General features: G+C 42.6%; 4 protein-coding genes across 7 annotated transcripts in view; all 4 read right to left on the bottom strand.

The window, feature by feature from the left end:
* Positions 1–429, bottom strand: part of LOC130387085 (solute carrier family 22 member 13-like) — an 11,972-nt gene extending 11,543 nt beyond the window's left edge. Inside the window, exon 1 of the mRNA XM_056596042.1 lies at positions 1–429. This exon is cut by the window's left edge and continues 548 nt beyond it. The gene's annotated coding sequence lies outside the window, so the exon portion shown is untranslated.
* An 18,438-nt stretch (positions 430–18,867) lies between these two features.
* On the bottom strand, positions 18,868–34,042 carry LOC130387084 (solute carrier family 22 member 13-like). 4 transcript variants are annotated; one of them, XM_056596040.1, is made up of 11 exons: positions 33,699–34,042; positions 33,151–33,412; positions 32,972–33,075; positions 32,489–32,643; positions 31,784–31,952; positions 30,938–31,058; positions 29,125–29,219; positions 28,547–28,761; positions 28,172–28,280; positions 27,742–27,948; positions 24,948–27,293 (listed from the first exon to the last, which is right to left on the bottom strand). In XM_056596040.1, exons 2-11 carry the CDS (start codon positions 33,271–33,273, stop codon positions 27,215–27,217), a joined length of 1,377 nt encoding a protein of 458 aa, XP_056452015.1. In that variant the 5' UTR covers positions 33,274–33,412; positions 33,699–34,042; the 3' UTR covers positions 24,948–27,214. The 4 variants fall into 4 exon arrangements, with proteins under 4 accessions (XP_056452014.1, XP_056452015.1, XP_056452016.1 ...); XM_056596041.1 differs by lacking the exon at positions 33,699–34,042 and adding an exon at positions 33,567–33,692; XM_056596039.1 differs by lacking the exons at positions 24,948–27,293; positions 33,699–34,042 and adding an exon at positions 18,868–24,941 and having other exon boundaries at positions 33,151–33,692.
* Positions 34,043–42,173: 8,131 nt separating this feature from the next.
* LOC130387086 (solute carrier family 22 member 13-like) lies at positions 42,174–54,165 on the bottom strand. The gene is made up of 10 exons (XM_056596043.1): positions 53,791–54,165; positions 53,612–53,715; positions 52,978–53,132; positions 52,281–52,449; positions 49,080–49,200; positions 47,906–48,000; positions 47,293–47,507; positions 46,933–47,041; positions 46,455–46,661; positions 42,174–45,344 (listed from the first exon to the last, which is right to left on the bottom strand). Exons 1-10 carry the CDS (start codon positions 54,163–54,165, stop codon positions 45,266–45,268), a joined length of 1,629 nt encoding a protein of 542 aa, XP_056452018.1. The 3' UTR covers positions 42,174–45,265.
* Positions 54,166–66,954: 12,789 nt separating this feature from the next.
* The window catches only part of LOC130387500 (solute carrier family 22 member 13-like), a 7,126-nt gene continuing 1,991 nt past the window's right edge, over positions 66,955–72,089 (bottom strand). Inside the window, exons 5-10 of the mRNA XM_056596614.1 lie at positions 71,613–71,733; positions 71,137–71,231; positions 70,187–70,401; positions 69,841–69,949; positions 69,371–69,577; positions 66,955–67,596 (exon numbers count right to left, since the gene is read on the bottom strand). Coding sequence (XP_056452589.1) covers positions 67,521–67,596; positions 69,371–69,577; positions 69,841–69,949; positions 70,187–70,401; positions 71,137–71,231; positions 71,613–71,733 — 823 coding nt within the window. The 3' untranslated portion in view covers positions 66,955–67,520. The remainder of the gene's footprint in view (positions 67,597–69,370; positions 69,578–69,840; positions 69,950–70,186; positions 70,402–71,136; positions 71,232–71,612; positions 71,734–72,089) is intronic.

Raw genomic sequence — 72,089 nt, forward strand, 5'->3', positions numbered from 1 at the left:
GCCTATAAATAACAGTATCACGGTTCACAAGTATCAAAAGTATCAAAACCCACTGGCAGTGAGATTTTATTTGCTACATCTAACCCTATATCCGCACAACAATTATGCTGTTATGACCTAACCTATTGAGAATTAAAGTGAACATCTAAAAGGTATTCCTGTTAATAGATGAGTCAGTATCTAGCGATGAATAAGGTTACACAATGGTCATTGAGCCTTTGTCCCACTGATAAAAGCCCTTGCATTTGCAGGATAATGAATGTAATAAAACTATGTGTTCAAATCTACGTCTACGTGTTCAAATCGGCCTCTTCTGACATCACAAGTGGCCGTGTCCACCTAGATGTGTGCTGGATAGATCAGTCGACCTGCCTACCCAGTGAACTGCAGCAAACGTTGCTCATCTACCCATCATGCATCTAGGGGGACAGGCCCACTTGTGATGTCAGAAGGGGAAGATTATCAAAATGGCTTGTAACCGCTACAAGTCTTTCACTGCCTTTCACAAGCACACCTGGTGGTGCAATGGAAATGTTTGAAAAATTGACTTTTATAATCAGATTTATACATGGGGGCCGGTGTTTCCTGTGCCTAGAAAGGCCCTTGACTATGCATAACGATATGGCTTGATATCTGAAAAGGAAAATAAGGGACATCAGCGTCCTACAAAACAAAGCAAAACAATCTTAATAAGGCAGTACGGGTTAGGCCCATAGGATCACCACCTCTTGGGTTGTCCCCAAAGCCGCCTTAATGCACGGGCACCATTTTTTACAGGCTCATGATGTCATGGTTTCCTTGTCTTGTTTTGGTGTGTTTCCTGTTTTACTTTGTTATCTCTGTCTTGTTTCTCCCCATGTCCGGTCAAGTTTCCCTCCTGTTTGATTACTGCTCCCTCCCCTGATGTGTTTCAGCTGTTACTCGTTGCGTGCCCTGTGTGTTTGGTATTTAAGCCCTTGTCTTTCCTTTGTTCCTTGTCGGATCATTGTACTTCGTGGTGAGTTGTGTCCTGTGTGTTACCTGTGTTCCCGGTTTTCGCTGTGTTACCCGCGTCAGCTGTGTTCTCGGTGTTCCTTGCCTTTTGCGTTAATAAATGATCCTTTACCCGAACTGTCTGCTATTGGGTCCTACCTGCTTGCCTGCCACCCGCTAACCGTGACAGAATGATCCGACCATTATTGGACCCAGCGGACGCTCTTTTTGTTGGAGGCTGTGTTGGGGCGTACGTGCAGCGCTGTCGCTTCAAGGCCCGGGTTGGACGGTGCCTTACGGACTATCAGAGTGAGGGTGGTGAGTTTGGAGTGCCATCCGGTTCCACATCTCTCGAGCCCCTGAGCTGACTCCGGTCCCCGAGCCCTGTCCGGTTCCTGAACCCTACTCATTACCGAGGGTGCCCCTCTTCCAGATCTTCCAGACCTTCCAGAAGGGGCCCGCCCTCTACCTTGCCTTCCAGAGGGGTCCCGCATTCTAAACCTTCCAGAAGGGGCCCGCCCTCTACCTTCCCCTCCAGAGGGGTCCCGCCTTCTAAACCTTCCAGAAGGGGTCCGCCCTCTACCTTGCCTTCCAGAGGGGTCCCGCCTTTCTAGGACTCTAACCCAAACAGAACTTGGTTCTCAAACCCTTATCCTTTCTCTCTGGTATCAGATCATGTATCTTTCTGGTAAAAAAAGGGAAAGTGTGTAGCAAGTGTAGTGTAGTAAGGAGATGGCCTTTTTAAAAAGTACATTAGAATCTTCATTGATATACCGTTTGACATTATTTGATTTTGTCTGTATGTTGCGAATAAAAGATATATTAAAGAAAACACAAAAGTGGTCAGACAAGGAAGGACCAGTCACAGAGAGATCAGATCTCTTGGTGATAACCAGGTCTAGAGTGTGCCCCTACAATGAGTAGCCTCTTTCATACGTTTTTTTGCACACTTCACGCCATTCAAATCATCAGAATGAAAATTCACCAGTTATATCTTCTAGACAGTTAAAATTATTGCAAGACAATAATTCTGTGAAGTCATCGAAAAAAATGGCAGAGTATGTTGTTGGCCTGTATATAATTAATAGGAGAACTCTGGGGGAGCATTTCAATACAGCACAAAGGTATTCAAATGATGGAAAATCACCAAATAACATGTTTCCTCTGAAATACATTTTTAATTATAGCAGCAACCCCTCCACCTCTTTTTCCAGATCTACATGCATCAAAAAAGTTATATTTGGGAGGAGCTGTCATTAGAACGGTTGCACTGTTATTTGGTTCCAGCCATGTTTCAGTTAAAAACATAAAATCCAGTTTAGAAGTGGTAATAAAATCATTAACTAAAATGATTTGTTATTAAGAGACCTGACATTAAGTAGACCCATCCTGATGTTGTTGTTGACAGGCTTTAAGGTTGTTTTTGGTTTGGAGGCAATATGTATGAGATTTGTGAGGTTAGCAGTGTGTCTAAATTTCCCTTTGTTTACTCTCTTAGTGGTTACAGCAGGAATGCAAAAGTTGCCATGTTTTGACGCAGGCAACCTTGCGTTCAGCAGATTATGTGAAACTTCCTTTATACAGTGTCTACGGCTGAACCCTTTTTTTTCTCAGTATTACTCAGGATGTAGAGGAATGTTTATGTTTTGGCCTTCCAGCAAAATGTCTGAAAAGAAAATTTTGGAGAACCTGTCCACCACAGTGAGAACGGTGGTGTTGCCTTGAGAAGCCGGGAGACCCGTGACGAAGTCGAGTGCGATGTTGGACCACGGTCTGGAGGGGATGGGAAGTGGTTGTAAGAGCCCCATGCGGGCCCCGGAAGAAGTCTTGTTTCTGGCGCAGACCGCACATGCATCTATGTACTCCCTGACCCCCACCTCCATGGATGGCCACCAGAACCGCCGGGAGATGACGAACACCGTTCTCTTGACTCCCGGGTGACATGAAAGCCGTGAGGTGTGAGCCCAGTGGATCACCTGTGGGCGCAGCTCGACGGGGACAAACAGACGTTAGCGGGGCACCCACTAGGTGCCGGAGCACCACCATTCGCTCGCTTAACCTCAGTCTCTATGGGCCAAGTAACCGCTCCAACCACACGGGTCAGTGGGAGGATGGTTTCTGGTTCCTTGGCCTCAGGCTCGGGGTCAAATAGTCGAGACAAGGCATCCGGTTTGACGTTCCGGGACCCCGGCCTGTACGAAAGGGAAAAGGAAAAGCGGTTAGAAAACAGCGCCCACCTGGCCTGACGAGAGTTGAGGCGCTTAGCCTTTCTAATATACTCAAGATTCCTGTGTTCTGTCCAGACAATGAACGGAAGGTCGGCCCCCTCTAGCCAGTGCCTCCATTCCTCCAGGGCGAGTTTAACAGCCAGCAATTCCCGGTTGCCGTCATCGTAGTTGCGCTCTGCTTTGGACAGCCGCCTCGACAGGAAGGCGCAGGGGTGCACCTTACCATCCTGGTCGGAGCGTTGTGACAGCACGGCCCCGATGCCCTCATTGGATGCATCCACCTCCACCACGAACTGGCGCTTGGGATCTGGCAAGGTGAGGATGGGGGCGGAGGTGAACCGACGCTTGAGTGTACTGAACGCCTTCTCGGCTTCGGGGCACCACCGGAACTGCCCCTGTGGAGACGTGAGAGCATGGAGAGGAGCTTCTATCGCGCTGAAGCCTCTGACAAACCACCTGTAAAAGTTTGCAAACCCGAGGAACTGCTGAACCTTCTTGCGGCTGTCGGGGGTGGACCACTCGGACACAGCGCTAACTTTAGCCGGGTCCATCTGTACACTTCCGGGGGCTACGATGAAGTCCAGGAAAGAGACAGTGTCGGCATGGAACAAACTCTTTTCTGCTTTGACATACAAGTGATTAGCCAGCAGTCTTTCGAAAACCTGGTTGACATGGTTACGGTGGGTGTCGAGGTCAGGAGAGTAAATAAGAATATCAATGTAAACATAGACAAAGCGATCAAAGAAATCTCGGAGAACATCACTAATCATGGCCTGAAAAACTGCGGGGGCATTAGTGAGTCCGAAAGGCATAACCCGATATTCGTAGTGGCCACTGGGGATGTTGAACGCCGTTTTCCAATCGTCCCCCTCCCTGATGCGGACCAGATGGTAGGCGTTTCGAAGGTCTAGTTTCGTGAAAATCTTGGCCTGTTGGAGCTGATCGAAGAAAGAGGACATGAGAGGGAGGGGGTACCTGTTTTTTATGGTAATGTTATTGAGTGGGCTGTAGTCGATGCAGGGTCTTAGTGAGTCGTCTTTCTTTCCGACGAAGAAAAAACCAGCGCCAGCAGGGGACGAAGAAGGACGAATCAGACCTGCTTTTAGAGAAGCTGAAATGTACTCCCTCATCGCCTCCTTCTCAGGGCCGGAAACAGAGTATAGGCGGCCCTTGGGGATGGTGGAGCCGGGGATCAGGTCTATGGCGCAGTCGGATGGACGATGAGGAGGAAGAGACAGAGCCTTGGTCTTGCTGAAGACTTGACCGAGATGATGATAACAGGGAGGTACCGTGTTAAGGTCCGGGAACTCGGCCTCTAAGGTCGGGTTGGTAGAGAACAAATTAACTTCTGTGACAAGCTCATCTTGAGAGAGGGGAACAAGGCATGTCTGCGTACAACTGTCCCCCCATCCTCTGATCTCTCCCGTTCTCCAGTCGATGTGGGGATTGTGATTCAGCAGCAATGACTGCCCCAGCACCAGAGAATGGGAGGAGGATCTGAACAGGTAAAAACGTAACAGTTCCTTATGGTCATTGACGTGCAGGTGTACTGGCTCACTGATGTGTGTGATTAGGAAAAGATCCATCCCATTAAGGGAGCTGGCCCTAACGGGCCGTTCCAGGAGTTCAATTTTAAGCCCCAATTTTCTGGCTAGTCCCCAGTTCATCAGACCCTCATCTGCCCCAGAGTCTATGAGGGCTTCAAGTTCAGTGTCGGTGTGATGCTTTACCTGGACCTTGGTGAGAGTGCGAGCTGTGGGGCTCGATTCTGTGACGTGGCTCACTGCTAGGGATTTCTTGGTCGGACAGGAGGCGACGAGATGACCGGTCTCTCCACAATAAAAGCACTGCCCTCCAGTTGACGTCTTCTCCTCTCCTCCGGAGATAGTCGAGCCCTCCCCAGCTGCATGGGTCCCTCCTCTCCTGCGACAGCCGACGGATGAAGCTGGTCCTGCGGTGAAGACTGAAGAGCTGCTCCAGGGGAAGGTTGAGGGCGAAGCTGACTCCCTGTGTTCGTAGATCTCCCCTCCCGTTGCCGCTGGAGCTGGGTGCGTCTGTTGTCCGTCCGGATCACGAGGGCGAAGAGTTCATCCACGTCGGTGGGTAAATCCAAGGGAACGAGGAGGTCCTGGATACTGGGGCTAAGTCCTTTAAAAAAAATATCATAGAGGGCAACCGCGTTCCACCCGCTATCTCCCGCCAGCGTGCGGAAGCGAATGGCATAGTCACACACAGAGCCGCTGCCTTGCTTAAGGCTACTTAGTTCTTGTGCCTTCTCACGGCTCATGGTTACCGGATCAAAAGTTCTGGTAAGTGCTGCTTGAAAGTCTGCGAGGGAAAGGCAAACGGGCGAGCCCCTCCCCATTCAGCAGCAGCCCAAGTCTTAGCTCTACCGGTCAGGTGAGAAATCATAAACGCTACTTTGGACCGGTCTGTGGGAAACGCACAAGGATTAAATTCAAAATGATTAGAACAGTCAATAAAAAATATCCTGCTTTGCTCCGGCTCTCCGGCGTATCGCGCTGGGGGAGCCAACTTACTGCCCGCTCCGATAAGCGGCATGGGGAAAGTTGGAGTTACTTCCGGGATCGGATGCGGGGCCGGAGCGGTCTGGCGAGTGAGCTGGCCAATAGGGGATTATCACGCTTCCGGGTTCCGGTGGCGGGATTTGTCTTCGTTGTGCATGAACACTTCCGGCGCACTTCAACAATGGCTGAAACAAAGGCTAGATGTCACTGCTCTGTTCCACTTTGTACATCTAACAAACATCACCAACCCTACTTAAATTTTCATGGATTCCCGACTGAATTTAGTCGAAGGAAGAAGTGGATTCAAGCGCTTCGCCGGGATGAAGGGCCAAACTTTAAAATAAAACAAGGTAGCACGTTTGTTTGTAGCCGGCACTTTAGTGAATCAGACTACAAACGCTACAGCTAGCAACCAACCGGGGTCACACCAAGCAACTGAAAATCGGGTCTGTACCCTCCCGTTTCCAGTGGAACAACTGGGGACTGCCAAGAAGGGGGTCTGTTTATAAAAGAGCATCAACTCGCTTAGGCCATGACGTTCACCCAGCCCTTCCTCTGGAGCAACCGCTGCCCTGTGAATAAGAGCCGATGGAGGAGATCGCAGCTTCGGTGGGGATGACGGAACATGATTTCGGTTCTGCTCCTAAACCAGGTTTGTCAGTGTTAGTGTTCTGAAATATTGGCCTACTATTACCCCATACTGTTCTTAAACCACCTACCTGACAGGATGTGCTACCTATGGTTTAATCACAGAATGGGCTCTTAGTAGGTTATACCGAGTAGGTAGGTCAACTTTTCAGAACTCGGGCACAAAATGTTTAGTCTTATTGATGTCCCAGCATTTGACCAAACCACAATGTGAAAAGCTTCATCACAAGTACAAATGTTGCATTTTATATCTTACTTAATTAATTGTAAAGGTGAATATTGAGCTATAAAAAGCAAAATTTAAAAGCAATATTGAGCTACAAAAAGCAATTTCTTTAGAGGTCCAAACTGCTTCCAATATGCAAGTCACAGCCAAAATCTGGGTTAGATGTTTTAATTTTTTTTCCTCATCTCATACAGGTGCACTGGATGCTGCTGCTGTACACATACAGCAATTGGAAGAAACAGTCAAGGAGCTTATGAGAGCTGTCACAGCTGAAAGTGGTTCAAGTGCCTTTTCACAGATTTTGTGTCTCAGACAAGGACATCCTTTTTTACACCAGATTCACGTCAAGAGATGTTTTTTGTGACTTCTGGGAGGTTATTCAACCATCTGCCTCCATGTTGGTTTATTGGTCGAAAGCTCAGAAAAATAAACAAACATTTGAACCCATTTCTCCCAGTCCAACGTGTAGACTGAGTTTTTTCTCTTCTGCTGCCGGGTTGCTGCAGACCTGCAAGAGAAGGTGCTGGCTGACATGTTTCAGGACAGTGTGTCCACTGTCTCCCATGTTGTTATACCGTGGGCCAACTACCGTTACCTGCTCCTTGGCTCCCTCCCCATCTGGATGAGTAAACAGCAAGTCAAGAACACCATGCCAAGCAAATTTGTACAGTACAGTCCAGATGTTCGGGTAATCATCGACTGCGTTGAGTTGCTATCATTTAGCAACGCAGCAACGCGCTGGATCTAGTCAATGAACAGCAGTGCATACAATAACAACACTTTTATTTATTTGTACTCAGTGAATAGCACCGGATGAAAGTCAACGTTTTCTTTATATCTAGTGACAGCGATTATGTCGTTCAGATAAGTACAGGTAAACTTAGTCTAAAGATCTAGAAATAGAAGGCATAATGCTAGCTATGGGCTAACTTGCCAGTCCCACCTGTGAAATCCCACCTGTGAAATCCCCCCCAGATATCCCTAATTAAATCTTTCCCCCCGACGTTGTAAACAGATTTCCGATTATCCACGTTTTGATGGTAGCCTATTAGCTCCAGTAACAACATCTTTGCCTATCGTTTATTTCTAAGCTTTATTTTACCCAGTGTGCGAAATACCCGTCAATATTCACTGCGGTCAAGCCAGCCGTCACATCGAGAACGGCAGTCAAGCCAGCCGACCCAGTTTTTTGCTGTAGCCTACCTGTTTTACTATCCATTACGGTAATAGCGTCTCAGAACTAGTTTCAAATTAAAAGCATTCATCGGGTACATACCAAAAGACAGTCAATAAAAGCAAATAGCCTACTATCAAAGGAAATGTACGGACGTTGTGATATATACTTACTAACTCAAAATAAAAGCCCAACAAATTGACAAATGTAAGCTTATGCCAATAGTTTTTTATCGGAGATTTGGTTTCAATTTAAAAGGTAACGCCCTGTTATCACAGACTCATTAAACTTCAGGGTCATAGGTGACGACCCCATAGGGTCACCCAAGAAGTTGCAGGACATTCTGATGTGTTGTTTCATTAAAAGCCCACTAGAATTAAATTATAAGCCCACTAGAAATTGAAATATTACATATGATTTTGATAGATTTAGAAAGATCATGCAGCGTCATTCTTTAGATATAACCAAAAACCTGAAGCTATTCAAAAATCTGAAGTGGACACCTATTTGGATGCCCCAACCACAGATGGGTTTGATGAATACATGCAGTTTTCAAAGCTCAGAAGGCTGTTCATAAAACACAACACTGCTCTGCCCTCAAGCGCTCCAGTAGAAAGGCTCTTCAGCATCGGTGGTCTAGTATTCAGGTAAGAATAAACGGATTATATTACATAATTATTATCCTTTGGTAATAAGTACAGTAAATACCCAGCCTCCAATTATAATTCTGCCGTGGTGATGTTTAATTCTAATTAAACATCACCACGGCAGGTGTGCTCTCCCTCTCACTCTCGCACCAGTGGCGGCGCCAGGGGGGGGCTAGGGGGCGCTAGAGCACCCCCTAGATTGGACATAGCACCCCCATAGCACCCCCAAGAAAATAATGGTTTATTTATTATTGTTATTTAATTTCATTCTGAGTTCTTAATAAAGTGTATTGTGTGATAATAATATTTTAATCACAAAAGAAAATAACAGATTGAAATAAACAGATTGTTCACGTAGCACGACACAGACACGTTGCGTGCGTGAACGTGATTGTTCAATGAGTAGTAGGCTAAGTAACAGTAATCCTGGCGATCGGTCAATTTTAAATCAAGCGTTCACAAAATCATATACACTTTTTGATCTCTTATTATTGTGGTTTTGAGTGCCTACTGTTTGGTTTCATTCATGTTTTGATTGTGACCTAAAATAATATACTCTTTTTGAAAGCATTTCTGACTCTTTGCCTGTTTAAGTTAATTCTGTCTCACATTCTAATCTGCCGTCTTTAGTTAGAAGTGTATTGAACTTGGTATGTTTAGTTTAATTTGTCGCTCATGGTAGTGGTGACCTGGTAGTCATCTGGCGCAAACTTTAATCCACACACTGAAGTAAGTGAAGTATTTGGGATTACGTTATCTATAACATCTCCATTTTAACCGTCGGAGATGAACGCGGCTTTGTGCGCGTCCGTCAGAAGTAGCCTAATGACAATAATAATACGATCGATTTGAATGGCGCTTTTTTTGTACCCCAAAGACCCGTTAGAGAGCAAACGTGTAAACATATGTGACGATATGGTGGGGAGGTGTTGTAGTAGAGAAAAATGAGACTCATATGCTATCACCCTAATTTCATAGCACCCTCAGTAAAACGCCGAGCACCCCCATAGCACCACCAGAAAAAAATCTCTGGCGCCGCCACTGTCTCGCACGTACACAATCACTCCAATTTATCCAACTCCAATGCTAGGCTGCTTCCCTTAGACCACAACTAACCAAAAGGCCTTCATAACCATGCAGTATGCCAAGCCGGAAAGGACACACGCACAGTCGCACACACTCATCTTATAGAAAACAATCAGTTTTATCATCAGCATTCAGTCACTGCAAAGATTAAAAGAATAGCCTCTTACCATAATTTAGAATGGACCCAAAGTGTGTGAGTGATACACTGTTGTTTAGCATTCGCTTGCTATCCGTTTTTTGTATGACTTCACAACATTACGTCTTTCTTCTGTTTGGCGCACATGCCTAATTTGCATACTTGCCTGACTGGCTTGTTCCGCAAGGCAAATAAGTAGGCTAAGAGATAATCACCGAGAGGCTGGGCAATAAACATTTTGATATGCCCGGCTCGTGGAAGGCTTTCGTCTCGGACGGGGTATCAAAATAAAATAATCCTCAATTTTGTTCCTTAATTTCGTTCCTACCGCCGCCTGGATTTTGAGCACAATGTCCATGCGATGCAACAGATGTCCGATGAGAGATTATGGCATCCAGGAACAGCGATGATGGTGAAAGCAGTTGAATCAGTCCAGTTGGAACAGTCGTCCCACAAAAAAAACAGCCAGGATAATCCGTCTATTAACTCGGAAAGCACCTGTCCAGAGCTCTCCCCAGAAGACTTCTCCCGATCCACTAGTAGTTTTCTCTCTCTAACAAGTGTCTTTAATAAATACAGTTTATTTTATTAGGTATCTTATTTTTATCATTAAGGTATCTATATCATTTCCTTCATCAATAAACTACTATCGCAGTTGCATGTGTGTCCCGTAACTTTCTCTGTGCTGCCGTGTCATCGGCTGTCTGCCGTCATGCGCCCGCGATGCGTTTTGGAAGCATCGTAAACTAGGCCTCCAGTACTTAAGAGACTACAGAATAACCTGGGTTACACTAACAAAATTAAATACCATGGACATGTCAATTTAATTGATTGTAGTACTTGTTATTTTTGTTTTATTTTTGTTCAAAATCAAGTCAACATGAACATGCCTGGGTACCGATCATGGATTAGCCTACTGTTCTTTGGTTAGGGATGGGAAACACACCCCTGTCATCATGAATTCAGCAGAGGTTTACCCGGGAAGGTTGTTCAGCATGATTTTACTGTGTTACTAATGTCTTTATGCATTTGGGCATGGGCGATGTGAGATGTGACACTAACATCCTAGAGAGTGTGTGTGTGTGTGTGTGTGTGTGTGTGTGTGTGTGTGTGTGTGTGTGTGTGTGTGTGTGTGTGTGTGTGTGTGTGTGTGTGTGTGTGTGTGTGTGTGTGTGTGTGTGTGTGTGTGTGTGTGTGTTGTGGCATTCCCCCGGTGCCACGCCCCCTGTTCGGGAGAGTCGAGGCCAGGATATACCGCCGGTGGCCAACAGCCGGCGACAAACCCCGACCTCCCGAGAGCCGCAATCGGGGAAACGAGGAACACCTGGGCGGGAGACACCCAGGTGTTAAAAGGAGGCCACCGGCCGACAGAACGGGGAGAGTCGAGTGGAAGAGAGGACGACGCAGAGGATCGAGACACCGTATAGTGAGCCGCACGGCGGACACGTGGACCACGACTCGAGCAACCCCCCCCCCCGTCTTTGATGTGCAGCGTGCGCTTGTGTGACTATTGGAAACGAGTGTAATAAACCGCCGTTTGAGGCTTTGGACCCTCACACCCTGCCTGGTCCTTACTTTGAGCCCCTCTACCGAACCGAGTTGCCACTGTGTGTGTGTGTGTGTGTGTGTGTGTGTGTGTGTGTGTGTGTGTGTGTGTGTGTGTGTGTGTGTGTGTGAGAGAAGGTGTCAATGAAAGATTGAACGAGTGAGCACGTGCACAAGATGCCAGTCAGCAAGTGGGTGGGTGGATATAAAAATGTGAGTCAGAGAAACATTGACAGTGACATATAGCAAAGACATGTATGTCTAACAGGTGCAACAATGCAAAGGGTGGTCCACATGCAGATTACAGATTGCAAACCAAGACTTTGTCATCAAGGACACGACTGCACTCTTTCTGGCTGCTGCAATGGAGCACCTTGGGTTGCAGGATGCAACAGGTAATTTTGGGACTTCGACAAACACAAATATAACTAATAATAAGGTTGAAGAAGGATAGAGTGGCTATATGACTAGACTATAGATCATATGACAGTTGTAATACAAATGAAGGCAATAAGTAATTGCATGGGAAATGGTGCTTGTCTCATCATGAGGCTGAGCAGTCTCACAGAACTAAAAGTCTCCAAATACCTCAATCATTATCCTCAGAATGTCTTGCCCGTGTTGTTTTTGAATACAGGGAGATTCTGCATGATGTAATTAAGATCAAATATTGTACTACTATGTTCAACAACCGAATCAATAAGCTCAGTGCTAAATTCTGTGCCAGCTGTGGCAATAGTGTACCAATGTTTGTTTTCTCTGAACAGACTTTCCCTGTATTTCTGTAAAAGATCTCTAATTCGCTCTGGGTCCTCTGAGGTAACTTTTCTATATTGATCTGGGAAAGAAATCTCTTGAAATACTTCATAGTTGGGTACTGACATTGCACAACCTGTAGAGGTACACTTACCAACAGAGTGACAGTATGAACAACAATAATGTCCACGTTCTACATTTTTTGTGTCATCTTCAAAGTGGGAGCAGAGGGCATGTCGAAAGCAGCCATTTTAACTTTTGTCAATGACCTACAGTACGGCCTCTTCAATTTCTGGGGGCTGTCTGGTGGCATAGACAACAGCATGTGCCTCTGTTCCATCTCTGCCAGCCCTGCCAACCTTCTGGAGCATGGCCTCCACATCGTCAGGTACCCCATAAATGACAACATTTGATGCTTTAGGAAAGTTCACACCCAATCCAATCCACTGCCCTCTCCCGAGAAGAACGACAGCACTCTGCTTTTGTTCACAGGGAGTGTATTGCTGTGAAACATACGTGTTATTAGATTTTCTCCAGCTACCCAGGCATCATCTCCAAGTTCGGCCTTGAGATGGCAAAACACTCGCCCAACTACTTTCAGCGACCGGCAATATATGATATGCGGCGACATGTCCAGGCCCTTCTCCTTGACTTCCCTAACTATCCAGTCCAGACAGTCCAGGGAATCAGTGGGGACTTGTCTCAGTCCAAGCCTGATGTTGGTCCGGTTGGGGATCACAGTGATGATAGTCGCAGATTCCAGATGCATCTGTCTCTTCACCATGGCTCTTGACTGTAAATCAGCCGATGCAGGGTGCCCCGCGGGGGTGGTGCCCCGCGGCGGTGGTGCCCCGCGGGGGTGGTGCCCCGCGGTGGTGGTGCCCGTGGCGGCAGTAGTGGTTCCTGGCCGAGCCCACCAGGGAGGCAAACAAGAACGTTCATGAAATAACGTGCATGTTATTTCTAAAGCGTAGGCATACACAAATTAAAAAAAAAAACATACTCGCGTGACACGTCGTGTTAATAATAACTAAAACAACTAGACACTTAACAGTGTGTCAGAAGAGTGCAATGCTTCTAAACTTTTAATCAAACGTGCAGACAAAATTCAACTTCATAAAGTAAAGTTCATTCATGGTGCGTGCTGCTTAAATGTAATGCATGACAGCGTGCAGGGTCAAGAAAATGTATCTTCCAATCATATAAATATAAGTTTCGTGAGCCACCTGCTTTTGTGGTCTGGATCATGTTCAGTTTCGGTGTTGGTCTTCCATTCTCTTTTATCTTCAGCTGATGTTCAAACTGTGTCCTCGGATATTTGTGTTCTCGTAGATATTGAATTATATTCTCCATGTTGATATCGTTAGTAGTCAAGTGCTTTATTAGCCGCGCAAGGCGGCAACTGACTCGAAGGCTTATTTGCGTAGAGCGTTAATAAAAAATAAATGCTGATTTGTGATTGGTTGCAAGTAGGGGTGTGACGATATTTCGTGCCACGAAATATTGCGATATTAAAATATTTATAACAAGATGATTAGTCTATACCATGTTACTTTAACACATCTTGTTTACAATTTCATAAGAAAATGGAAATATAGGGCAAATGGCATAGTTTTGCATATTTTGTGTCTTTAAAATAAAGAACAAAAGTTTTGTTCAAAATATCGTTATAATATCAAATCGTGAATCCAATATGTATCGTATCGAATTGTAGGGCTGTGCATTGGCACTGCTCTCACGATTCAATTACGATTCACCAGGTTACGATTCGATTCAATTCGATTCTACAATGCATTGCGATGCATCAAAATTCTACTGCACACAAAGGCACATTTTTCACCTTCCACTCCCACAACTAATGCAATTCAATTCCAGGCTTTGTCCTTTCTGACATTGTCCTTATAAAAAGGATGATATATTTCATAAATTATTTTATGTTGCTCCACTTCGACAATCAGTCTCTCGTCGTCCATGCTGCCGACCCTCTGACCCGTCGTACTAATGTTGATGTGAAGTTGTGATAGGATACATGAGCTGAGTATTGTGTTTTATTTTGAAAATTGACCGGATGCTCTATGGCTTCTACTTTTTCACGTCCTGCCCGGCTCGATCTGCTCTGTGGAAATTGACGTGGTTCAGCAACGGCTCGCGTCAAAAATAGAAGCGCTACAGAATGGTAGCGCTGTGACTCGGCGCGCCGCTTCTGGGACGCTGCTGAGACCCTCCGCAGCGGGCCTGGTGGAAATGGTTTCATTGAGTGGCAGCGATCAGCAACGGTGACCGCGGCGCATACTTCCCCGGTGGAAATCAGGCTAGTGTTGTTGTTGTTGCTAGCTAGCGCCGCCGCTTAACATGTACTTCCAACTCTATTGTCCACTCGAGGCCCGAAAATAAACAGCGACATAATCGATTACGGCACGTTGCCGCATCGATACTGAATCGTGCATGCCCCGCATTGCGATGCATCGCCGAATCGAGTATTGTTGACACCACTATCGAATTGTGAGCTGAGTGCATCGTCACACCCCTAGTTATGAGTATATGTGGCTGACCGCCCTTCCTATGTTTAACATGGTATGGATGATTTACCTCACAACAGTGAAACTGAATTATGATTGGTTCTTTTTTATTCTCAAAGGCAGCAAAAGTGAGTTTTAGCCCTCTTTGTCCCCTTCTGTGTCTTGCCCCGGACGTAACGTACTCAGAGTAATGACGGTCAACCTCCTGCCTTGCAAAGGCACTTTTTCAGGTGCCCCGCGGCGGTGGTGCTCCATCGCCGTTGCCGGGGCTCCAGCGGGAGACGATCCCGGGCAACAATCGCGGGCAATAAACCCTTTCTCCTCCATGTCGCAGTTCAATCCAGACTCAGGGAGTCAAAGCCAAGGTTCCTTTACCCCCAATTCCTTCTCAACCATGGCCGAGATAACCCCCACTACGAGTCTCGTTGTGGAAGTACTGGGAGTCAACAAACGGCAACAATCCCTTTCTCCTCCATAACGCCGCTCAGTCTGTACTTCAGTTTGACGTGGAAGTGGAAGAACTAGATATGTCGGAGAACCCGACGCAGTCGTTTGAGATTCATAATATCATCCGAGGCGCACACAGCTTTTGGCCGTGATAATATATATGATATTATATAGATATCTATATATTTTATTATATTATTTTGATATAACCCCAAGCGGGGTTCTTCTCTCGATATTTCCTCATCCCCGAGAAGGATGGGGGTCTTCGCCCTATCTTAGACCTCATGGGGCTGAACAAGTACCTCCACCCCCTAAGATGCAGGTTCTTGAAGGTTCCGTGGGTTCGGCAGACCATCAAGGCAGGGCATTGGTTCGCGACCACCGATCTGAAAGATGCCTATTTTCAGATTCCGATCTGGCCAGGGCATTGGCGATTCCTGAGATTTGCTTTCGAGGGCCGGATCTTTGAGTTTCAGGTCCTGCTGTTCGGAATGTCTCTTGCCCCTCGGACCTGGGGTTGTCTGGTGTTGTGCCTCAATACCAAGAAGAGCAAACTGCAACCATGCAAGGTAACGAATTTCCTCAGCATGGTGTTAGTCTCCAGGAGGGCTATTGTTATCCTCTCTCCAGCGAGAAAGCAGTCCTTTGCGGCCTGTCTCAGTCTCTTCACCCTCAGGGCTCAGAGGGACCAGAGGGTTTGCCTCATACTCATGGGCCTTATGGCAGTAATGGTACAGATATTCCCTCTGGCCCTTCTTCACATGCGCCCTGTGTGTCCACAGAGCCCCGCCCGTGTCAAGTTGACTGTTTCCCAAAGGCTCTACAGAGCCCTACACTGGTGGAGGGACCCAGCCAACATCAGGAGGGGGCAGACTATGGGGTCGGTGACTAACCGCCAGATCGTATTTTGCAGACGCATTCCTAGCAGGCTGGGGAGCTGTACACAAAGGTAAGGGTATCAACGGTCCCTGGAGGGGCCGCTGGGGGTCTCAGCATATCAACTCGTTGAAGCTGAGGGCGGTTTGTCTGGCCCTTAAGCACTTTCTTCCACTGCTCAAGGGTCAGCATGTCATAGTCAGAACTGACAGCACAGTGACTGCTACGTATCAACAGGCAGATGGGTTTGGGCTCCCCAACCCTCTTCAAGCTGGCAACAGCTCTGGGGCTATGGGCTCATCCACAGTTCAGTTCACTCAGGGCCGTTCATGTGCCAGGGCCCCTAAACGTGGCGGCGGACAAGTTGTCCAGAGGGGGACCAAGTCCAGGAGAGAGGAGACTCCACCCCCAGGTGGTCGAGGGAATCTGGTCCCGATTTAGAAGGGCCGAGGTCGACCAGTTTGCGATCAGAGAATCTTCTCATTGCCCACGTTTCTACTCCCTGAGGAACGACTATCCTCCTCTGGGCTGGGATACGCTGGCGCACCCTTAGCCGCAGACCCTGCTCTACGCCTTCCCCCCATTCACCCTCCTCAAAGCCCTTCTGCACAGGGTACAAATGGAGCAGGTGAGGCTAATCCTGGTTGCACCGTTTTGGCCTCACATGTCTTGGTTCTCGATGATGCCTACCCTACTAGAGGGTCAGCCATGGATGCTTCCTCTCAGGGGGGACCTCCTGTCTCAGGCAGGCGGGAAATTGTTCCACTCCTTCCCAGCAGGGCTGAGGCTGGTAGCCTGGCCCCTGAGAGGGTCCGGCTCCTGGCCCTAGGGTTACCAGAGGCGTTGGTGAGGACGATGCAGGAGGCCCGAGCTCCATCAACTAGGGCAGCCTACACTTATCGATGAGTCTTCACAGGGTGGTGCCAGGCACACCAGACAGACCCCTTCTTGGGCTCAACTCAGGACATCCTGCTCTTTCTGCAATCGCAGTTGGAGGCCCGTAAATCTGCAGTCACCCTGAGAGGCATGCTTGCAGCTATCAAGGCTGTCCATATCGGAGAGTTTGCCATTAGTGAGGATGGTTGCTCCATTATCTCCCGATATCTAAGGGGGGGACGAAGGCTTACATCGCCCAGTCGGGGTCCTCAGATACCACCCTGGGACTTGGATCTTGTCCTTGAGGCTCTGCGGTATCCACCTTTTGAGCCCCTCGGCAATGTGGACCTAAACTGGCTCCTTCTAAAAACAGCTTCCTTCTTGGCCATTACTTCGGCTAGGAGAATAAGCGAGCTTCATGCGCTGTCCGTCCACAGGGACTGCTGTACTTTTTCTCCGGAAGGGTCGAAGGTGGTTCATCGCCCCAACCCAGCCTTCTTGCTCAAGGTCCTGTCTGACTTTCATCTGTCCCAGAGCATGGAGCTGCAGTCCCCACCTGTCTCAGCAGCGTACCAGCTAGCACTCTGCCCGGGAGGGCCCTGTCTGAGTATACACAGCGCAGTCAGCCGCTAAGAAAGTCAGACCAGCTCTTTGTGTGTTTTCACACTAGTTGCTTGGATAGACCACTGTCGAAGTGTCGACTTTCTCACTGGGTTGTGGACACAATCCAGCAAGGTTACACCCTTTCGGGCGCTCCTGCTCCCACCAGGATTCGAGCACACTCAACCCGCATCGTGTTGACTTCTTGGGCTTCTTGACAGGGAGCCTCCCTTGCTACCATATGCGCAGCAGCCACTTGGTCCTCCCACTCCACGTTCACCAGATTCTACCGCCTGAATGTGGTAACGGGACCCTCCTTCGCGTACCAGGGACTTGATGTGGCTCGGACTCAGAGGTAACTCTGAGCCCTCAATTGGTCAGCCTTGCAACTTGCGGGCTGACCTGGGCTTCTTATCTGCACAGAGTTGGCCCTTGCACCTGGCGGGGCTATACCTGTGTTTCGGCGTTGGGTCTTGCGTCTGGCAGACCCGCCGGAGCAGCCTTCTGCCTTTCGGGCTTGGCCTTTGCGCCTTGCGGGGCATCGTCCCGATTGACATGTTAATAGTGTTCATTTGTAAAAAGTTCTTGGGATTCACATGGTGTTGGGTATACTTCACATCCCTCGGGATGAATAAAGTATCTATCTATCTGATAGGGGATACTCGGAAAGAAGATACTCGGAAACTAGTCATAAGTGCTAATTGCTGTTTTGCGCAAGATGGCGCCGTATTATGGCGACTCGGTGTTGCTCTTTGTTTGTTTTGTTTACATACTGTTTTGTGTATTTATGGAATCATGCAATGGGCTTATTCGGTATGACAGATCCGAACTCATTCGCATAAGGGACAACCTGCCGCTCTCACATTCTCCCGTTCTGGATTTACCACCTAATTTCCCTCGAGGACGACCAAAACACCAGCCGAGGAAGAGGGGCAAGAGAGGTGGAGCACTAGCTCGGCTAAGACATCGGGGTCACCGACTAGCCCTGCCGAGCCTCATTCTATCCAACGTTCGCTCGTTAGCAAACAAGAAGGACGAGCTCACCTCCCTCATCCTCTTCCAACGGGATTTTAGAGACTGTGCTGCCATTTGCCTGACAGAAACCTGGCTGCATACTAACATCCCGGACTCGGCGTTACAACAGGAGGGCTTTACGTTTCATCGGGCGGATCGCACCAGTGATTCGCTGAAGCAGCGCGGCGGTGGTGTCGGCGTCTACATCAACCAGAATTGGTGTACAGACACCAAAACTCTATCGTCCAGCTGCTCGCCTGATCTGGAGCATCTCACAGAGAAGTGCATCCCCTTCTACTCGCCAAGGGAAATCTCCTCCATCATCCTTTGTGCGGTCTACATCCCACCGAGCGCAGCGGCAGCCTCGGCCACTCAACAACTAGCCGACCACATTCACACTGTGGAAAACTCCAACCCAGACTCGACCGTCCTGGTGCTTGGTGACTTCAATCACGTCTCCATGCAGAAAACTCTCCCCAGATACAAGCCTCAGATTCGTGTCCCCACCAGGCTGGACAAAACCTTAGACCAGTGCTACTCCTCCATACCGGAGGCGTATCAGGCTCTAGTCAGAGCCCCTATCGGTGAGTCCGACCACAACACCATATTTCTTGTTCCTAAATACAGACAGAGACTTAAGACATCTAAGCCAATAAGTGGGTTAAGAGGAGCTCCCCTGGGGCTATAGATATGTTGCAGGACTGTTTTGACATCACTGACTGGGATGTTTTTAAACCTGAGAATCAGGATGATATAGATACTTTCACTGACTGCGTAATGTCCTACATCTGTTTCTGCGAGTCTGTGTGCATCCCCACCAAGTCTGTTACTATCTACAGCAACACCAAGCCTTGGTTTAACAAGGAAGTTAAGCGCCTGTGTAAGGAGAAAAATGACGCTTTTAAATGTGGGGTCAAAGAGCAATACATACTACTTAAATACAAACTCCGGAAAGCAGTTAATACAGCTAAAGCCAACTACAGACTCAAACTTGAAAACAAACTCCAGATCACAACATTAAGGATGTCTGGCAAGGCCTACAGGCGATCACTGACTACAAGACAAAACATCACGTTCTTGACTGTGACTCCTCCCTGCCAGAGCGACTTAATGACTTTTTCTGCCGTTTTGAGAACAATGGTGCCCAGACTAGTTCTCTCCAACATTCTCTGTTGGATGGGCACTCTACCTTTTCCATCCTAGAGCATGATGTCCGTAGACTGCTACGGCATCAGAAAATCAATAAAGCAGTAGAGCCTGATGGTGTGACACCAGCTACTCTAAAGAGCTGTGCAGACCAGCTTGCCTCCATACTCACTTACATTTTCAACTGGTCTCTTAACACAGCAACGGTACCTGCATGTTTTAAATCCGCTATGATCATTCCAGTGCCCAAGAAAAGAAACATAACCTGTCTTAATGACTATAGGCCTGTGGCACTTACTTCTGTTGTTATGAAGGTACTTGAGCGCCTAGTTTGTAGGTACTTGACGTACATCACGCTAGACCCTCACCAATTTGCCTACAGGGCTAATAGGGGAGTGGACGATGCAGTTTCACTTTGCACACATTTCATTCTGCAACATCTGAACACTAAGTCCACCTATGCCCGTGTACTGTTCATTGATTTTAGCTCGGCTTAATAATACCATCATTCCTGTCAGACTGTACAATTTTCTCCAGGCTGCAGGAGTTGATGCTGTACTTTGTCAGTGGATCTTAAACTTCCTGTCCAGTAGGAAACGGTGTGTTAAAATAAAAAATAATGTGTCATCACCAAGGATTCTGAACACTGGCGCCCCACAAGGGTGTGTCTTGTCACCTCTATTATTTTCACTGTACACTAATAATTGTACATCAAACTCTGCATCTGTTCAAATGTTAAAGTTTGCAGATGACACCACTGTCATAGGCCTCATATCTGGTGGGGAGGAATCTACCTACCGGATTGAGGTTGAACAGCTGGTGCAGTGGTGTGAAGACAATAACCTTATACTAAATACAACCAAAACCAAAGAAATCATCATTGACTATAGGAAAAAGGCAGGCCAGCACCTTCCCATCTCCATTAATGGCCAAGTTGTGGAGTGGGTCTCCTCCTTCCGCTTCTTAGGCACCACTATCCACCAGTCCCTATCATGGAACCTCAACATTAGTCTTATTATTTCCAAATCCCATCAGAGGTTATACTTCCTCCGTCAGCTGAGGAAGTTTGGGGTCAGTCAGGCAGGCATGACCCATTTTTATCGTGCAGCCATCGAAAGCGTGCTCACCTTCTCCCTCCTGGTCTGGTATGGTAGTGCTACCAGCCAGGACAAACAACAGCTTGAGAGGGTAGTACGCTGGGCCTCTAAAATCATTGGCTGTAGTCTGCCTACCATAGGCTCGCACTATGACACCAGAATTTCCAGGAAAACTAGGAACATCATCTCTGACCCCTCTCATCCAGCACACCACTTATTCACACTCTTACCATCAGGGAGGAGGTACAGAAGCATCACAAGTAAAACAACACGCTTTAGGGATAGTACCTATCTACAAGCTATACGCCACTTGAACAAGCACTAAGCACTTTAAGGTCTTTAAGATCTCCATGGTCTACCTCACTTGCAGTTTTTGCACCACTGTACTGTACTTTACTGCTGTCATTCCCCGTGAACCATGCATTGTGTGTTTTTCATGTGTGTTAAGTGTTGTACTCCTTGTTATTTATGTGCCGTTTTGGCTTTCTGTCTTGTAATGTTGTGTTGTTATGTTGCTGTGTAATACATGTGAGCACACCAAAACAAATTCCTATCAACTGTATTTTATATACTGTTGAAATGGCTATAATAAACTTGAACTTGATCTATCTAACAGCTGGCACCGTCTCCTGCAAGGTATCTTAAAGAGTTACCCCGTACATATGGAATATGTAACGGAGTGGAGAGATGGTCTCTTCACTCAGAGAACCAAGGTCACCACGTAACCCGAACGTTCTTGGCATGGCCGACCAGTGAAAAGGGGTAACATATATTCTGACTACGTAAAATAACCATACACTACCATGCCACAATATTTAAAAATCTGTTATTCTGATCAATTGACGTTGAAACAATCATTTTATGGGTTTGATGGTTTGGGTTTGAAGACCATAAAAGGAAATAGGATGTGTCATGGGATAGTTGCAGAGTTATGTTACGTGTGTGTAAGTTATAAATAGGGTTCTAGGGGTAGGGGTTCTTATGGGTGGGATTTGATGGTTCCGTTTTTTGTTCCAGGGTTGTTGTGATGGATTGGGTTTCCAAATTGATTTTGGTTTTAGGGTTATGGTTTGGTTTTAGGATTAGTGTGGTCACGGAGGGTCCTGATCTCCAGAGATGCATATTCAGTCACTATCCTCTCTTACTGCCAGCGTGAACAAGAACAGGAAGTGCTCTATAAACAATTGCATGTCACTCTGCAAACCCTGAAATCTAAATGTTCTTTCTTTTTCCGTCCCTTGTTTGACATGACAAGGAAACGATTGAAATATCAACTTTGTTAGAGCAACTTTATCTTTTTGTTTTAGAACTTTACATTGAAGGTGCAGTGTGTATAACTGAGTGGCATCTCGTTGAACAGGGAAGAAATGGAATTTGATATATGTCATATTCCATTTGAAGTATGTCTTATTTAGTCTATATCCGTTGAATTTAGTAATCAAAGTTATTTTAATTACCCTAGAATGAGCTCGTTACTTCTACTGAGGGAGCGGGTCCTCTTTCATGGACACCCGCCAATTTTCACTGCATTATTTCTACTGTAACCAAGACAGGACAAACAGCATTAGAGAGGACACGTTTTTAATTGATCATCATATATAAAGAAATTCATTAGCAGCCTTCCAGACAGCGGCTAAGAAAGCCGGAGCCAAACATTTCTCAGATATGATTAACAAACACGCCCACAGACCGAAAATCCTTTTTAGCACCATCAACTCAATTATTAACCCCGAAGTCTCCCCAGAGGTCGAATCATCCACAGGGATTTGTGAAACTTTTTTAAGGTTTTTTATTGATAAATAGAAAACTTGTCTTTTACCCCCTCTGCTTCCAGCACTTTACCGTGTCCCCCAGCTGCTACAGCTATATTTTATCATTTTTCACCAGTGACCCTTGTTGATCTGAGAGATATTATCAAGCACATGAAACCCTCTACATCTCCCAATGATGCTATCCCCTCTCAGATCATCAAAGACGCCATTGAAACCATAGGTCCAAGCATTCTGATCATTATAAACACATGCCTCGTCTCTGGCACTGTTCCCTCTTGTTTCAAGCACGCGGTTGTCCAGCTGTTGCCTAAGAAACATAACCTGGATGTTAATTGCCCAAATAATTACCGTCCCATATCTAAACTACCATCCATTAAAAAAATTCTGGAAAAAGCAGTCCTCTCTCAAGTACTGCCATTTCTCAACTCTGCCATTGTCTTGGAGCCCTTTCAGTCCAGCTTTAAGGCACGCCACAGCACTGAAACGGCTTTGCTGAAAATGTCTAACGACCTACGCCTCACGCTAGACACGGGTGAGAACGCCATTTTTGTCTTATTAGACCTAAGTGCTGCCTTTGACACCGTAGACCACCCCACTCTTCTAGCCCGTCTCCATCAGTGGGTTGGTATTAGGGGCTCAGCTCTGCAGTGGTTCTCCTCCTACCTCTCCCATAGATCGTTTTCAGTGTCCATAGGTCTGCACTCCTCCTCTGCCCTTCTGTCTTGTGGGGTCCCTCAGGGGTCCATCCTGGGTCCAATCCTGTTCTGTTTATATATGCTCCCACTGGGGAATATAATAAGAAAATACAACCTGTCGTTCCACTTTTACGCCGACGACTCACAATTATATCTTCCTCTGAGATCCAGGGATTGCCAGACGCTCCTAGAGCGTCTCAAGGAGATAAATGACTGGATGGGGGATAATTTCCCCCCAATAAACAATAGCAAATGGGAAGTTATCATATTTAACCCCTCCAAATTCAATAAACCCATCTTCACTGACCTAGGTAGTCTCATTCTTAAAACCATCTGCTAGAAACCTCAGCGTCATTTTTGATTCGGAGCTATGCTTTAATAAGCAAATCTCCTCGTGAAGAACAGCTTCTACCAGCTCAGAACCATCTCTAAAATAAAGCACACCCTATCATACCACAATCTGGAAATAGTCATCCATGCTTTCATAACATCACAGCTGGATTACTGTAACTCCCTCTACCTTGGTCTCCCTCAGTCCCTCATAACTCCTCAAAATAGTTCAAAATGCAGCAGCAAGACTGTTGACTGGATCGAAAAAGTGGGAGCATATCACTCCAGTTCTTGCTTCCCTTCACTGGCTGCCAGTACAACAAAGGATCATTTTTAAGACTGTTCTTATGGTGTTCAAAGCCATTAATAGTCAGGCCCCATCTTATATATCAGACCTTTTACACCCCCACTCAGCCACTAGGTCCCTAAGATCCTCTAATAAGGGTCTTCTACACATCCCCCGCTCCAGACTGAAACAAAAAGGTGACCGGGCCTTCGCTATAGCTGCTCCGCTGTCGAACCAACTGCCACCCGACATACGTGATGTCCCCTCCATTTATGCCTTTAAATCAATGCTCAAAACCCATCTGTACAACCTTCCCTTCCCTCCCCATTAACTACCTGACCTCTGCACTACTGCCTTTGTTGTGTGTGGATGTCCGGTTTCATGTCTTTTATTTTTTCATTTTATTCCAATGTTGGTCACTGCAAACAGTTATAAATGTGCTTTTATAAATAAATTGTACTTACTTACTTACTGTTACCCATAGTTTTAAAGACTTAATAACTACAGGTAATTTACAGTTACATTTATAGCATTTTGCAGACACTTTAATTCAAAGCATCTTACACTTAGGAAGTATTTAGGAAATGAGGAAATCTATCAAGGAACTTGATAGCTCAATGCACACTTTGCCACTCGCTGCTGTTAAAGACCATGACTTCGTTTTGGAAGTACCCACTGGCACCTTACAGGCCAATTCAGGCTACGGTAGATTTTCCTAAGTCGTGTTGGGGATGGTGGAAATCCAGTTTAATTTAATTTGCTACCTCACCACTAGAGGCCAGTAAACCATACACACTGCACCTAGAATGTATAACTCAAAACTATCAGTGATACATCCATCTCAAATTCTAATTCCTTTATTCAAATTGAAAAGCTATAGCGTCTCCGTGATTGCAATCCACTTCGCCACGCTCCGTGTGTTGCGATATTCAAATGAGATTTCAATCCGCAAAACGCATTGCAAAACATTTGGCAAAACGTTTTCCAAAACGTAATCCAAAACGTTTTCCAAAAGGTCAATATGCAAAGTGGCAAACGTATCAGCCAATCAGCGTCTGGGCAGGAACTACGTCACTTCCTATTGCCTCCAAGGGTATCTCCATGGTGGGTCTCCCGACCCTATGTTTCGCACCCAGTGCCTGTAGCACTTGGGAAATCTTTGTGTTTACCATACTGGCGTCAAAACGTACCAGAGAGGATAAGTCGTCTATCCTATCTCCCAGAACACGCACTCTATCTGCTGCATCTGTGTCTTCAACACGATTGTTCTCCACATCATCGGCCAAACTTCGGAGCGTATCAATAATCTCCTCCATTGGTGACCATGGACCTGTCACCTGACACACAAACGTTTATTTTTTTAATACATCTTATTGACAATTAGCAATACAACAACAGCCAGGGGGTACATAAATGGCAGACACATAAAATACAGACACAAAAAATACAAAATGCAGCATTAAATAAAATAAAAATATTATAAAGACACACACTAGGTGTTTTAATAGCTTTCCCATTTCTAGAACATAGAATATTCCCCATGTATTGCCTGGTTTCATTCTCAAACACAACAAAAATCAATTGAATGTATGTAAAAAAAAATTCTTTAGTGAAATAATTGGCACATCGCTTTTGTTTATTGTAGTGTCATGCTTTTTATTTTGTTTGGTGTTATTTGCGATGTTTGATTTGTATTTTGATACGTCTGAAATAAATGAAATCAATCAATCAAAAAAAGCGGTTTCTGATTCGAGTATTTACATTTATGAATATGCCATTTAGCTCATAAAATAATAAGGTTTATAATAAAATATTGGTTTGCTTGACCAGAGGTGTAATTGAAGAAACCAAACAATACATGTTCAACACAACAAACAATACATGTTCAATGCAACAAACAATACATGTTCAATACAAAAACAATACACGTTCAATACAAGACACATACGAACGTGAACATGGAAATAACGAGCAAGTGACGTAGTTCCCGCCCAGACACTGATTGGCTGATACGTTTGCCACTTTGCATATTGACTTTTTGGAAAACGTTTTGGATTACGTTTTGCCAAAATCTTTTGCAAAGTGTTTTGCGGATCGAAATTTCATTTGAATATCGCAACAGCCGGAGCATGGCGAAGTGGATTGCAATCACGGGGACGCTATACCTTTTCAATTTGAATAAAGGAACTCAAGAATTTGACAAAATGTTATTCTATTTTTATTGCAATAACTTTTGCAAATTTAATTGAGGATTGCATTGGCCCTTTGCATATTAAAATACACTTTGAATAACGTATTTACAAATTACATTATGAAAATGAATTTTCAATTGCATAATGTAATTGCAAATTGCTTTGCCATTTGAATTTTGCTACATATATGCTTCCATACGTACATGGTACACATGATCTAAATAGAAAAACAGGGTGCGGAATTACAGGGTGCAGAATCCAATAAAGAAGGTATCATGACGACTGAAAAACGGTTGAGGGGAAGATGGTAAAACATGCATACATAATATCTGTGTTGTTTGCTTCAAAATGTTTCACCTGTGGGGGCCTTACTGCATATAATGCAGGTCATAGGCCATTTCAAGGCATATGAAATGATTGATAAAAAACAATTATTTGGGTAATGAGGAATAAATTAGAGGTGGTTTGGTTAGAATTTGTGTTTTGGGATGAGGTGTGAAAAGTAGGTTTTTCAGTTAAATCAAAAATTGCGGATTATGCAGTGAGGCAGAGGACAATGGTCTCGATGGAAAAGTTGTAGGCCACGCCAAGCTTTATAATCTGACACTAATGTTGTAAGTGTGGGCCAAATGGGACTTACGATTTAGCCTTTTAAAACTAGCAGGAGAGGCTACAGATTAGGCCCCTATTTCCAGATATGGATGTTTGGGGCTGATCTCGATTCATCTTGAAACTTTGCGGGTGTTGGCTCAAGTGCATACCCTTCTTGTGATGATTGTCATTGAGTCTGGTCGGAGGTTTCAATTAGTAAATCGTTTTTTTTGCCGTTCAAATCAGTACTTGTTTGTGGAAACACTTTCAAATATGCTAATGCACTATTGGCTTCAGTGGTAGCTAAATAGTTGTTATAGTTTTTAAAAGCCATGCTGGCATGCCGGTCGCAGTAAATCCTCGGAATGCAGGTAAACAGTGCGCTCAGGAGCTGCAAACGGGTACGTTCAGTTCACCATTCACCAAATATCAATTCCACTGATCTCAAGCAACTATCAAAGATTTGTACTCAGGACAGATATTAAATGAGCAGAATATTTGACTTTATGAAAAATCGTTTCAATAGCAAACTAAAACTAAAACACGGAGAGACAGGTGAACACAATCAACTGAATAATACCCGATTAACTACAACAGATGATGGAAAAGACACAAACAAGATTTACAACTTAAATTCTACAATTTAAACCATATTATTTCCCCTGTCATCTACTCTCTCACACACACACACACACACACACACACACACACACACACACACACACACACACACACACACACACACACACACACACACACACACACACACACACACACACACACGATAATTTGATCTTGAAGGTGGTGGTGGTCATGTGGCCGTGAGTCTAGAGTTTGCTTGAGGTAATAACAGCAGTGTGGTCATCAGTGATAGACCTTCTTCCCGTCTCCATTTTGGTTCCATTACTGCCATTGAAACCCAACACAGAATAGCACATGCAAGAAAGACAATCAGAATGGTACTGTGTTGTACAACTGTGGTCATGATAAGTGTGTGTGTGTGTGTGTGTGTGTGTGTGTGTGTGTGTGTGTGTGTGTGTGTGTGTGTGTGTGTGTGTGTGTGTGTGTGTGTGTGTGTGTGTGTGTGTGTGTGTGTGTGTGTTTGCCTGTGTATGTATGTCACAACTTGGACAGGAGTGACAACCCCTAGAGTAGACCAACAACAAGCTGGGCACTTAAAGCCAAACTTCAAATTCGGATCAATTATTGAATATAGATCAGTTGGCATCTCCTACCCTTGGCCTGTAATTGATTATGGATCAGTTTTTACCTCAGGCCCTCGGCTTGTTATTGATTATGGATCAGTTGTTACCTCCGGCCCTTGGCCTGTTATTGATTATGGATCAGTTTTTACCTCTGGATCTCAGCCTGTGCGGTGGAGTCTGCCAGCTCTATCCCGCGCGTCTCTGGAAGCAGGAAGATTAGGGCTCCACTCAGCAAGGTGAGGCTGCTGAACACTGAGATGGGTATGGAGTAGTGGTACACCACCAGCAGGTTGACTGAGGGAGCCAACAGCCCTGCCACTCTAGTCGCTAGGCCCCCTAGTCCAGCTGCAGTATGTCTGAAAACATCATCAGCATCACTGTCCTTGTCTTCATATTCTCCATTATCATCCTCATCCCCTTCATCCACATTATTAATCATAATCATTATCCTAATCACCCTTATTTTCTTCGTCATCAACACAAAGCATCATCATCATCACCATTATCGCCATCAGGATTGACAAACTAAATAAACTCAGAGGTCCACTCAAAGGACCTCAAGGTGTGTTGTTTTCTTACCTCGCGGACGTGGGAAACAGCTCCTGAATGTAAACGCTGGATATGCTCGAACCCACTGTCATAAGGATCCGCGCCGTGATGGCCAACACGGTCACAGCGATGGCATTTCCTGTGATGACGCAGAGAGGAAACGCATATGAAGCCAAATCTACCATCTTTAGCTTCAAAGAAACATGTGATTTACTACAAAAGAAGACACTCTTATCAACAGCGCCTTACAGTGAATACAAATACATGTCATTAAAGGTGCAGTACGAGAGATTGAGTGGCATCCAGTGGTGAGGTTACAGATTACAACCAACCAAAAGTGTTCTGTTACCCACACCCCTACACTGTCCCGTCCACCTATATAATGTGTCCGGGAATGTGTGCTACCTGCGGGAACAGCCAGGATGCTGAGGCACGCTAGACTCCCCACCAGGATGGTGAACATCAGGCATAACTTCCTGCCTGCGAGCTCCAACAGCCAGAAGCACAGCAGATGAGCCGGTAACTCTGTGAGTCCGAACAGCAGCTCGGTCAGGAAGATGTCCAGCCCAAACTTCCCCACGTTAAACCCGAGGCAGATAAAGGTGAGGCTCACTGCAAACCTAAAGGATTTGATAGGGAAGAGTTTAAGAAAAGTATAAAACACAGGTCACTGTATTCTTCTACTTATTTCCTGATTTCACGAGGACAGAACTTTTTCACATTTTGAATTTTTGTGACTGGTACAAAAAGGGATACAACAACACACAAACGGATAATAAAACGAACACTAGCATCGATGGATGATTTGTCAATAGCGTTGATTGCTTAAGGAGCTCCAGACCCCTGGAGTAAACATCTGTGGAAGGAGCCTTGTAACCTCGTGTTGTAACAGAAATGTTATGCTATAATGAGTGCCAGGTTGCTTTCAGTTTTTTATCAATATTTCCATTGAGTCCATGTAGAGAGGGTAGACTACAACTCACCATGCAAATACTATGATCAGGAAGCGTTTTCGAAGCACAGGTGATTTGATAAGGACCCATATGCCCCCTTTCTCCACAGTTTTATTCACTGTAATCTGTTATGGATTAGATGAGATTATATTATTAATTTTCAGTAGAATTCCCAGAGTGTCCTCTGGAATATTAACAATATACGAGTATCTGTTTCTTCTATATAAATAAATAAATATGATAATAATTAGAAATTGTTACAGCCATGGCCTAAATAACAGCACTGTTTAGAACAAGTAACCTCTCCCTTAGATAAATTAAGCTTTTGAACCCATCCAAGGAGCGACCATCTTCTCCGGGCTGGGCCTCAGTAATTCCTACCATCTTGTTAGAAATAGGAAGGGAGACGAATGGAAAACGGCTTTCCAAACACCACTTGTTCAAAAAAAGATTTACAAATGCCCCAGCTGTTTTTCAGGCTCTTGCAAATTATGTTCTCTAGACTTCCTCAACTGTTCAGTTTTTTCATAAATCTATGACCTTGTTTTTTTCCGGCAACATGGAGGAACAAATCATCCATTTGAAACAGGTTCTCCACAGACTCCTTGAGAATAAGCTGTACGTCGTCAAGGCAGAGAAATGTGAGTTCAATGTGGGTTCGGTTTCATTCCTAGGATAAATCTTTCAGAGCGGTCAGGTGAAGACAGGGAAGGTGCAGACCGTGGCAGAGTGGTCTACACCAACAACGGTTGAACAGCACTGGTCTTTCCTTGGCTTCTCAAACTTCTAAAGTTGGTTCATCAGGGAGTAGCAGAGTGGCAGGGCCCCTTACCAAGCCCACCTCTCCTGCAACTCCACCTGTTCATGATGCACACCTGTCAATTCATCTCCAGTCATCATCCCAATTGCATATAAAGCCTGGTTCTTCACCCGCCACTGTTGTTTCAACTGTTACAAACATATTCTAGGCTCCAGAGAAATCAATATTTCTAGCTTAGTTTTGTGTTCCATGTTTCCATGTGTTGTTAATCTCCAGGTTCTCCTTGCCCCAGGATCAACAACCCCCTACCTGCCTGAAATCAACCCTTTGTGCTCATCTGCCTGCCTGTAGCGCTGCCTGCCTTTCCATCAATCTTCTCCGACCACCTACTCAGTCCTGCGTGGTCTTCCTCCCTCGCCTGTCCACCTCCTGTTATTTCCCTGTTCTCATCTTCCGTACAATAAACCTCTGGTTTAATAGAACTTGGGTTCCTCCTGTTGGGGTTCTTGGGTTCCTCCTGTTCAATTGTAACTGAAACACTTAAATGCTTAAAAAGTTTGTTATAAATAAGATGGCTGACCTAATATGCATGCTAATGATACTTGATTGAATAAACAAGTAAATACAAACCATTAAATAAGTTAGTTTAGTAGACCTAAATAAATATATTATGATAAAAAACTATTATTTTTTTTTTTTTCTTTGGCTCAAAAAATAGAAGCAGTAGCCTGACTGCCATGTTCAAATGACATTTGTTCAAAGCAGTCGTTTAATTGCTCTATAGGCTCTTCTTTTGTATCGTCCTGTTTTGATCAGTATATGCCAATGTTGTTATCAATAAAAAATAATTTGCACAAGGCAAGCCAATGCACTTCACCATGTTGATAAGATAATTACAATGAGAAGAATTATGGGACAAAAAAATCAAGGGATATTTAGCATAGAAAAATAATTTGCGATTAAACGCGATTAATCGTGAGTTAACTATGACATTAATGCGATTAATCACGATTAAATATTTTAATCGCTTGACAGCTCTAATTCATATACATATATTCTTTCGAATAGACCTTTGCAAGATACCTTTTCGAATAGGGATTCTGGAACGGTGCGTCTGTTGATGGCCGCTGCTTTGAGGATCAACTCTTTGGCCTCCTCTGTCCTCCCCCTGTCCAGCAGCCAGCGGGCCGACTCCGGTATAAACCTTTACAAAAGTAAGGTGAAATTAGTTTGAATCAAAACATAAATTAGCAAACCCCTGGTGATATTTTATTTGCTATATTTAAGCCTATATCCACACAACAATTATGCTGTTATGACCTAATCTATTGTGAATTAAAGTGAATATTTAAAAGATATTCCTGTCAATAGGTCAGTCAGTATCTTTCACTGAATGAGGTTATACAATGGTGATTGAGCCTTTCTCCCGTTGATAAAAGTTTTATAATTTACAGGATAATGAATGTTATGAAACTGGGTGTTTTTTGCGACACTACTTTTATCTATTGAAAGAATTACCACCTAAAAGACAAAGATAACGAAACAGAAATCTTAGAGATTGCCACCTAAACTCACATAGATACAAAAGACAACTATGTCAAAGTTCTTAAACTTCCTTTAAACCCAAAGATTTTTTTGCCAAATAATGATGATGAATGTTGAAAAACATTTATTTTTTTACATTAATTCCTCAATATAAAAAAAAAAAAAGAAGGAAATTCACAATGTTTAATTGTTTAATTGAATTTAAAATATTTGGGGAAATAGTCCATAAATAAATAATATACGATTTATGTCCCAGGACCCTTTTTAGGGCCCTCTCCCTCTCAGGGGCCCCCTGAATCTGAATGATGAATGATGGGACACAGGGGTCACATCATTACGTGTGACCCCTGTGTCCCACTGCTGCATGTCGTGACCCATACATACCATATGTAGACAGCAGCCAGGCCCATCGGCACCGCCATGACCAACTGAGCCAGCCTCCAATCACGGGTTAGGTAGTTGATCCCCGACATACACGCCAGCCCGGCAGCCCCAGAGAACTGGCCCCCACACGCGCCCAGGGAGCGCTTGGTTATCCCTATCCACTCAGTCACTGCAGGGAAGGAGAGCCATGCTCGTTAGTCAATATTCAGTCAGCAGTATAGCCCACATGGCATAAACCCTCGACATGTGTCGACAACAGGCCTTTTGTGTTTCAGTTTTGAGGTCAAAGAATTAGTGGCTGGAAAACAGCTTTTTCTTTGCATTTTATGTGTCTGTTTAAACCCGCACTGTGTCCTTTTTTCGACTTCAGCTCAGTCCTCCATAGAAAAATATCTGAACTAGAAAGTAGGTGGATTTTTCTCAATAAATCTTTTTTTTTTGTCCCCCACCTTGGGCAAACATACATAGTGCAGGTTAAACTATACTATAGGCTACAGGTTCAGCGTACCATTATTCTGAATCTGAATGGAATTGTCTGAAGATTAACAGTTTTGTTGTATATTTACATCCAAGATTATGGTGAATGACTTGCACTTAATGGTTGACTGATGTTTCTGCCTTTACTTTATAATTGCACTGGGTTCTAAGATGAGTAAAGACTACTAAGAGAAGAGGAAGAGACGTGTTGTGTTTTGGTGTACTCACTCAGCACGATGGCGTTCATCCGGAAGCCCCCATACCCCATACCTGCCCCAAACTGGGAGGCCAGATATAAGTAGTAGTTGGGACTAAGGCCACCTGTGAGCGTGAATATAAAAAGGAACAGCACTGGAATCTGAGTGGTCCGTCTGCGGCCAAACCTGGCAGAAAAAAGGTTTAATTGTTATTATTTAGAATTTGTGTCTCACTTTTATTTATTTATATTATTATATAAATAGTAGTAGCCGAGAGTAAGTCATATATTTTTATGATGAATATTGATGTGTGAAATACATAGACATAAGGGATACAGTATTAATAATAATGCAATGCAATCGCTACATTTATAGAATCCCAATATTTACAGAACCGTGATAGATCAGTACCAAGAAATCAATAAAATTAATTATAAAAATCTTGAGGTGCCCGCCAATTTCCATCCCGACAGAAAATGAAAAAATAACCAGCCGAAATACAGATAAAACTCACGATTCTCCTAAAGGTCCGAACAGTAGCGAACCGATAAGAATGCCGGCCCCCAACACCGTTTGGGCCACTGCCAACTCGTTCGCCTTGTCACAAACTAGATCAAACTGTAGGAACCACATAGAGCTGTGAAACAAGAACTGTTCTCAAAACCACAAAACCCATAACCCACTAAGACTTACATCGGTGACTATGGTGGCCTGGTACAGGGTCTGGTCGTACACCCATCCGTCCCGGCAGGCGGTGGTGTGGTTCAGGCCATACTGGCGGATGGAGTCCAGGGTCCAGTTCACCGGAGCGTACATCAGACACCGGCTGAGGGAGCCGTCTGGCTCCCGGGGAACGGTCAGGTTCAGCTGCTCCTCTTCTGTCAGGTTGGGACCGGCCCCCAGGATCCAGTCCGTGTTACAGTGGCGCTCTGGGTCAGAGTCAGCGAAGAGGACACTGGCAAAGATAAACGATAGTAAAAGGAAGGGAAACCATATGGCTATGAGTAGAATCTTCTGAAATAATCCAAAGTCTCCAGCAGCCCTCAACATCATTCCGAAGTCCGCCATGGTGCCCTGAATGAAAACCTCTGCCCGGAGACGTTACTCACAAGATTGTTTTAAATAATCTAGTCCATCAATGTTTAACCTTTTTGTTCATTATCTTTGAAAGAGAACATGGGGAAGACATGGAAACAACATGCAGGATCCATGTGGAAAGACGTCGAAGGTAAATTATTTACCAATATACCAGGCCGCCTGGTATTGGCGGCCTGGTGGATTCTGGAGTTTGGAATACTGCAGAGCGTATCAGAGGTCGGCCTGACCCAAATCAATCGTTATCTTCATTTGGCTCCCCCACTTCGGCCTTGGAAGGCTGATATCTCTCCACTCCCCTGGTTGTTATGCAAACAGATGCCCTGCCACCCCTTCCCTATCCTCCACCTCCCGTGAACTTTGTCTCAGGTTCAGAACTCTTCGTGGTCGTCTCCACGGCGACGGTCGTGTCCTCGTCACCAGCATCAGACGGGAGAGACACTGTTGAGTCTGGGTGGAGATGGAGTCCTTGGAATCACACACACACACACACACACACACACACACACACACACACAGATAACACACACACCCCCTGGACTCACCGCCTACTGGACTCCCTCCCCCTCTCCGTCCCTCGTTGCAGTACAGTATGCCGTGAGTGATGCGATGCGCCCGTTGGCTGCGTCCTCCTCCCGGGGTCTGAGCTGTGACACCTCCCCTCCCCGATACCCTTCCCCCCTCCCACATGTGTTTGTGATGTTTTTGATATGTTGCTTATATGCTGAGGTGTTTTTTGCTAATCCCTACACTGTGCCCCCCTTAGAGGAGCATAGTTTAGGTATTCACTTTTTTTCCCTCGTTACCCTCTTGTTTAGCTTTTTATTTTTATTTTCTAAAGAAGGCAGCATGTTTGTTATCAAACGAGCCTCTGACAGTCTCTCCGTCCTGTCTCCCCACATTGTCTTTTATGTTTCTTGGACGGAATGTAACTGGTAATTTCATTGCTCTGTAACATGTGCAATGACAATAAAAGTTCTATCTATCTATCTATCTATCTATCTATCTATCTCTCTCTCTCTCTCTCTCTCTCTCTCTCTCTCTCTCTCTCTCTCTCTCTCTCTCTCTCTCTCTCTCTCTCTCTCTCTCTCTCTCTCTATCTATCTATCTATCTATCTATCTATCTATCTATCTATCTATCTATCTATAATCCTTTCCAAAAATTAGGTGAGATTAGTTTGTATCAAAACATAAATTAGTAACCCCCTGGCATTGACATTTTATTTGCTACATTTAACACTATATCCGCACAACAATTATGCCGTTATTACCTAGCCTATTAAGAATTAAAGTGAATATCTAAAAGATATTCCTTTGAATAGGTGAGTCAGTATCTAGCGATGAATGAGATGGCACAATGGTCATTGAGCCTGTGTCCCACTGATAAAATCCCTTGCATTTGCAGGATAATGAATGTGATAAAACACTGTGTTCAAATCTACGTTTACGTGTTCAAATCTGCCTCTTCTGACATCACAAGTGGCCGTGTCAAGCTCGATTTGTACTGGATAGATCATTCTACCTGCCTACTCAGAGGACTGTAGCAAACGTTGCTCATCTAGCCATCGTACATCTAGGTGGACAGGCCCACTTGTGATGTCAGAAGAGGCAGATTTTCAAAATGGCTTGTAACCGCTACAAGCCGTTCACAGCCTATCACACTCACACCTGGTGGTTATTGCTCTACTCTAGATTAATTGAATCGCAATCGTGATACCAGCCTTTCGATTGTCTAACCGCAAAAGGCTGCGATTTTTTTAATAAAACAATGTATTTTCTTATTTATTGTATTTATTTTATTTAGTTGTACTATTGAGAAAACGAAACAAGTTTGCGCAGCAGAAATGCCTTTATTTTGAAAAATATATATTTTTATCATTTATTTAATTTTCTAAAATATTGTTATTTTGAAAACAGTACTGTGCCATTTTTTTGTTTTTGTATTTTGTATGCTAGTTTACGTTTTTATGTTTGAGTTGAGAAAGAAACATTTTAAAATGATCAGTAATCTGTGTGCATTTTCTTTGATAACCAAGCAAGTAGACTCGCGATATGACTTTTTCACCAAATCGTGCAGCACTACCGGTGGTATAATACATTTTATAATATATATATATATATATATATATATATATATATATATATATATATATATATTTGTATTGCAAAAAATTGAAACTGTTGTTTTATAGTCATAAAAATATTTTGATTAGAACTCTACATTAAAGGTGCAGTGTGTATCATTTATTAGAACTCTACATTAAAGGTGCAGTGTGTATATTTGGTTAGAACTCTACATTAAAGGTGCAGTGTGTATAACTGATTAGAACTCTACATTAAAGGTGCAGTGTGTATAACTGATTAGAACTCTACATTAAAGGTGCAGTGTGTATATTTGGGTAGAACTCTACATTAAAGGTGCAGTGTGTATAACTGATTAGAACTCTACATTAAAGGTGCAGTGTGTATAACTGATTAGAACTCTACATTAAAGGGGCAGTGTGTATATTTGGTTAGAACTCTACATTAAAGGTGCAGTGTGTATAATTGATTAGAACTCTACATTAAAGGTGCAGTGTGTATAACTGATTAGAACTCTAAATTAAAGGTGCCGTGTGTATAATTGATTAGAACTCTACATTAAAGTTGCAGTGTGTATAATTGATTAGAACTCTACATTAAAGGTGCAGTGTGTATAACTGATTAGAACTCTACATTTAAGGTGCAGTGTGTATAATTGATTAGAACTCTACATTAAAGGTGCAGTGTGTATAACTGATTAGAACTCTACATTAAAGGGGCAGTGTGTATATTTGGTTAGAACTCTACATTAAAGGTGCAGTGTGTATAATTGATTAGAACTCTACATTAAAGGTGCAGTGTGTATAACTGATTAGAACTCTAAATTAAAGGTGCCGTGTGTATAATTGATTAGAACTCTACATTAAAGGTGCAGTGTGTATAATTGATTAGAACTCTACATTAAAGGTGCAGTGTGTATAACTGATTAGAACTCTACATTTAAGGTGCAGTGTGTATAATTGATTAGAACTCTACATTAAAGGTGCAGTGTGTATAACTGAGTGCTATCTAGCGGAACAGTCTGGGCAGAAATGGAATGCGATATTTATAAGTATGTCTTATTGAGTGTATATCCGTTGAATTTAGGAAAAATAGTTATTTTAATTACCTCAGAGTGGGCCCTTTATTTCTACTGAGGGAGCGGGCCCTCTTCCATTGACCCCCGCCATGTTGCACTGCATCATTTTTGTAACCCAGATAGGACAAACGGCAATAGAGAGGATGCGTTTTTAATTGATTATCATATTATAACTTGTAAAAGACCCATAGTTTTACAGACTTAATAACTACATGTAATTTGCTGTTACATTTAGGGCATTTAGCAGACACACGTACATGGTCCACATGATCTAAATAGAAAACAGGCTTCAAGTGGAATTATGTAGAAATAGGTTGCAGAATTGAAGCAGGTAATCATGACGACTGGAAAAACGGTTTAGGAGAAGATGATAAAACATGCGTGCATAATATCAGAGTAGTCTTTGCTTCCAACTGTTTAACCTGTGGGGGCCTTACTTCATATAATGCAGGCAATAGGCCATTTCAAGGCATATGAAATGTTCGATTTTTTGAGGAATTAATTTATGAGGAATAAATTAGAGGTGGTTTGGTTAGAATTTGTGACTCAGTCTGTGATGAGGTGTGAAAAGTAGGTTTTTCAGTTAAATCTTAATTGTGGATATGCAGTAAGGCAGAAGACAATGGTCTCGATGGAAAAGTTGTAGGCCATGCCAAGCTTTATCATTTGACACTAATGTTGTGAGTTTTGGCTAAAAGGGACTTACGATTTAGCCTTTTAAATCTAGCATGATACACAAGATTATTGGTTCATTAGGCCCCTATTTCCAGATATGGATGTTTGGGGCTGATCTCGAATCATCTTGAAATTTTGATTCAAAGTGAGCCAGAGGAACATGACATTTAAAGAATATGGCAGAGTAATAATATTTTTAAATCCAAAAATTAAGTTAAACATTTTTTATTTCAACCTGAAGGATAGAGGAAATGGGTTAATCTCACATCACAACATTGAAAGGTATAGAAGGCAAGGAGTAGAGCAGAATCGAACCACAAACCTGTGGAATAGACACTACCGGATTGGGATGTGTGTTTGGGTGCTTTGCTTCCATGCGGTGGCTGAAATGTATTTTTGGCTATACGGCTAGACCGTTCAGGTTTTCAGAAATCTTTTTTGATAGCATTTATTAATTAGGTTCCATAGAACCAAGCAAGTAGACTATTGCTTCGACAAATAATCAGCCCTGCCATTTTGGACGCAGACCGGCCCACCACAATTGATCGACCACCGACCAGTACACAATTACACACAATTGCGGTCCCTTACTGTTCTGTTGAACGGAATTGAATTTATTTTAAACAAGTGTATGATACAATAATATTTACCACACACACACACACACACACACACACACACACACACACACACACACACACACACACACACACACACACACACACACACACACACACACACACACACACACACACACACACAGAGAGAGATCAGTGACAAATTACACTTTGAGATGACAGATATTATGAGAAAGATTGATTGATGAGGTTTTTATGGATTACTCACCAACTGAAAATGTCACACACTTTAAACTATACACCAGACAAAATAAGTCGTCAAACAAGGCAACCTTTAAAAGAGTGAGCTGGGGCAGAGAGAGAAAGGTGAGGATGATAGTTGAACAGGATCACATTAGTAGTACTGTATCTGTTGTGGCAACCCGGCCCGGGGCAATTAAGGACATGCAGAGCACCTGAGGAACAGGTGGAGAAGCAGGGCTTAAATAGCCTGCTTCTCCACTCATTCGGGGCTCTCCCAGCCATGGGGCTCCTGTACGGAGAGACCGGTCCTTGTGGGTGACGGGAGTCCACCCACGAAGGATAGGACCGTTGCTTCCTCCCAGGTTTTTTTCGTTGTTGTATGGTTTTCCGTATGAGTCTTTGTTTGATTTAGGATTAAACATGCCTTTTTGGCTTTTTGCCAGCTATGTTGTGTCCTGTTTGGGAGGAGGTGGTTCGCTCACCGTGCCGGTTTGACACACTGTAATGAAGTAAATGTGGAGATAGTTGCACCATATATTGTGCACAGTACTTACCTAGTTGAAGTGAATCTGGAGGCATCCTGTATGCGTGAAAAATATAAGAGACATGAAACAATCATTTAAACAGTAAAACCTAATTAAGTGGGGAGAGGGATGAAACATGATCATTGATAAATGTTAAATCAATTAAATTACATTGATTTTAGAATATATTCTAGGGAAAAGTCACTTAATCTAAATATCAAAACTCCCCACCAGACAAAAGACTTGAGAAATAATTACATCATGTATTGTATTCCGTACTAGATTCAAATTTGAGCACATATTTGCTGAGGTTTTCAAGTGTATTACCTGTAAGTGTTGTCCTGATCTGAGTAAAGTTATTGGGGTGCAGCCATGCCAAATCAGCAAGGAGAGTGCCATGGGTGAGAAAGCGCCTGTGGATGGCCTCGGTAGCTGTGTCTAGAATGATGTTGTGCACATTCACCTCTTATGCTCTCTCCGCATTGCTAAGTGCCAAGTTCATCCTGCGCCATCTCTCCAGCCATGCCTTTTTTTTTCTTTACTCTTTTCTGAGGCAGTGCAGCCTCCACTTCAATGATGGTTCCTTCCTCCCCCTCCTCAAGTTTTCCAATTGCCCATTTAACAAATGTGTCTGCAGCTGCCGTCACTGTTGTGAAATCCCTTGTAATGCTTTTGAGGCTAACCTGTGTGGCAGTGACCATACGATGAGCAGAAAGGATTTCCATACCTTTTGTCTGCAGGTACTTGGAAAGTGGAGAGGTTTACTCAAAGACTCTGAGGAATACCGGTAATTGTGCAGTCAATATGGTTTCATATTTGAGGAGAACCTCTTTAAAGCCTCGGGCTCTTACATGTACAGACGGCTTTTCTTTTGCTTGCTGTTCAATGGCTTCCAGTGTGAGCACTGCATCAATAAAGAGGCCGTTGTCAGGTTTTCCAAAATGTCCAAATACTTTTTGAAGAGCATCGTGCTTGGCCCACCATCGTGTCTCACCAATTGGAGAGAGGCGTTTGGCTTTTATCCTGAGTTTGATTCTCCCATAGAATAACCCTCTGGTAGGAGTCCTTGATGAACCCGGTCATGGTTTGGGTAGTTTCAGCCAGTACAAGATTGAGTACGTGTGCATAGCACTACACATGCACATAGTTAGGAGACAGGGAGGTCATCAGTGCTGGAAAACCTTTGTATTGGCCCTGCATATTGGATGCCCCGTCTGTTGCATTTGCAATACACATGCTCTAGTCCAGTTCAGACACTCAAAGAGACCTGAGATCAGAGGTGCTTTCAAAGTCGCACACATAGGCGAACGCTCGGGAAAGATTTTAAACTTGTTCTGTTAAGCGTGCCGATGTCATCAAACGTTCGCGAACATAGTGTTAGACTTCAGCTTATTTCAAAACTGTTCGTATAGACTCTGCGTTGTGTATTTTCCGTCGTAGTAGTAATTCTTGAAGTCGAAATCAAAGCACCTTGACAGGTTGGATAAGAGGGTTGAATAGATGGTTTATTCCAGGATGTAATACAGCGAGATACAGACTTAGGTTGAATAATCTATAGTGGTCGCGGTTGGGGAGCAGTTTTGAGACGTGTTCCTTAGCTGTCGAACCCTCTTCTCACCGAACCAAAGTGTAGGGGCGAGTATTATACACAGAAAAAACAAGAATAACAGGTAAACAGAAGCACTCTCAGCCTTGATAAGGTATATGGCCCTGGCTATGTCCCAGAGGACCAGGTCGGTTCATCCTTTTTGAGACATAACAAATGGCAGAATGTTGGAAATAATACCTTGTATCAGTGTGAGAGGCACTGGCCTGTTTCTAGACTAGACATGTGAACACAGAGAGACACAAAAATACACCAACATTCTACATTCCTCCCTCTTGATCATATTAAACGTAGTTTAAAGATCACCCTTAAAATGAGAATTCAGTGTATCTACTTGTAAACCATTAACAATTAACTAAATCAATAACAGAAAGCATAAAAGGCAATAGATAAGTAAATTCAAATCATACACAAGCAAACCAGGTGTAGGCTACTATAATAAAGAAAATAACAAACTCATTAGGCTACTTATGATTAAACCAAAACAGATAAAAAATTTAAAGAATCAAGAAAGTCAACTGTCCAGACGCCTCCCTCTGCTTGGCAGTGAAGCTCCACCCTTTTTTAATAGCTTTCACTGTTCCCAGACAAAAGTGGTTCAGTTTCTCCAAACAAAATGAAAGGGCCCAGAGGAAGGCCTAGCCTTAGAAACGTTGCGAAGTTTGGGGCACCAGACCTTCCGACGGGGTGGGCTTTCTATCACAGCCACCCTAAGGGGGGCCAACAAGATCGGGGCAGTCCCCGAGGGGGTCGGTCGGGGGGAGGTCATTCGTTGAAACACACGGAGAGCTAACTTGACGTCCACATATAGCATAATAACGGGAAGGACAAACGGCTGTGCGATTTGGACTATCTGAGAAAACATGGACCCACCCAACCCAGTTAGCCATCCTCCCAAAGACCAACCCGCAGTTTCAGACTTCAGCCTGGCCACATTATCATAGATGTCATGAACATAATTAGACACATTCGTAGACGCATCGGGGACGTATGTGCAACATCTCTGGTGTAAATGGCGCTTGATAAAGAAACAGTACCCTCCAAGATGCACAGCAAGGAAGTCCAATAGATACTGATGTTGGAAAATCATTGTTCTAAGCCTGTACAATTCATGATTAAGATCAGTCAGACCATGGCCGGAAGCGTTCGCTATAGCGTCAATAATATGTACTAAATCTCTAATCTCATCAAGAGCAACTGTGATGCCATAGTTTGGAATGATAGCAGAAAAGACTCTTTGAGTTGGAGTAGCAACTTGAAAATTCTGATGGAATAAATCACGCTTAGATCTAATTGTAGCATTACCCTTCAAATGTTCCTCTGACACAATCTCCAAAGCAGGCACTACATAGGCGACATAACATGAACCACTCCAATTAGGAGGCAGACATGAATAAGCGTCCTGTCCACACACAAACATGGTCCCATTTACCGCAGTCAAGGCATCAGTGGCAATCGTTTGGCCAGGTGAAGCACCAGGCACACGGGTTAATGGGGGTAGGGGGACATTCACCAACAGATTCTTCTCTGATATGGAAACCTGTTCCTGGCCCACAATAGCTGAATATGAACACACACTCTTACCCATAAGGCAAACTGTCAGAAGAGGTAGTTCTCCGCAAGCCGACATGGATCACGGACTGCAAGAGATGTGCTCCCAGATGGAGACTAACCTGGATATGAGTTGAATTTTATGAAAACGTCCTAGGCCTATAGCAATTCAAGTTGTTAATTTATCAATGTCCAAGTTACGCTGAGAAGCGTATTTTCTTAACAAACTGTTAGAGGTTTTGACAGTTTGGTTATCATATTTACTTATATACGAACCAGATAAGAAATGTAACTGCTTTAAATAAATGCTACTAATTAAAAATGATAATATAATAACCAGCTATTACCTTTTCTGAAAAGGTAATAGTCGGTTATGGGTGATATGAAGACTATTTAACAACAGTGTGTCGTGTACAAAAGTGCTACAAAAAAGGCTACAAAAGTAGCTCCTAGTTAGCAGCTGGCTTGTAGAACAAAGTTCCTTTTGAAATATATCACTGCATTTGCCACTGTAGGGTGTGTAGATAGTTGAGGTTTGTTACACTGCAATATACATATTGACCGAAACGATTTCCTCTTTGTATCCGCAGACGAGTTTAATCAGCCACCAGCCGACGAGGAGGTAGTCGTTGGCAGGAAGTGGAAAGTATATTTATCTGTAGCAGCTTGACAAATTGGACGAAATTATAAAGCTGCAGAAAGAAACAATTGCATTTCAAAAAGAAAGAAACAAAATCTTAAGGCAATTTACAGCAGCCATTGCTTGCATGCCTGAGCGCAATGAGCAATAATGTGTCAACATTGTAATTTAACTTATTCTATTAATTTATTAATAATCTATTCATTTATGTGATGCACATGCAATATATAATTAACGCAATAAACAATATACTTAACAACTTAGTTATTCATTTATTAATAGTTCAACTCAATTAAGCCTATTTTGACCTATAACCTTGCTGCAATTTCCTCCCTCTTTTGCTGTGCTACTCTCCTCTGTTCCACCCTAGGCCCATCTACAGCGGGAATGACATCATCAATAACATCTGCATCCAAAATTACTGCCCCATCCTCTCCCTCATGGATTAGAATGAAATTGTGTAGAACACATGTGCTGGCTATTACTTTTGGTATTGTTTCAAGTAGGACCATGTCGAGATAGTGGAGTTTTTGCATTTGCATTTGAGTCCAAAGGCACGTACAATGTGCACCCTTGTTGAGCTGTGTACATTGTTGTAATGGTTTTGATGCTCAGTTAAGTGTCCATTGTCTCTGTATGGGACATGCAGGTTTGTGTCTAAGGGGTAGGCAGAATCAACAAGTAAATGGTACTGGGGAGGGAGGGGAAGAGCTGTCAATATGGCCTTTAGGTCACTGTTACGGTACACTCTTGAGTCATGTACAGATCCAGCATTTCCAGTCTGTATATGAGTAAAACGCAACTGTCTGTCACATACAGCCTGTAGCTGAAAACTTGCATAGCCCTTCCTGTTAATGAACAAATCACTATGTGTTGATGGCCCTTTGATCGGAATGTGAGTGCCATCAAGAGATCCAATCACACCTGGGAAACCTCCCTTTCTCTCAAATTGAACTTTCTGTTTCTTCTCCATTATTCTCGAGTTTCTTTCTCTCTTTAAGTGACGTGACTGATTGACTGATGACAGCCGCGGCCCAAGGGGCGCGACCTCGGCCCTCAGGTAATGGGCCTTTCAGGTTAAGTTGACAGCCCGCACGCCCAAGAGGGAAGGGACCTCCAGAAAAAATAAATAAAATCAAATTAAACCTTGTCGGTCACAAAGGCCTGCCAGCCCACCGGCCATCTGGCATACAGGGCAAATACCCTGTATGCCAGATGGTTATACGCCCTGCATAGAACCCAATAAAGCTAATTTGATGCAAGTGGTCAAGTGGTCAAACAGAATATGTTAAAATATGTTTATTGAGACATGCATACATTTTATTGCGTCAAAACAATTGGCCTCTGATATATTCAGGCTATGAGAAGACACAATAAATTAAATAAAATGAATGCCCACAGATGTCAGAGTCTGTAGGATATGGCTGCATTAAAGGTGCACTGTTCATCTGTTGTCTGTAGCGTCCCCTATGGTGACTATAACAAAGTTAACCCTGCATTTTGGCTCCTTTTTTTTTCTCCAAATTTTTGCTTCTGGCAAACATATTTTTTTCGACAATCGCAATCATCTCACTCAAACAATTAGAGCCTTGGCCCTCAACCATCCCAAAGTTGGTTCCGCTCAAATGGGACATTCTGGGTAGGAATTGAAGCCATTTTAGTGAATAATTATAGTTATTCATATATTAGCGCCCCCATGGGGCTAATATTCTGGCTGTCCACTTACTGTTTAGGAGATATGCCTATTTTCTTTCAAAGGGGTGTTCTCGCACGTTACGTTTGAGTCCCTGGAGGCCATAGGATCTGGAATTTCAGAACGGTTTTGATACTGGTCATTTTAGGAGATTGGGAATTTTTATGGCCTTGAACTGATTTGAATTGGTCATTTGCTTTGGGAGGCGATATGAAAAGCAGTTTTTGCAGAATTGCGAGAAAATTCATGCCGCGTTTGTCGTTTTGCCGTTCAAATCAGTACTCGTTTGCTCATGAAACTCTTTCAAATATGAGTATGAACTATTGGCTTCACTGGTAGCTACGTTGTGGTTATTGTTTTTAAACGCCATGCTGGCATGCCGGTTGCTGTAAATCCTCAGGTGCCGGTAAACAGTGCGCTCATTAACTGCAAACGGGAACCTTCAGTTCACCATTCACCAAATATCAATACCACTGATCTCAAGCAACTATCAAAGATTTGTACTCAGATATTAAATTAACAGAATGCTTGACTTTATGAAAGATCGAATTCACACAATCACAAGACACGATATAATGATCACAAGATAAGCTGAGCCATTTCAAGAGCAAACAAACTGAAAAAAAACAAAAAACATGGAGAAACAGGTAAACACAATTAACTCAATAATACCCATTTAGCTAAAGGAGATGATGTAAAAGACACACACAAGATTAACAATTTAAAATCTACAATTAAAACCATCTTATTTCCACTGTCATCTACTCACACACGCGCACAAGCACATACGCAGACAGACAGACAGACAGACAGACAGACAGACAGACAGACAGACAGACAGACAGACAGACAGACAGACAGACAGACAGACAGACAGACAGACAGACAGACGCACACACACACACACACACACACACACACACACACACACACACACACACACACACACACACACACACACACACACACACACACACACACACACACACACACACACACGATCATTTGATCTTGAAGGTGGTGGTGGTCATGTGGCCGTGAGCCTAGAGTTTGCTTGAGCTAATAACAGCAGTGTGTTCATCAGTGATAGCCCTTCTTCCCTTCGCCATTTTGGCTCCATCACTGCCATTGAGACACAACACAGATTAGCACATGCAAGAATGACAATCAGAATGGTACAGTGGTCATGATCCGTCTGTGTGTGTGTGTGTGTGTGTGTGTGTGTGTGTGTGTGTGTGTGTGTGTGTGTGTGTGTGTGTGTGTGTGTGTGTGTGTGTGTGTGTGTGTGTGTGTGTGTGTGTGTGTGTGTGTGTTTGTGTGTGTGTGTGTGGGGCTGAACGATTAATCAAATTCAAACCGACATTGCAATGTAATATAATGCGATATGCAAATCGCAAAGGCTGCGATAAAAAAAAGAGGGGGGGGGTGGATGGGTTTTGTTAATGTTACTGACTGGTGATCAGCATGATTCGTATTTATTTTTATTTTACAATTCAATAGTTAAATAAAGATGTTAAAATATCAATTCATGCATCAATTTATCAATTTAAACACATCGGCCTGGCCTTAAGGAAAAAGCAGTTTATATGTTGACTGCTTCCAATGTTGTGTTGGTCATACTATAGAATGATTTATTGCTTGTTTATTGAATAATACAGAACAAAAGGAACTTTAAAAAGATTCAGTGCCATGTGTGTGTGTGTGTGTGTGTGTTTGTGTGTCAATGTCCTAACTTGGACAAGAGTGACAGCCTAGAAGACCAACAACAAGCTGGACACTTAAAACCACACTTAAAAATCACATCAATAGAGTACTAAAGTGAAAACGTCACGTTGTCCTGGCAACCGGTTTTTCAGTTCTAAAAAACCGAACGAGAGATGGCGTTTTCCATTGCTTCCATGTGTTGTTTCTTTCAAAATGGTGGGTGAAAATCACTACCAATTGAAAACATGTCGAGGTGTTCATGTATTCCCCTGGGGTATCAAAATGAAAAGTTTGCGCTAACTTACATCATTGATAAAGCAAACTCGCAAATCAATTTGCCAAAAAATTGCTCCTTCTCTACTAAACGTTTGTGTGGCATAGGATTTCCCCTTGTTAATTTGGTTTGTGTAGAACCGAAAATCGATTGCTATGGAAACGTGACGTCACACTTTAGTACTCTATTATTGATTATATATAATTTGTTAGCTCCAACCCTCGGCCACTCATAGATCACAGATCAGTTGTTACCTCTGGATCTCAGCCTGTGCGGTGGAGTCTGCCAGCTCTCTCCCGCACGTCTCTGGGAGCAGGAAGATGAGGGCTCCACCCACCAGGGTGATGCTGCTGAACACTGAGATGGGTATGGACCAGTGGTATAGCGCCAGCAGGTTGACTGAGGGAGCCAACAGCCCCGCCACTCTAGTCGCTAGGCTCCCTAGTCCAGCTGCAGTATGTCTGAAAACAACATCACTATCACTGTCCTTCATATTCCTCATTATCATCCTCATCCCCTTCATCCAGATTATCAATCATAATCATTATCCTAATCACACTTATCTTCTTCATAATCAACACACATCTTTATCATCACCATTATCAGTGGCACAACTATCTTCAGAAACATGACCACCATCATCATCATCATCACCACCACATAGGGGAGTGAGAAACTAAATAAAAACGCAGAAGTCCACTCAAAGGACCTCAAGGTGTGTTGTTGTCTTACCTCGCGGACGTGGGAAACAGCTCCTGAATGTAAACGCTGCATATGCTCGAACCCAAGATCATAAGGATCCGCGCCAGGATGGCCAACACGGTCACAGCGATGGCGTTTCCTGTGATGTCCAAGTGAGAAACCGCAGATGAAGCCAAATGTACCGTCTTTATCTTCAAAGAAACATCTGATTTACTACAAAAGAAGACACTCTTGCCAACAGCGCCTTACAGTCTATGCAGATGCACGTCATTTAAGGTGCAGTATGAGAGATTGAGTGGCATCCAGTGGTGAGGTTGCAAGAGTGTTCTGTTACCCACACCCCTACACTGTCCCGTCCACCTATATTATGTATCCGGGTATGTGTGTTACCTGCGGGAACAGCCAGGATGCTGAGGCACACTAGGCCCCCCACCAGGAGGGTGAACATCAGGGATAACTTCCTGCCTGCGAGCTCCAACAGCCAGAAGCACAGCAAATGAGCCGGTAACTCTGTGAGTCCGAACAGCATCTGGGTCAGGAAGATGTCCAGCCCAAACTTCCCCACGTTAAACGAGAGGCAGTTAAAGGTGAGGTTCACTGCAAACCTAAAAGATTTGTTAGTAAACAGATTAAGAAAGGTATTCGTAATCATGTTGTACAATGCAGGTCATGTGGCCAGGTTTGAAACATTTCATTGTCTTCTACTTATTTCATTTATTTCACGAGGACGAAACTTTCACATTTTTAATATTTGTGACCGGGCCAAAAGGGATACAACAGCACACAAACAGATAATTAAACTAACACCAGCATGGACTGATGATTTGTCAACAACGTTGTCTGAATAAGGAGCTCCAGACCCCTGAATGATGCTGTTTCAATAAAGTTTTCTTTGGCAGGAGCCCCGTAACAGAAAAGTTATGCTATTATGAATGTTAAATTGCTTTCAGTTTTGATTAATATTTCCATTGAGTCCATTTAGAGAGGGTAGCCTACAACTCACCATGATAATGTTAAGATCAGGAAGCTTTTTCGAAGCACAGGTGATGTGATAAGGACCCTTATGCCCCCTTTCTCCACAGTCTTATTCACTGCAATCTGTTATGGATTAGATTAAATTATATAATAAAGTAATTTTCAGTAGCAAAAGTAGAATTCCCCGTCTGAAATGTTAACAATATACGAGTATTTGTATCTTATATATAAATAAATATGATAATAATTATTCATCGTAACAGCCGTAGCCTAAATAACATCACTGTTTAGAACAAGTACCCTCTCCCTTCGATAAATTCAGCTTTTGAACTCCTCCAAGGAGCTACCATCTTCTCCAAACTGGACCTCCGGATTGCCTACCACCTTGTTAGAATTAGGGAGGGAGACATATGGAAAACGGCTTTCCACACACCATTTGTTCATTTTGAGTACCTGGGCATGCCCTTTGGACTGACAAATGCCCAAGCTTTTCTACCGCTCTTCTAAATTATGTTATCCGCGACTTCCTCAACCGTTTTTGTATAAATCGATGACATTCCGTTTTTTCCGGCAACATGGAGGAACACATCATCCATTTGAGACAGGTTCTCCAGAGACTCCTTGGGAACAAGCTGTATGTCAAGGCAGAGAAATGTGAGTTCAATGTGGGTTCGGTTTCATTCCTAGGATAAATCTTTGAGAGCGGGCAGGTGAAGACAGGGAAGGTGCAGACCGTGGCAGAGTGGTCTACACTCAATGACGGTTAAAAAGCACAAGTCCTTCCTTGGCTTCTCCAACGTCTACCGTTGGTTCATCAGGGACTAGCAGATTGGCAGGGCCCCCTACCAAGCCAACCTCTCCTGCAACTCCTGGACCGCTAAGGCGGTCCAGGAGAAAAAAAACAAAACGGCCCATGTCCATGTGTAAGTCTCCACAGGATACCCTCCGACGTCATTTCGGACCTTGGACCACAATTCATCTGCCAAGTTTGGAAGGCTTTCTGTCAAGCCATAGGATCTCAAGGCCTAGGATCTCAAGGCCTAGGATCTCAAGGCCTAGGATCTCAAGGCCTAGGATCTCAAGGGATCGTCCCCTCAAGATTGTATCCAGGAAACTCACCCCCTGTTGAGCCGCTCTTTTAGTGCGTTCATACACAACACGCGATTTGGGCCTATTATTTCTAATAGACCTTTGCAAGATACCTTTTCGAATAGGGATTGTGGAACGGTGCGTCTGTTGATGGCCGCTGCTTTGAGGATCAACTCTTTGGCCTCCTCTGTCCTCCCCCTGTCCAGCAGCCAGCGGGCCGACTCTGGTATAAACCTTTACAAAAGTAAGGTGAAATTAGTTTGAATCAAAACATAAATGAGCAATCCCCTGGCAGGGATATTTTAGTAGCTACATTTAAGCCTATATCCACACAGAAATGAGGCTGTTCTGACCTAATCTACTATGAATTAAAGTGAATATCGACAAATAAGAAACAAATATAAAAACCTAAGATTCCATTGTCCCTATACCATATATCAATTTGAAAGTAGGCAATGGCTCTTTCATTAAAGGCTCATTTTAATTAATAGGACATGTATGTGTTATCTATCAGATTGAATCAAATCGCAGCGGATCGTGAGAACATTGAATCGAATTGCATAATATTAAAATGTATTGTCCCTGAATCGTATTGTAGCACATGTATCTAGATACGTATCAGATCGTCCTATAAAGGAGAGATACACATCCCTATTTGCGACACTACTTTGCTCTACTGAAAGAACTACCACTTAACACCAAAGACAAACACCAAAGATCTTAGAGATTGGCACTTAAACTCACATCTATACAAAAGACAATCCATGTAAAAGTCCCTACACTTCATTTAAACCTGAAGGTTTGTCAGTCGAATAATGCTGAGGAATGTTAAAAAACATTTATCATGAATAAATAACTGTAAAAAAAAAAAAGAGAGAAGGGAATTCATAATGTTTAATTGTATATTTGTAATTTAAAATAGTAAGGGAGACAGCCCATTGATAAATAATGTATGAATTATATTCTAGGGAGGATTTATATCCTCTCCCTCTCAGGGGCCCCCTGAATCGTCGTTACGTGTGACCCCTGTCTATGGGGTCAGAACAGTCTCATTATTAATGAATGCACAGAGAAGGATTCACAAATGTATTTTGTGATTTATATATAAATTACTCTCTTCGCACAAATACATTTCAATGCACACATAAATGGATATCGGTATGTATAAATGTAAAATAAATCCATAAACAAAAATAAGTTTCACAAACACATTTCTTATCCACACACAAATGTGCCTTGTCCTAAATAAATTTAATATAAATCCATAAATATATTAATTAAAAAAATATTTGCAATTTTCATCAAAATGTATTTGGATGTTGTTACATTTATATACAAACTGTTAAACTTGAATTTACAAGACGATTTTCATTTGTGAACTTATTTGCAATTGTGTGTGAACTGGTCTGTATTTATACATGTGGATTTTTGAGACTCTCCTGACGTCGCTAGATTGACAAATGCATTTTTTTCAAGAAGGAACTCTCTGTAGCCAATCAGATGCCTCCCTCGTTTTCAGCCAATCACATGACTGCAGTGACTGGGATTTTACAATCGGTGCCGTTTACTACTTTAACGGCACCGACAATCCCAAAACCCAGTCGAAACTAGATGGAAAAAGTGTGCATCTAAACGTGACACAGCTTTTACTTCTTCGCCACCTAGAGATTGTAATGTACGATCATTCAAAAAACCCATGTTATTTCCCATAGACATTTGACAGAGGGAACCGGGAGGCGAGTTTATTTTTTACAGGGTGGTAGCGGGAAGCTCGTGAATATTCATGAGGGAACTCATCCCTCATTGGCTGGGACTTGGCTCGCTGGGACTTTGTCAGAGGGCTTGTGAAAACAGAGGGCTTGTGAAAATCACGAACGCAAATAAATGAAACGTTGTTATAAATCAACACAAATCATTGTATCAATAGTGGGACACATGTTATACAGTAGTTGTTTTTAGACGAGTTAGCATTAAGAGCTAACGTTTGTTTTGGCACTTACAGAAAGGTAGCTATAGAGTTGCCGTGTAGTAGGTGGATTGAGGGGTGAAAATCAATATAAAAATAAATTTAGCCCTACGCGAAAATATCCTATGGATAGGCCTACAGATTTTATGGCCCTTCTTTCTATAATGTAATTGGTTGTGGGGTGTGGCAGAACCACTATGAACAAATATCAGAAATCATACGGTTTATTCTTATCCATCTACACCTAACCTCCAGCAGCTCCATCTCCTCAAAGTTGACATGGGTCTGGCAAATGTTGCAAAATCCTGCCAGTATGCTCACCACTTCTAGAAACAGAACAGAATGGAATCTTAATGGAAATATCAAGACATGGATGGACAAACAATTAGAAAAAAAAACTTGGAAACAATCACCAGCTGCCGAAAGCACTGCGATGCGCTATACATAACATTATAAAATATAATAAATACAAAAAGGATTTACTACAGTAGCCCCTGTGACACATAACAGTTTCACAGGGGCTTTTAGACGAGTGAGCTAACGTTTGTACTTACAGAAAGGTAGATATAGAGTTGCCGTGTAGTAGGTGAGTATCATGTGTCACATTATTCGTGTTGATTTATAACAACGTTTAATTCATTTGCGTTCGTGATTTTCACACAAGCCCTCTGACAAAGTCCCAGCGAGCCAAGTCCCAGCCAACAAGTCCCAGCCAATCAGGGATGAGTTCCCTCATGAATATTCATGAGCTTCCCGCTACCACCCTGCACATTTTTTTTTCGCAACCGGGAGGCTCGGAGTCTGGACTCAGAGGTCGGAACTGCAGTCGTGTGATTGGCTGAAAACGAGGGAGGCATCTGATTGGCTACAGAGAGTTCCTTCTTGAAAAAAATGCATTTGTGAATCTAGCGACGTCAGGAGAGTCTCAAAAATCCACATATAAATACAGTCCAGTTCACAAACAAATGCAAACAAGTTCACAAATGAAAAGCGTCTTGTTAATTCAAGTTTAACAGTTTGTATATAAATGTAACAACATCCAAATACATTTTTGATGAAAATTGCGAATATTTTCTTAATTAATATATTTATGGATTTATATTACATTTATTTAAAACAAGGCACATTTGTGTGTGGATCAGAAATGTGTTTGTGAAACTTATTTTTGTTTATGGATTTATTTTACATTTATACATACCGATATCCATTCATTCATACTCTGAAGAGAGTAATTCATATTTAAATCACAAAATACATTTGTGAATCCTTCTCTGTGCATTCATTAATAATGACACTGTTTTGACCCCATACCTGTCTCCTTCTGCTGCACGTCGTGACCCATACATACCATATGTAGACAGCAACCAGGCCCATCGGCGCCGCCATGACCAACTGAGCCAGCCTCCAATCACGGATTAGGTAGATGATCCCCGCCATACACGCCAGCCCGGCAGCCCCCGACCACTGGCCCCCACACGCGCCCATGGAGCGCTTGGTTATCCCTATCCACTCAGTCACTGCCGGGAAGGAGAGCCATGCTCTTGGGTACAATATTCGGCCGGCAGTATGCCCACATGGCATAAACCTTTGACGATCCGACATGTTTCAACAAAGGCCTTTTGTGTTTCGGTTTTGAGGTCCCAAGAAATAGTGGATGGAAAATAGTTTTTCTTAACGTGCCATTCAAACCGGCACCGTGTAGTTTTTTTGACTGCAGCTCAGTCCTCCGTTGAAACATATCTAAACTAGAAAGTTCTTTTTTTTTTCTCAATAAGTCGTTTTATTCTGTCCCCCACCTTAGGAAAACGTACATAGTGCTGGTTCAACTGTATATACAGGTTCAGCTTCACATTATTCTGTAGGCCTGAGTCTTTGGTTTGAATTGTCTGAAGATTAAGTTATTTACATCAAAGGTTATGGTGAATGACTTACGCTTAATGTTTGACTGATATATCTGCCTTTCCATTATATTTGCACTGTGTTCTGAACTGAGTGAGAGGCTACTAAGAGAAGAGGAAGAGAAGTATTGCATACGGTGTACTCACTCAACACGATGGCGTTCATCCGGGAGCCCCCATAGCCCACGCCCGCCCCAAACTGGGAGGCCAGATATAAGTAGTAGTTGGGACTAAGGCCACTTGTGACCGTGAATATAAAAAGGAACATCACTGGAATCTGAATGGTCCGTCTGCGTCCAAACCTGTCAGAAATTTTTTTGGAATTGTTTTTATGTAGAATTTGTCTCCCACTTGTTTTTTTTCAGAATGTTTTGATAAAACAAAGTGGCCTATATTTTTATTTGTATCAACATTCCTCATATTTTCATGATGAATGTTGTGTGAAATACATAGACATGCATACAGGATACATAATTAATAATATCGGAATACTTGAATCGTCATGTTGACTCAAAAATATATATATTTTTTTTTGTAAGCAACAAACGTCAATATCGACATATGGCCCCAGTTGGAACCACTAAATATGAAATCGCACAATAAAATCGTAATATCCTATCGCTACATTTACAGAATCCCAATATTGACAGAACCACAATAGCTATCATATTGGTACTCGAAATAAATTGTAAAAATATCGTATTGTGAGGTTCCGGCCTATTTCCATCCCTATAATGAATGAAAAAATAATCGCCCCAAATACTTAACAGATAAAACTCACGATTCTCCTAAAGGTCCGAACAGTAGCGAACCGATAAGAATGCCGGCCCCCAACACCGTTTGGGCCACCTCCACCACGTTCGCCTTGTCACAAACTAGATCAAACTGTAGGAACCACATAGAGCTGTGAAACAAGAACTGTTCTCAAAACCACAAACCCTATAACACACTAAGACTTACATCGGTGACTATGGTGGCCTGGTACAGGGTCTGGTCGTACACCCATCCGTCCCGGCAGGCGGTGGTGTGGTTCAGGCCATGGAGGCGGATGGAGTCCAGGGTCCAGTTCACCGGAGCGTACATCAGACACCGGCTGAGGGAGCCGTCTGGCTCCCGGGGAACGGTCAGGTTCAGCTGCTCCTCTTCTGTCAGGTTGGGACCGGCCCCCAGGATCCAGTCCGTGTTACAGTGGCGCTCCGGGTCTGATTCCACAAAAATTACGCTGGCAAAGATAAACGATAGTAAAAGGAAGGGGATCCATATGGCTATGAGTAGAATCTTCTGAAATAATCCAAAGTCTCCAGCAGCCCTCAGCATATCTCCGAAGTCCACCATGGTGCCCCGAATGAAAACCTCTGCTCACAGATGTTACTCACAAGATTGTTTAACATGATCTAGTCCATCAATGTTTAACCTTTTTGCTCATTATCTTTGAAAGAGGCCAGGGGAAAAAAGAAAAGAAAACAATAGTCAGGAAAGAACAAATGCTGTATCCATTTCTTTGTATGGCACAGCCCTACAAAGAAATACTACAGTGAATCTTGATTGGATGCACCATGGCCATGGTAACTACAGGAATTTACACAATAAATGCGTCAGGGATGTGGCCAACAATGGAAGTGATGACTAGGTACATTTTTTATCTCCTGTAGTTAGAAGTTATAAGCCTGTGATTGTAAGTGAGTACTCTGCAGCACAGTGGCTTTTCTGGCCATTCTGGCACCCTACACGAGATCTCCAACCCCCTCCCCCTTTAGAATGTAGGTGTTTTTTTAGTGTCTCTCTGTGTTCACATTTCTCAGGCCAGTGCCTCTCCTAATGATCACAGGTGTTATCTCCAACAATCATTTGTTTAGATGAAGAAAGAAAATGGCAAAATTGGAAAAAAACAAACACATTTCCCTGGTGGGTAAAGTCCTCTAGGGTTCTCCAAAGACCTTGTGGGCGTATTTTTGCTTTCGCTGCAGTATTTAGCTAACAAATGGCCTGAAATGGCCTTCAGTTCGATGACATTTATATGCTCTGTCGTCCACGGAGGTTGCCAAATGCATTTATTTTAATTTTGAAAGAAACAACACATGGAAGCAATGGAGAACGCCATCTCTCGTTCGGTTGTTTAGAACTGAAAATGGGCCAGGACAACGTAATGTTTTCACTTTAGTACTCTATTTGAGTGGAACAACTTAGCAGGTGTCCATATAGCCTATATAGGGTTAGCCTAATTGAAATAGTTTAAAAAGAGAAAACATTTTGACTAAAAGTAATGACTAAAAGTTGACTAAAATGTAAGGACTTTTCGTCGACTAAAACTAGACTAAAACTACAAAGGAAAACAATGACTAAAATGTGACTAAATATACTAAGCATTTTCGTCAAAAGACTAAGACTAAGCCTAAAATAGCTGACAAAATTAACACTGTACCGAACGTCCTTCCCAGACAGCCCCCCACCCTGTTAGGGATGCATCTGTCGGTTGTTCATGCATCTCTAACTGAGAAGGCGTTCCAATCCTAACCGTAAATAAAAAACAGTTGGGACTTGCTACATCTGAACAAAATTCTTAGTTTAAATAGTAATTTGGATCGTTGACACATTAATCACGCCTGAAGAAGAAAGAACACAATCCTAACATTAAATGGGCTTTCAACTTCATCCTGTTTGGCCTCCCGGCCAAACCCCTGTCTCTGACCCCCCACCGTCAAGGGGTTGATCACGGAAGCAACTTGGGGGGTTAGGATCGTTTCATACAGTCCTTACAATAGAACTCACCTAGATTTGAATCCTCTTCCATACAACCTACAACCAACGCCTCCAACAAGTAAAGCTGAGAACAATAAAGGTATACGTTTATAAATGAACAACAAATTTAGGGAGGGCAGTGTAGCTTAAGCAATCAGAAGGGGGCAAGGGTCATGCTTTAACAATGGGGGATAGGTAGTCAAGAGGAGATAGAGGTAGTATGGTCAATGGGAGACCATCATAAAGTTAGCTATAAATAAAGGTGCTAAAACAGCAGGTGTTTCCTGACACCATATTTAAAGCCCTCAGCCCCACCCTGACACGTTTAGTCTGCAGTACAGAGCCATGGTGAGAGGGAGAAATTCTAAGAAATTTTACAAAATTAAATAAATAATAAAAATATTTTTTCAAAATAAAGGCATTTCAGCTGTGCAAACTTGTTAGGTTTTCTCAATAGTACAACTAAATAAAATAAATAGAATAAATAAGAAAATACATATTTTAATTATTATTATTTTTTTTTTATAAAATCACAGCCTTTTGCGGTTAGACAATCTCAAAGGCTGATATCGGGATTGCGATTCGATTAATCGTGCATCACTATTAGCAACCCCAGTGATATTTTATTTGCTACATTTAACCCTATTTCCCCTATGACTTAACCTATTGAATGTGAATATCTAGAAGATATTCCTATAATATGTGTATGGTGAGTCGGTATCTAGCGCTTAAGAAGGTAACACAATGGTGATTGCCTGTGAGAGCCTGTGTCCCACTGATGAAAGCCCTTGCATTTGCAGGATAATGAATGTTACAAACTTGGGCCCAATTCTTGGGCCCAAAGTCAAATCTCTTAACCATTATGCCACCTTTCCTTAACCTTTGGGGAAAACATCATCGGGTCAAGGAGAGATGAAAGGGTGCTTCCTTTCGAACATAGAAAAGACAGCACTGTTTGAAATGAATTAGACTCCACTTTTCCTCAACTACGTCATTGTGCGACGGCAAGTATTTCTGACCTTTAATGTCTCTGGAACTACAATTTTCGAAAGATGGACTACAGCAAGCGCTCTTTCGATCAATGCGTTCTTGTCGAATTGATTTCAATCAGTTTGTCGTCAACAGGGAGAATCACTTAGGTTGGACTTGGCCAACAGGAATATTTTAGCCAATTTGAATCCCAATTCACATGGGAAGAGACTAAACTTAAGTTGATGTTGAAATAAACTGCCCCCATTATTCTTTCTTAAATGTGAAGTTGGCATTTATTTTCTTATGGTTTAAATTATGGGCTACGAAAATAACTATTATGATGTTGTTCTTTTATGAGTTCTTTCGATTCTTCGACTCTTCTCTCTAATGTTTGGTTTGCTCTTCCTCAATTCTCTTCTCCTCTCTTGTGCTTTACCGCGTCTCTCATGTGTCTCCGCGTAGAGTCCGTAAACTTCGTCTGTGGCCTGTGTCTCTTAATATTGCCGGCGTAAAGGATTATGGTTATCTCCTTTCTTTTCGTAAAGATTGGTCAGGTGTAACCTTAGCTAAAGTCCGGTTAAAGATTGCATCGAGGTACCTTTCCTCTGCATTTTTTGAATTTGAATAACCTTTCCTCCAAGTATTTCCGGGTAATTTCGTTAGGAAAGGAAATTCTTGTGCAAAAAACCGAGTCCGTATAGGCTCCAAGTGTTTGTTGCGACACTGCTTTATTTCTGGGGGAAATTACCAATTTTCACTAAAAGGTATCGCCAAAGATACGGAAATCTTAGAGATTGCCACTTAAACTCACATTTATACAGAAGGCGAAATCTAGAAAAAAAACGAAACTATTAAACCTGATGATTTGTGAGGCAAATAATGCTGAAGAATGTTTTTATTTTTTATAGTAGGCCTAAGTAAATGGCCGTTTAAAAAAAAATGGGTAATTCACAATGTTTAAATATAACCGCAAGCGGTGATTAACGGGGTCCGAGCAAAATTAAAAGTCAAGAACACACTAATGGAAGATATATAAATTGAACATATAATTGTCATATTTAAGGAAAGATGTTCCACCTATAAACCTGAACTGCAGCCTCATTCACATGGTCAAAATGTCTATTGATAAGCACACAACATCCATAAAACTCAAAGCATACATTTCTCAAGTGAATTAAGGGCTTTCTTCAAAATATACACCTGAAAAATCATTGAAATTATAGGGAAATTAAACATTTGTAGCCAAGAACACTAACAGAAGAAATATAAATATGACAGAGTTATTTATGAAGGAAAAATTGTAAACGGAGATGTTCCCCTTAATGCCATACGGTGTCTAGGCAGACCGATTATTGGAAACTAATGGGCCGGAATGTGGATTGCCTTATGAATATCAGGTGCTGTTCAATGTTGTGTTTCTTAAATGAGTGGCAATGTCATGTTCAGCTGGTTCATAATGGTCTAATCAGGATTCAAACCCTCAACCAAAGGACCACCAGTACACAGCATTATCCCGTTGAGCCCCTGACATTCCTGAACTGCATGAAGCCTCATTCACATGGTGAAAATGTCGATTGATAAGCACACATCAAGAAAACTCCTAGCACATATTTCACAAGAGAATTAAGGGCTTTCTTAAAAGAGTACAGATCTGAAAATACCGTCACGGTATGACGGTAACGGTTTTATATCACGGTATGTTAATTTTATCTTCTAATTTCGATATAAATGCCTCTGAAGGGGTAAAACACTGAAAAGGCAGCAAAATGCATGACATTTTTTAAAATCTTTTCTCAAGTTACTTCCATCTCTGAAGAACACTAGTTTTGGCATCTCAATTTGGCTAAAGTGTGTGCGGGCATGTAACGCGTACCTGGGATCGAGTGTTTTGACCATCTCTTTAAAGCCCTTTCTATCGACATTTTGAAAGGGAACCATTGTCCTTAGACAGGTAAACAGTGACATTGTTATCTCGTTCCACCGCTGGTATTTTGACGTAAGGACTGGCTTTCAAAATGCCGGCGGAAACAATGTCTGATTGCAGAGACAGCTTCACGCTACCAGCGTCTGTCACGTACGGTCGGTGTGGAATGAGAGCTCATGGAGGGACTATTGCGCAAGCACGCAGGCGCGCTTGCTGCGCGCTCAATAGCATACTGCCTGAGAAGGCAGTAGCGCTGTGAAATCTGTCCCTGGGAAAAGTAACGTGGCGCCGAATTGAAAAAGGAACTATGTTTCGTTACCATATTTTCAGTAGTTGCGGTTAGGGAACTTTACTTTTTACATGAAAAAATTGTTAGGTTACTGTATTAACGCGTTACTAACTTTGTTACGCGTTACACACAACACTGTCTACCGGTCACACCGGTCTCACGGTAACGTCAAAATCCATACCGTAGCGCAAATTCAAACTGGTGTACCTTCTATACCATTTATACCGTAGGCCTACACCCCTACTTCAAATTGACGTTAAGAGTTTCCTCAGACTCGCGCGGTAGCCAGGCGGCTCATCCAATGGCGAGCTCAGTTGGAGCTGTGTGCTTCAAGATTCCGATTGGCCCAGAGAAATTTAAATTCTAAGAAAGATTCTGAAGCAAGTGCTGTGATTCCGATTGGCCCAGAGAAATGTCAATTATAAGAATGATCCAATAATTCGCAATTCTGGACCCCCCCCTCACCCCCCACCAAAAAGAAAACTCTCCGGTTCTACACGATTCACGTGAATCACCAAATTGACCAAGAAAACGGCGATTGTCGCCGAAAAGCGACAAGTTTGCAGCTTTGAAGATGACATCTTTTCAAAGCGGCTTGTAACGGCTAATCACATTGACCCCTGGTGGCATGTCATGGGACCTTAAAGGGAACTAGCCCATGAATAAATAATGGATGTCTAGGGCCCTCTCCCTCTCAGGGGCCCACTGAATCATCATTACGTGTGACCACTGTCTCCCACTGCTGTACTTGACCCATACACACCATATGTAGACCGCAACCAGGCCCATCGGCGCCGCCATGACCAACTGAGCCAGCCTCCAATCCCGGATAAAGTAGATGAGCACCGCCAGAAACGCCTGCCCGAAAGCCCCGAAGAACTGGCTCCCACACGAGCCCAGGGACCACTTGGTTATCCCTATCCACTCGGTCGCTGCAGGGAAGGAGAGCCATGCTCGTGGGTCAATATTCAGCCGGCAGTAGCCCACATGGCATAAACCCTGGACAAAGACCTTTTGTGTTTCGGTTTTGAGGTTCAAGAAATAGTGGATGGAAAACTGCTTTCTCTTAACGTGGCATGCGTCTGTTTAAACCCGTACTGTGTCCTTTTTTTCCACAGCAGCTCAGTCCTCCGTTTAAACATATCTGAACTAGAAAGTGGGTGGATTTCTCTCAATAAATTGTTTTATTCTGTCCCCAACCATGGGTAAAACTATATTATACAGGTTCAGCTTACCATTATTCTGTAGGCTTGAGTCTTTGTATGGAATTGTCTGAAGATGAAGATCCAAGGTGAATGACTTAAAATTAATGTCGCCCGGACTAATGTATCTGCCGTTACATTATATTGGCACTGGGTTCTGAACTGAGTGAAGACTTTTTATTGCATACGGTGTACTCACACAGCACGATGGCGTTCATCCGGGAGCCCCCATACCCCACGCCTGCTCCAAACTGTGAGGCCAGATATAAGTAGTAGTCGGGACACAGGCCATTTGTGAGCGTGAATATAAAAAGGAACTTCGCTGGAATCTGAGTGGTCCGTCTGCGGCCAAACCTGGCAGAAAAATGTTTAATAGAATTTTTATCCCACTTTTATTCATTTATATTTTTACAAATTGTTTGTTTCAGAATGTTTAGATAAAACAAAGTGTCCGAGAGTAAGTAATATCTTTTTAGATGAATGTTGATGTTTGAAATAGGCTACATAAACCTACATACAGGATACAGAATAGATAACGCAATACTTGAATCGTCGACTCAAAGATAGTCAAAGATTTTCATATATCTTTGCCAGCTCACAAGACACAAAAGTCATTGTCCTCTAAGTGGCTGGAAAATAATGGTACCGTCCTTGAGAGGGCTTCAGTGGAAACAACATAAAATATAAAATCTCACAATCGAATCGTAATATCCTATCGCTACATTGACAGAATCCAAATATTTACAGAATCGCAATAGATATCATATTGGCACTAAAAAATCATTGTAATATCCTAGTGGTCCAGCCAATTTCCATCCCAATAAAAACACAGCTTAAACGTAACAAATAAAACTCACGATTCTCCTAAAGGTCCGAACAGTAGTGAACCAGTAAGAATGCCCGCCATCAAAACCATCAGGGTCACCGCCACCATGTTCGCCTTGTCACAAACTAGATCAAACTGTAGGAACCACATAGAGCTGTGAAACCAGAAATGTTCTCAAAACCACAAAACCTATAGGTTTTCATTAGGCCAATAAAGCAATGATAACAAAAACAAAAAAAACACAGACGCTCGATCAAAGGCCCGACCCGACAATCAAAACCCTCATTGTTTAACATGAATGGGCTAAACAAATGACCACTGTAGCATATTTAAACACAATTCAAATTGTGCAGAGAATTATTTCCATTGGTCATTCTCAGTGGCGGCTGGCGATCAAACATGTTGGCGGGGCACAGTAATAGACAGGGGGTCTGAGGTTCTCCCCCCCCCCCCATAATTTTTTTGGAATTTAATAGATTTGATTTCCTGTATTCTGGTGCATTTTGGGGATGGCCACTACCTATTTACCTGCTTTTCATTCAGATTCATAGCCTACATCCTGACTTGCAGGGCCTGGACAAGCTTACATTGCATATACAGACCTACTTCATGGCCATTCCACCAGCCATTGATATTTGACCAATTGTTGTTATTCTGATATTGAGACAAATCATGATCACTGTCCTATAGCGTCCATTTTTTGTGAGTCTCAATGTCTACTTCAAATGCAGTCAGAAATATGGGACAGTTGTTTCATTTTGTTTATATGCTACAGGCCGAAAGACTAAATTAATATGTAACTTACTTGCTCCTTTTAAGTATAACATTGCTTGGGGAGTCCAATTCCTCCACTGAAAAGGGTGGAAAGTGCTTACAACTCTCTGCTAGTTAGCGATCTATGACAATGTTGTTTTTTATTGGTCGTCATAAAAAAATAAATAAGGGGTAACACTGTTGTTTTTTATTGGTCGTCATGAAAAAAACAAAGGGGTAACACAGTTGATATTTATCAATAAAACATAGGGGGTAACACTGTTGTTTTTCTTTGGTCGTCATGAAAAAAAACACAAGGGATAACACTGTCGTTTTAATCAAATGAAACACAAGGGGTGTGGTAGAAATTAGTGAGTATACTCTATGATAAACCATGATTATTAATAGGTTTTATATTTTAAATAGTGGAAAGCATTGTGTTTGCAGAATCTGGATTCAGAACAGATGGTGCACAGGAATGTATAGGGAACTGGGGGGAAGCTAAGTTGGTCCAAGCCCTTTCAGCCTTGGGTCAAGCTAAAGTTGACCTCAGCCTTTTTAGCCTTGGGTCATCTTGGCTAATGAGGTTGATCCATGCAGACCACTGAACTGGGCAGTTGATAACATGCTGTGACGAAGATTGACTGGCGGAAACCCCATTGTGACTCCATTGTGACTCCATTGTAAACAAAGAAATTCCTATACGTGTATAAGTGAGGCTGCAGCCCGATGTGGGGCCAGTGACTTTGCAAACCCACTCAGGCTGTTGTCGTTGTTGTTCTGCTGCACGATAAAGTCTTTTGTCAATTCTTGCTCCGGACCCCTCGTTCTCATTTTACTCTCTCTCTCTTGAATTAGTCTAAGTGTTTTATATCTCGGTTAATCTTCAATAGGGGTAACACTGTCGTTTTAATCAAATGAAACATAAGGAGTAACACTGTCGTTTTTTATCGGTCGTCATGAAAAAAACATAAGGGGTAACACTGTCGTTTTTATCAAATGAAACATGAGGGTTGACACTGTCATTTTTCTTTGGTTGTCATGAAAAAAACCATAAGGGGCAAAACTGTTGTTTTTTATTGGTCGTCATGAAAAAAAACATAAGGGGTAACACTGTTGTTTTTTATTGGTCGTCATGAAAGAAAACATAAGAGGTAACACTGTCGTTTTTTATCAGTCGTCATGAAAAAAACACAAGGGGTAACACTGTTGTTTTTTTATTGGTCGTCATGAATAAAAACATAAGGGGTAACACTGTTGTTTTTTATTGGTCGTCATGAAAAAAAACATAAGGGGTAGCACTGTTGTCTTTGTCAAATAAAATATAAGGGGTAACACTGTCGTATTTTATTGGTCGTCATGAAAAAAAACATATTTGAAAAAAAAAAAAAAATTGTCCTTGTCAAATAAAATATAAGGGGTAACACTGTTGTTTTTATCAAAAGATACGTAAAAGGTAACACTGTCGTTCTTTATCTGTCAAAAAACCCATAAGGGATAACACTTTCGAAATGTATCGAATAAAACATAGGGGGTAACACTGTCGCTTTTATCAAATGAAACATGAGGGGTGACACTGTTGTTTTTTATTGGTCGTCATGAAAAAAAACACAAGGGGTAACACTGTTGTTTTTTATTGGTCGTCATGAAAAAAACATAAGGGGTAACACTGTTGCTTTTTATTCGTCGTCATGAAAAAAAACATGAGGGAAATAATAGAAATACAGACATACATTTTAATGTCATGTATATCCTCTTTATTGATGATTGATTATTGTGTATATTCATCGCCTCAGTGGTGCAGTGGTGTGCACTCTGCCTAACCCACTGGAGACCGCGGCTCAATTACTGAGGAAAACACAATATCATTAATTTTAAACGTAATGCTATCATGTCTATTGCACTGCCATATAAAATCTCAGACATAATTAAATTAATAATCTCATTGGGAAGTGGAGAGAGCTGTGAGCTAACCCCCTGGAGACTCTTATTTCTATTTCATGCGAATTATAAAGTCAAGTATAACCATTGAGATGACTTTATTCGGTGTCATGATGGTGCATTGATAAGTTCGGAGGTTAACACTCTAAACAGCTCAGGTTCGGATCCCCGCAAAAACGTTGACAGGGGTACCACTGTGGTTTTTTATTGGTCAACATGGAAAAAACATGAGCGGTAACTCTGTCGTTTTTTATCGGCCGTCATGAAATGAACATAAGGGGTAACACTGTCGATATTTATCAAATAAAACATAGGGGGTAACACTGTTGTTTTTCTTTGGTCGTCATGAAAAAAAACACAAGGGGTAACACTGTCGTTTTTATCAAATGAAACATGAGGGGTAACACTGTCGATATTATCAAATCAAACATAGGGGGTAACACTGTCCTTTTTTATAGGTCGTCATGAAAAAAACATATGACGACCTATAGACAAGATCAGTCACACACACCCATACAAATGCATGAAAGCACACACGCACATACGCATGCACGCACGCACATCCACACGCACACTCAGACATACAGAGAGACACACAAACTATGTACACATGCAAAGGGAGGGGTCCTCAATGTTCCTGACAAGTTTCAAGTTCCTACCTTCTTACAAAGAATTTGAATATGCCATAACTCTGCCATTTTTTACACTATCAATACCAATTCACAGATTATTAATAATCGCCAACCTTAATAATAACAGTAGTTACCCACAGCTACACTGTGAATACCTAAAAATGTCAAACATATATAAATATATACAGTATATATATATATATATATATATTAGTGGTGGGCCGTTATCGGCGTTAACGGCTGCGTTAACGCAAAACTTTTATCGCACGATAAAAAATCGCCGTTAATCTATTTTCAAACACTTCTTTGTTTGGTCCCATCACGTGACTGAACTAACCAATCAGAAGCTAGAATTTAGACTGAGGTAAACGTGAGGGAATCAGAGAGGCAGATTCAACAGAATATCCTGACTGTGTTAAATATGTAAATATGTAATAATTGTGTAACATAAATATGTAAATGATTAACTGACTAAAATTTGTCAGTACATTTCTAGCAAATTAACTCAAATATAAATTATATTAATTTATTCTACAACTTTCAAATATTTAACATCTAAACCTTACATTATTATGGATTATTACACGGCTCTTCTCAATGCTGTAGACTGCTCCATTCACTTGCATGGGCCTTCCCAACGTTCAGCTGTATTTTTGTTTATGCTCCGTTCACATGCATGGGCACTTCACAACTTCCGGCGGTGAATTATATTTGATAAATCACCATTGCCCAGTTATTAATCTAGATTAAAAAATGTAATCTATGCCCACCACTAATATATATATATATATATATATATATAACAAGGCAGTAAAATGATTGGAATTATTAAAAACAAAAACAGTTTATTTTAGAAAAGTTGGCAGACATCAAATGTTCACATGCAGTATTATCTAGTAAAATCATGTTTGAAAATAATAAATTAGGAGAATAAATAATAGGGTGATATCAGCTAGATTGGGCCACTTTTTGGTAAATCCCTTGGGACAATAACACAATACCATATGCCTTTTCCATGTGTTTTTATGATTAATAATGACTGTTTCTGACAAATTTGTGTTGAAATTATGTAATAAAATATAATTATTTAGGCCCTACAGTTCTTGAAACATCAGCTGTGCCAACTTTTTTGGCATGAGCAGTTTCAGTTAAAATGGATGGCCCACGTATTTCGAGTTATTCGTCCGTAGTCATTTCACGGATTCCTGTTCGTCCGTAGTCATTTCACGGATTCCTGTGAGACCGGGTTGAAAGGGAAATAGTAAATTATCATCAATTTTTATTGTAAAAAACAATTGCTTATACAGCCACATAACATTTAAACTGCATTTAACAAATTCAGCTGTATTCAGACAAATTATTAGTGCAATTAAAACAGCAAGAACAGCACAGATAAGTGAACTGATGTCAGTGGTGTGCGTGCGTGTCTGTCTGTCTGTGACAGACAAATTCATGAATTAATTCATTCATGTTTTAATTAAACCAGAGGGCAAAAGGCCATACACTGTTGTCTATGACTGGAGGAATGTCTTCACTTAATTTTAAAACACAATTGCTTATAGCCACATAACATTTAAACTGCATTACACAAACATATTCATAGTGCCATTAAAACAACAAGAACAGCATAGATCAGTGAACTGATGTCAGTGGTGTGTGTGTGTGTGTGTGTGTGTGTGTGTGTGTGTGTGTGTGTGTGTGTGTGTGTGTGTGTGTGTGTGTGTGTAAAAGAGAAGTGAAGAGAAGTGTATCTGTGATGAAACATTTTTCAAATACAATCTTTGCAAATGAAACCATCGTCATCACGGATACCATTCTGGTGGGGCTTCCGCCCTGACACATGTTCACTGCCAGTCACCTTTCCACTGATGCGTCATTGCTGTGTGGATCGCGGCACACTCCATGCTCGTGATAAGAGGTGCACACTCACTCTAATTCCTTTCTTTACTCCCTCCCTGTGTTCTTCTAAGGCCCCCTTCATCCTCTCCTCTTTCCACAGATTGTAGTTTGGCCTTCCTTCTCCTCCCTGTCTTATCTCTGTTCCCTCTCCTCTCTGGTGATTGCTCCTCCTCTCATTTCCTCTGCACTCCTTTCTCCTCACCTGTTCTCTCCCTTTCGGTCTCCTCTGCTTGTTACCTCTCTTAACCTTCCTCCTCCTCTCACTTCCTCTCTCTTTCCTTCTCCCTCACTCGTCTCCTCTCGCCTCCTTCTCGTTTGCCATACTCACTGTAAATAAAATATCTACAAGCATTATTATTGGTGGGGGGGTCATGGTGAGTGTGAGTGTGTTTGTGTGCACATGTGTGTGGGTGCGTGTGTGTGCAACCTGTGCGTGTGTTGGTCGGTGTGCGAGTGTGTGGGTGCGTGTCTGTGCATGGGTGTGTGTGTATGCACGCACGTACGTACACACACACACACACACACACACACACACACACACACACACACACACACACACACACACACACACACACACACACACACACACACACACACTTGTATACATACATGAGCTAAGATATCAGTTAGCCTACTCTTCCAAAAATAAAGCATCACTACACAAAAGCTACCACCCAGTCATATGTAACAAGCTAAGTTACACAAACACAGCAAAAGTAGTTCACTACATAGGAAGCTAGCCTACTTTGAGTTGCGCTAATTTCACATGACATTCAACATACAGGTTTTAGTTGAACCAAATGTCATACACATATGTGTATGTGAGTGACACAGAGGATGGCCCATTTTAGCTGAACCAAGTGGCCCATTTTACCTCAGTGGGTTAAGGTAAATTGGGCCGCCAAGATAAACATCACTTTTCCCAAAAATATGTTCATATACCAAACTAACAGCATCGTTTGTGATGGATGCCATCAAGACACATATTATGCATAGTTTTTTTTATGTGTATGTACGTTTTATTATAGCTGTATCATCCTTATAGTAGTTGAGTTAGATTTGGTATGCCAGGCTACTTACCATGCAGCTTTCTGGTGCAGTCTAGATTTGAAGTATTGCCCTGCCCACCATAGCAACTATAAACCAATCAAATCACCCATTACTTGTCAAGCACAGTAATGGCAACAGTTTGAAATCCTTTGCAGTCATTGGCCCTAAATTCCAGAGGGGCTGGGACCCCCAAACCTTAAATGGCCCATTTTACCTGATGGCCCATTTTACCTGATATCACCTATAAGGAAGGTTCATTGAACACCAATGACTGGTGTTCAATCCTAGGCTGAGCGGTGCTGCGATCTCTAATCTCCGCAGCCTTCCTGTAAGCAAGATGCCCTAACCCTGACCCGCTTATTACAGGCTTCCTCAATTCATTGTGTGTTGCTTTGCATATTAGCGTCTGAAAATAATGACTTCAAACATGATTGAGATGACATTCTTGCGTGTTGTATTTCAACTAGAGCTTTGTGGATCTTGAGCTTGTTTGTTCAGGCATGTTTGGATCAGCTCTTGTCTTCATTACGGCAATATTTCTGTGGATGAAGAAAGAAAATGGAATATTGGAACAAACCAAACACATTTCACCGGGGGTAACACCACTGGGTTTTGCACTTTTAGCACTTGAATTCATAACTAACATTGTCATGGTCTCCTATCTCCTATTAAGTCTATCTCCCATTGACTACCTCTCCCCCATCATTATAAGCATGGCCCTTGTCTTTCTGATTGCTTAGGCTATGCTGCTATCTGTTGTTTAATTATATGAGAATAATAAAAAAAAATAAGAGAGGACTAGGGTGCCATTATATGGCTTGTTTGTTCAGGCATGTTTGGATCAGTTCTTATCTTCATGACGGCCATATTTCAGTAGATGAAGAAAGAAAAGGTCAAAATTGTAACAAACCAAACACATTTCCTCGGTTTATAAAGTCCTCTAGGGTGCCATTATATGGAAGATACCAGGACATTGTGGGCACATTTTTACTTTGTCTGCCGTTATTAGCTAATATTAATATTAATATGTGACATATTAACAAACTATATACATTTTGTTGTAGTATATGCTCTGAACAGTAAATGGGGTTCATCCTGTTCTCATCCTCTCTGCCAGACCCCTGTCTCTGACCCCCCACTGTTAAGGTCTTGATAACGGAAGCAACTTGGGGGGTTAGGATGCTTTTTTACAGTCCTTACAATAGAACCTCCAATGGGCTGTGTGCCAATCTCACCCAAGTATCACATCACACCTTTGGTTCAACCTAGAGGGTGTCGGCAGTTTGTGATTGGCCGTTTCAAATAACGGTGACCCAATGGGAACCCCAGGGGATGGACCAGTTTGTATTAACCTAGGGGAACAGATAATGTTGGAAGACCTCTGCTAATGTAACGAGCTTTGTTACACTGTGAGAATTTAACCGTAGAATCCCTGAAGGACTGGGCTAGAGGTTTTGAGTATCCTGAGAGAGCCCAGAAATGAATCATTAAATGTTGCCTTGGCTCAGTTCTCTGTTTGGAACAAAGTGCACCTAGATTTGAATCCTCTTCTATACGACCTACAACAAACGACTACAGCAAGCACAGCTGGGAACAATCAAGGTATACGTTTATAATGGGACAACAACTTGAGGGAGTACAATTCAGCTTTAGCAATCAGAAAGACGGGTCATGCTTTTAATAATGTGGGATAGGTAGTCAATAGGAGATAGGGGTAGTCCATCATAAAGTTAACTATTAATTCAAATGATAAAAGTGGTCAAACCAGTTTATGAAATGTTTGACCCTTTGCAGATATAAGCCTCAAACATATAATAAACTGTGGCGAATATAATGCCTGTGGAGGGCATTTATATTCCCCTTAAGAAAAACTAAAATGCACCATTTGGGGGCGCTTCCTATCCCACTCTATTATTTTCCACTATTTCCACTGTAATCACCACCATCACCACCAAGTAAAAATCTGGGGGGAATTCTGTCTCATATCACACGGTGCGTTCCCTCTCAAGCTCCACAGTGGCCCCCCATGCCCACAGCCTGTCATTGTTTATCAAACAGATTTGATTATGGATCAGTTGTCACCTCTAGCCTATTATTGATTATGGATGAGTTGTTACCTCCGCCCCTTGGCCTGTTATTGATTATGGATCAGTTGTTACCGTCGGCCTGTTATGTATTATGGAGCAGTTGCTACCTCCAGCCCTCGGCCTGTTATTGATTATTGATCAGTTGTTACCTACAGCCTATTATTGATTATGTATCAGTTGTTACCTCCGGCCCTCGGCCTGTTATTGATTATGGATCATTTGTTACCTCTGGACCTCAGCCTGTGCGGTGGAGTCTGCCAGCTCTCTCCCCTGGGTCTCTGGGAGCAGGAAGGCGAGGGATCCACCCACCAGGGTGAGACTGCTGAACACTACGATGGGTATGGAGTAGTGGTACACCACCAGCAGGTTGAGTGGGGGAGCCAACAGCCCTGCCACTCTAGTCGCGATGCCCCCTAGTCCAGTTGCAGTTTGTCTGAAAACATCATCATCAAAATGGTAGTCATCATAAATCATCATCAATTGTAATCATTATCCACATCAATTGTAACTCAACACCCTCATCATCTTCATCATTAACACAAATCTTCATCAGCACCATCATCAGCGACGCACAATTATCTTCAGCAACATCAATCACCTTCATCTTCATCATCACCACAACATAGGGTAGGAGTGGAAAACTAACTAAAACTCAGAGGTCCACTCAAAGGACCTCAAGTTGTGTTGTTGTCTTACCTCGAGGATGTGGGAAACAGCTCCTGAATGTAAACGTTGCATACGCTCCCAGCCCAGTTCATCAGGATCCGCCCCATGATAGCCAACACGGTCACACCGACGGCATTTCCTGGAATGCCACAGAGAGGAACCGCATATGTAGCCAAATATTCCATCTTTAGCTTCAAAGAAACCTCTGATTTATTACTAAAGAAGACAGTCTTATCCACAGCGCCTTACAGTGAACACAGATGAATGTCATTAAAGGTGGAGCGTGAGACATTTAGTGAAGTTGAAGATGGCAACCAACTGTGTTGCATACGTGTTACCAACACCCCTACACTGTCCCGTATGAAATGTGTGTAACCTGCGGGAACAGCCAGGATGCAGAGGCACAGCAGACCTCCCACCAGAACGGTGGACATCAGGGATAACTTCCTGCCTGCGAGCTCCAACAGCCAGAAGCACAGCAGATGAGCTGGTATCTCTGTGAGTCCGAACAGCAGCTGGGTCAGGAAGATGTCCAGCCCAAACTTCCCCACGTTAAACGTGAGGCAGAAATAGGAGAGGTTCAATGCAAACCTAAAAGATTTGATAGGAAAGAATTTAGGAAAAGTATTCTTTATCATGTTACACAACGCTTATTGACGTTGCTTATTTCCGTTATTTCTCGAGGACAAATTCTTTTCAGATTTTGAATTCTAATGACAGGGCCAAAAGGGATACAACAGCACACAAACAGATAATTATTAGGGGCCGGGCAGCAAAGCTGCAGGACTCAATTGTTCTTGCCAGAATTATTCTTCCTCCTAAGAAATCAATGTTCCCATGTATGAAAATGTGCCAAACTTTGCACATAAATCCAAACCTATGCCAAACTTCATCCATCTCTGCTGTATGCTAATACTCGCTAGCCTACAGCGCTAAAGCAACCATTAAAAAAATAAGAAGAATAACAAATCAAAAATACATGGTATCATTTTGCAATTTAAAATAGAAAATAAAACTAAAACTAGCCCCGATAGAGCAGAAACTTTTTAATGCTTTGATTTGGCAGCAATTTTGAAGGCCTCAACTCTATTTTTTTCAATTGAAGCCAAACTCACAACACTTCATCTCCAGACTTTCCTCCACAAACGCAAAAAATCCCCAATTTGAATGATCTAAAATTGGGCCCACAGTGCATTTAAATGTTTTACTCTATACAGTTGTGTAAACCAATACTGCAAATTCTTATAAAATAAATCGCTGATGTTCAAGGAAATGAATCCCAAAATTTTGAAGTCACTGTAGATTTAGATTACGACTACAACTCACCATGGTAATGTTAAGATCAGGAAGCGTTTTCGAAGCACAGGTGATGTGATAAGGACCCTTATGCCCCCTTTCTCCACTGTCTTATTCACTGCTATCTGTTATGGATTAGATGAGATTAGATTAGAAACACATTTTCAGTAGCAAAAATTGAATTCCCCATCTCGAAAATTAATAGTTACAAGTATCTGTATCTTATATAGAAATAAATAAATATGATAATAATTCGAAACATAACGATATAAATCTGCAAGTTCTAAGGATAAAGGGGGCTTTATATAATGCCTAAAAAGTTAGTTATAAATAAGAAGGCTAACCTAATATGCAATCTTATGATGCTTGATAAAGTAAATAAGTAGATACATAACGTATAATAAGTCAAATCAATAGACCTAAATTGATATAATATGATAAATACACTTTTTAAGATGATAATTAGATGTGGGCCTATCATTTCTTTATGACCCTTTGCAAGATACCTTTTCGAATAGGGATTCTGGAACGGTGCGTCTGTTGATGGCCGCAGCTTTGAGGATCAACTCTTTGGCCTCCTCTGTCCTCCCCCTGTCCAGCAGCCAGCGGGCCGACTCCGGTATAAACCTTTACAAAAGTAAGGTGAAATGACTTTCATTGAAGCAGCACTGAGCAACCCCCTGGCAGTGATATTTTATTTGCTACATTTAAGCCTATATCCCCCAATAATTATGCTGTTATGACTTAACCTATTATGAATGAATGTGAATATCTAGTAGATATCCCTGTCAAGACATGTCCGGTGAGTCGGTATCTAGCGCCTAATGAGGTAACACAATGGTGATTGCCTGTGAGAGCTTGTGTCCCACTGATGAAAGCCCTTGCATTTGCAGGAAAAGAACGTAACAAACTATGTATTTGTTGTATTATTTCCCTTAAACTCAAATATTTACAGGTGAAATATATAAAGGTTCCCAAGCTTA

Source organism: Gadus chalcogrammus, chromosome 8, assembly GCF_026213295.1.
Source record: "Gadus chalcogrammus isolate NIFS_2021 chromosome 8, NIFS_Gcha_1.0, whole genome shotgun sequence".
Lineage (NCBI taxonomy): Eukaryota > Metazoa > Chordata > Actinopteri > Gadiformes > Gadidae > Gadus > Gadus chalcogrammus.

What these genes read in the sequence shown, in the direction of transcription:
- LOC130387084 (XM_056596037.1), bottom strand. Translation starts at nt 33,525, where the DNA reads ATGGCGGACTTCGGAATGATGTTGAGGGCTGCTGGAGACTTTGGATTA. An exon ending in AGGCCACCATAGTCACCGAT is followed by an intron (nt 33,076 to 33,150) that starts GTAAGTCTTAGT and finishes TGGTTCCTACAG; the next exon opens with TTTGATCTAGTTTGTGACAA. An exon ending in GCACAGGCTGAGATCCAGAG is followed by an intron (nt 27,294 to 27,741) that starts GTAAAAACTGAT and finishes TTTCAATGGCAG; the next exon opens with TAATGGAACCAAAATGGAGA.
- LOC130387086 (XM_056596043.1), bottom strand. Translation starts at nt 54,165, where the DNA reads ATGGTGGACTTCGGAGATATGCTGAGGGCTGCTGGAGACTTTGGATTA. An exon ending in CACAATCCCTATTCGAAAAG is followed by an intron (nt 48,001 to 49,079) that starts GTATCTTGCAAA and finishes AATCCATAACAG; the next exon opens with ATTGCAGTGAATAAGACTGT. An exon ending in CTGTTTCCCACGTCCGCGAG is followed by an intron (nt 46,662 to 46,932) that starts GTAAGACAACAA and finishes TGTTGTTTTCAG; the next exon opens with ACATACTGCAGCTGGACTAG.